The 72,089-nt window shown below is 45.2% G+C and overlaps 1 protein-coding gene across 1 annotated transcript; it reads right to left on the bottom strand.

Annotated features, from left to right (window-relative positions):
- Positions 1-14,014: 14,014 nt before the first annotated feature.
- RHBDL2 (rhomboid like 2) lies at positions 14,015-54,296 on the bottom strand. The gene is made up of 7 exons (XM_075850522.1): positions 54,090-54,296; positions 46,526-46,674; positions 22,491-22,603; positions 21,873-21,973; positions 21,428-21,488; positions 17,629-17,690; positions 14,015-16,066 (listed from the first exon to the last, which is right to left on the bottom strand). The coding sequence occupies exons 1-7, from the start codon at positions 54,294-54,296 to the stop codon at positions 15,887-15,889; spliced, it is 873 nt and encodes a 290-aa protein (XP_075706637.1). The 3' UTR covers positions 14,015-15,886.
- Between the last annotated feature and the right edge of the window lie 17,793 nt (positions 54,297-72,089).

The following is a 72,089-nucleotide window of genomic DNA, read 5'->3' as shown; positions in this document are numbered from 1 at the left end:
ATACTGAGACTCCGCAGTGATGAAGCTAGTACAGTGCTTCTCCTTAACTGGCAGCATTTACTCTGTACAGGGCCAAGCACAATCAATAGCTCCATAGTCTGGCAGTGAGCAGCACAGAGCCGATCAATCGGTCATGTCCGATTTCATAGTTAAATGAAAACCCTGCCCCAGTTTAATCAAGCAGCGGCGGCGCAGATAAACCTTCCGAGTTAGAACAAATAGCCGGCGCTTGAGATTTATTAAGAAACAGCTGGAGAGATTTCCCTCGATCCAGATACCACTCCATGCTTTGGAATAGCAGAAAAAATCATAAACTAAACATTTCCTGCTTTATACGTGACATTTTTATTGACCCTACTTACTAATACGGTCAGTATTGCTAAAGCTTTTAAGCAGATGTTGGATTGTGAGCTGCTTTACACCTAACTGCCTTACATTTTTCATGGCGTTTTTAATGTCATTTTTTTGCTGCGTTTGTTAGTGCAGCCAGATGTTACATTAAAGTCTATAGTAAAATATCAAGTGCAATACACACAACTGCATTATGGTTTGTGGCGTTTTTAAGGCAATTTTATGTTCAATGGCGGTTTTATCAAATTTAGCATGCTATGGGTATGGTGTTTTTTTGCAGCCTTTTTCCCATAGGCTTGTCTATAGGACCTCAAAAACCATAAAAAAATGCATGTACAAAATTACACTAAATGAAAAACGCCACAAAAAACGCATGTTACATTTGAAAAACACTAACGTTTTGGAATGTTTTTTTGATGCAGTTTAATGTCTTGGGCCTCCTTCAGACAGAAGTTTTCTGGCAATTTAATCCGCATCAAAAACGCTTCGAAAAACGCAAGCATTATTAAAATGTAACATGCTTTTTTTAAGGCGTTTTGAGTGGTGTTTTTGGTGGCATTTTTTTATTTGGTGTCATTTTGTACATGCTTTTTTTCTGGGTTTTTTGAAGTCCTATAGAGAAGGCTATGGGAAAACGCCTGGAAAAAACACACCATACACAGAGCATGCTGCGTTTGTAAAGAAAACAACACTGACTACAAAATTCTCTCGAAAAGGTAACAAGCCAAACCACATTTGTGTGTAGTACATTTTATATTTTACAATAGACTTTCATGTAACATCTGACCGCACTAAAAAAACGCATTAATAAACGCCATTAAAAATGCCACGAAAAACACAGCAAAACGCTGTTTGTAAATCTGGCATTACCATTATCCCTTGGATATGCCATCAATGAGTGTTTTGTGGATACCAACCGCTGGGACCCCCACAATCACAAAAATAAAGAGGCCAGGGTTGGAGCCCACCAATCACACATTGACATATCACAAATCAGTGTAAAATAAAAAATACCTTTATTAAAGGTTATGTAAATTATTGAATACTTCTTTTTTTTCTTTTCTTTTACTAAAGCAATGTATTATGGTGTTTAATGCAGCCTCTCTGTATCCTGGATTCATAGAAGTTGTATCTTGCTCTGAAACCCAAACCGTCAGGTCAGCAGGACTGACGGCTTCAGTGACAGCGGATCATGTTTGTCTCTGACACGCAGGATCCACCTTTTATCGATCGCATCTAAGTTATGAACTTAGTCATGACGGTTTCGACTGAGTGCAAGATACATCTTTTATGTATCTCAGAAAGTAAAAAAAATTCTTGCAGTTGTGAATGTAGGGTGGGCTGATCCCCAAAATTCATATTTTTAGCGGTTCCTCAACTGACTCCATTCATCATCATACTTCTGTTAGGTATCTACGTAAATATATATAAATAAATATATATATATATATATATATATATATATATATATATATATATGTATAAAAACTGTATATATACACGGCCGCCAGAGGCGCTTTTGCTTCCCTTTACAAGGGTGAATCGACTGGTTACAGTGGATGCCTGTCACACATTGCAAGTCTATTCTTGTATGACAGTCGTCATTTCCTCACTAGTGCACTCCATAAAATTTATTAAGACAGCTTGAGGGGGTTTTCTGGTTCTATGAAAATAAAGCTTAATCAGCGTATAAATGAAAAGTTTTACAAATTTCCAATATCCCTTTTTTCAGTTCCCCACCATTTTCAGGATTATCAGTTTGCTCTCAGTAAATAAGGACATTGATGTTTTCATTCAGAGGCTACAAACCAGTCGGCGTAACTAGAAAAGACTCGGCCCCATAACAAACTTTTGACTTGGCACCCCTCCCCTGCAACCAACATGCTCCCCCATATCCCCCGCCCCCCGAAAATGAACATTTATCAGTTCTGTGTGCAATGAAAAATACAGCTAGGCTGCCACGTGTATTCTTATTAACCTTTAGTTACATGGTTACGAAAATTGGAACAAACAGTTAAGCACGGATATTATGACATTTATTATCAATTATGTTATTTCATAGTATTAATAGTTATTTAAAAAACTGACCCAAAAGTCAATGCACCAAGAAACACACTGGTAGATAGTGCCACATATCCCCCTTGTAGATATTGCAACATACCAACTTTGTAGATAGTGCCACATACTCCCCTTGTAGATAGTGCCACATAGCCCCTCTTTAGGATAGTTCACACACAAACCCCTTGTAGATAGTGCCACATACAACCCCCCTTGTAAATAGTGCCACAAAAAACACCCCTTGTAGATAGTGCCACATACCCACTTTGTAGGTAGTGCCACATACCCCCTTGTAGATAGTGCCCCATACCCCTTTGCAGATAGTGCCACATAGCCCCCCTTGTAGATCGTGCCACACAACCCCCTTGTAGAAAGTGCCACATACCACCCCTTGTAGAAAGTGCCACACACAACCCTTGCAGATAGTGCCACACACAACCCCCCTTGTAGATAGTGCTGCATAGCCCCATTGTAGATAGTGCCACACACAAACCTTGCAGATAGTGCCACACACAACCCCCTTGTAAATAGTGCCACACACCACACCCTTTTAGATAGTGCCACATACCCCCTAGCATACAGTGCCACACACAACCCCACTTGTAGATAGTGCCATAAACATGTCCCTTGTAGATAGTGCCACACAAAACCCCCTATAGATAGGGCCACATAGCCCCCCTTGTATATAGTGCCACACACAACCCCCCTTGAATATAGTGCCACACACAACCCCCTTGTAGATAGCGCCACACACAACCCTTGTAGATAGTGCCACACACAACCCCACTTGTAGATAGCGCGACATACCCCCTTGTAGATAGTGCCACACAAGACCCCCCTTGTAGATAGGGCCACAAACAAACCACTTGCAGACCGTGCCACACACAACCCCCCTTGTAGATATTTCCACACACAATCACCCTTGAAGTCAGTGCCACACACAACCCCTTGTAGATAGTGTCACACAAAACCCCCCTTGTAGATAGTGCCACACACAACCCCATTGAAGATAGTGCCACACACAACCCCCCTTGTAGATAATGCCACCCAACATCCCCCTTGTAAATAGTGCCAAACACAACCCCTTGGTAGATAGTGCCACATATGCCCCTTGTGGATAGTGCCACACACAACCCCTTGTAGACAGTGCCACACAGAACCCCCTTGTAGATATTTCCACACACAATCACCCTTGTAGACAGTGCCACAAACAACCCCCTTGTAGATAGTGCCACACACAACCCCTCTTGTAGACAGTGCCTCACACAACCCCCCTTGTAGATAGTGCCACACACAACCCCCTTGTAAATAGTGCCACACAAAACCCCCCTTGTAGACAGTGCCACAAACAACCCCTTGAAAATAGTGTCACACACAACCCACTTAGTTGGTAGTGCCACATACCCCCTGTAGATAGTGCCACACACAACTCCCGTTGTAGACAATGATACCCCCCTTGTAGACAGTGCCACACACAACCCATTTGTAGATAGTGCCACACACAACCCCCCTTGTAAATAGTGCCACACACAATACCCCTTGTATACAGTGCCACACACAAGCTGCTTCTAGGTAGTGCCACACACAACCCCATTTTAGATGGTGCCACACACAACCCACAGTGTAACATACAACCCCTTGTAGATAGTGCCACATATCCCTATTATAGATAGTGCCACATCCCCCTTGTAGATAGTGCCACACACATCCCCCTTGTAGATAGTGCCACACACAACACCCCTTGTAAATAATGCAACAGACAACCCCCCCTTGTAGACAGTGCCACACACAACCCCCTTTGTAGATAGTGCCACACACAACCCCCTTGTAAATAGTGCCACACACAACCACCCTTGTAGGTACGCCACATGTCCCCCCTGTAGACTGTGCCACACACAACCCCCCTTGTAGACATTGCCACACACAAACCCTTATAGATAGTGCCAAACACAACGCCCATTGTAGATAGTGCCACACACAACCCCCCTTTGTAAATAGTGCCAAACACAACCCCCCTTGTAGATAGTTCCACATATGCCCCATTGTAGACAGTGCCATACACAACCCCCCTTGTAAATAGTGCCACACATACCCCCTTGTACACAGTGCCGCCCACAACCCCTTGTAGACAGTGCCACACACAACCCCCTTGTAGACAGTGCCACACACAACCCCCTTGTAGACAGTGCCACTCACATCCCCCCTTGTAGAGAGTGCCACACGCAACCCAACTTGTAGACAGTGCCACACACAACCCCCTTGTAAATAGTGCCACACACAACCCCACTTGTAGGTAGTGCCACATATCCCCCTTGTAGACAATGGCAAACACAACCCCCCTTGTAGAGAGTGCCACATACAACCCCCACTGTAGACAGTACCACACACAACTCCGCTTGTAGATAGTGCCACACACAACACCCCTTGTACATAGTGCCACACACAACACCCCATGTAGATAGTGCCACACACAACACCCCATGTAGATAGTGCCACACACAACACCCCTTGTAGAGAGTGCCACACAATACCCTTGGAGATAGTTCCACACACAACCCCCCTGTAAATAGTGCCACACACAACACCCCTCTTAGATAGTGCCATATACCCCCCTGTAGACAGTGCCACACACAACCCCCGTGTAGATAGTGCCTCACACAACCACCCTTGTAGATAGTGACACATAGCAACCCTTGTAGATAGTGCCACACACAACCCCCTAGTAGATAGTGGCACATAACCCCCCTGTAGACAGTGACACACACAGCACCCTCTTGTAGATAGTGCCACACACAATCCCCCCTTGTAGATAGTGCAACACACAGCACCCCTTGTAGATAGTACCACATAGCCCCCCTTGTAGATAGTGTCACACACAACCCCCTTGTACATAGTGTCACACACAACCCTTGAAGATAGTGCCACACACAACCCCCCTTGTAAATAGTGCCACACACAATTCCCCTTGTAGACTGCCACACACAACCCGCTTGTAGATAGTGCCACACACAACCCCCATCTAGATGTTGCCACATACAACCCCCCTTGTTGGTAGTGCCACATAAAACCCCTTGTAGATAGTGCCACATATCACTATTATAAATAGTGTCACACACAAACCCCTTAAAGATCCTGCTACACACAACCCCCTTGTAGATAGTGCCACACACAAAAACCCTTGTAGATATTGGCACACATTTCCTCTTGTGTCTAGTGCCACATACCCCCCTTGTAGATAGTGCCACATAGGTCACTTGTAGATAGTGCCACATAGCCCCCCTTGTAGATAGTGCTGCATAGTCCCTCTTGTAGATAGTGCCACACACAACCCTTCCAGAGAGTGCCACACACTACCCCCCTTGTAAATAGGGCCACACACAACCCCCCTTGTAGACAGTGCCACATACGCCCCTTGTAGACAGTACCACAAACAACACAACTTGTAGACAGTGCCAATGCCACTTACCACCTATCATGTACTAACTGACTGCGGCTCCCTCGGTCTCCAGGACATCGAGAGTTACTTGCTCGGGCCTCACCCGGCCTGGCAGACTGAGGCAGTCTGCAGCCAATAGGAGCTCAGGAGCGTCAGGCCAATCAAATCCTGGCTGATGTTCCTGAGCTCCCGCCCTCTCCTTATTTAGTTCAGCCTGGGATAGTTGGCCTTTGTCTGTAATTAGAGTTTCCTTGCCTGGTGCTTTCCCTTGTTTCAAACTCCCCTGAGCGACTTGCTTTTTGACTTCTTGTGACCTGACCTTGGCTGGACTCCTACTTTTCACACTCACCTCGGGTAATCGGGAACTGCTGGCCATCAAATGGGCTTTGGAGGAATGGCGCCATTTTCTCGAAGGGGCAAGACATCGGGTCACGGTCCTCACTGACCATAAAAATTTGGTCTTTCTAGAATCAGCCAAGAGACTCAACCCTAGACAGGCTAGATGGGCTCTATTTTTTTTTTACCAGGTTCAATTTTGTTGTTACCTACAGGCCTGGTTCAAAGAATATTAAAGCGGATGCTCTGTCCCGTAGTTTTCTGGCCACCCCTCCGCCTGAGACCAAACCCGAAGGAGTATTGCTTCCTGGTGTGGTAGTGGCAACCGTAGACTCTGACTTGACCACTGAGATCACGGCCAGCCGGGACTCTGCCCCTGATGCCCTACCAGAGGGCAAATTGTTTGTACCCCTACACCTCCGGCTGAGGCTCCTCCAGGAGTGTCATGACTCAGTCCTGTCAGGTCACCCAGGCATCTCTGATACCAGGGACCTTGTCACCCGTGGTTTCTGGTGGCCAGGGCTGCTGCGAGATGTCCGAGCCTACATGGTCTTATGTGAGACCTGCCCCCGGTCTAAAACTCCCAGATCCTGACCTGCAAGCTTGCTGTGTCCTTTGCCGGTGCCCCAAGGACCCTGGACCCATCTAGCCATGGATTTTATCTATTTTGCTAATTATGGTTTTAATCCCCAGTTTTCTTCATTTTCCCCATGTGTATCAGATAACCCTGAAGTGGAGCTTCTCACTGGGAACTTGAGGGTCATCTGGGACCAGGTCCAGAGTAATCTCAGGGCAGCCCAGGACCACTAGCGGCTTCAAGCCAATAAAAGGTGTTCGGCTAATCCTGATGTAATGATGGGGGTAAGGAAACAGACAAGTGAGCCCTAATCTACCCACCACTCAGTCCCTGCCTACTTGCAACGACCCGCCCTAGGCGACGGGGTACAACTGGGCGACAGTCCCTATGCTCAATAAGTGTACGACAGACAAACAGACAAGGGTACACAGAAGCAAGGGAAAAGGGGCAGTTGCCCACGGCAACACCGTGAGCAACAAGAGTGGTGAACGAGCCGAGTCAAACCAGGAGTGTACGAGGTACCAAACGCTGAGCAGGAGAGTAGTGAACAAGCCGAGTCAAACCAGGAGTGTACGAGGTACCAAACACAGAGCAGGAGAGTAGTCCGTAAGCCAGGGTCAATATGAAGCAGGGTCAAATAGTTCAAGAAGCTGCAGCAGGGCCAGGAAACCAAACGAGAAGAATCACAAGCAAGGAGGAACAGGAAATGCAGGTATAAATAGACAGAGGGCGGGAGCTAGCTCCGTCTGGCCAGGCTGTGATAGGCTCTCCCACTCCTAAGCCTGCCATCCTGAGTGGTGGAAGATGGAGTCAGTCTCACAGACATAGAAGCAGGTGCAGACTGATTACCTATGGGCGTAGACACAGAAGCTGTGCCTGGCAGATCCTTAACACCTTATTTCTTGGTGGGAGATTGGGTTCGGTTATCTTCAAAGAACCTCCGCCTGAGGGTACCCTCCAGAAAGTTCGCCCCAAGGTACATCGGTCCTTATGAAGTCATGGAGAGGATCAACCCGTTCTCCTTTCACTTAAAATTGCCGCCTCCTCCCGCATCCACGATGTGTTTCATTCCTCTCTTCTGAAAAGATGTGTTCCCCCATCCTTCCCATAGGGAAACCCCCCGTCCCAATATTGACACCCAAGGGACAGGAGTTCGAGGTGGCCAGGTTGCTGGACAGTAGAAAGGTTCAGGGGTCTATCCAGTACCTGGTCCATTGGAAAGGATATGGTCCAGAGGAGAGGACTTGTGTCCCAGTCTGAGAGATCCACGCTCGGACCCTTATAAAAAACTTTCATAAAAAGTTACCGAATAAACCTGGTTCGGGGGTTGAGGGTCCAGTGGCCTCTCGTAAAAGGGGGGTACTGTCACGTACACTCTGCCTGCAGGCTCCCTTGGTCTCCAGGACATCGAGAGTTACTCGCTCAGGCGTCGCCCGGCCTGGCACACTGAGGCAGTCTGCAGCCAATAGGAGCTCAGGAGCATCAGGCCAATGAAAGCCTGGCTGATGTTCCTGAGCTCCAGCCCTCTCCTTATTTAGTTCAGCCTGGGATAGTTGGCCTTTGCCTGTAATTAGAGTTTCGTCACCTGGTGCTTTCCCTTGTTTCAGACTCCCCTGAGTGACTTGCTTTTTGACTTCTTGTGACCTGACCTCGGCTGGACTCCTGACTTTTCTTTGCCTTCTGACTTTTGTTTTTTCTTCGCTGTTTACTGTGTATTTGTACATGACACCCCCCTTGTAGATAGCGCCATATACCACCCTTGTAGATAGTGCCACACAGCCCCCCTTGTAGATAGTGCCACATAGACTCCCTTGTAGATAGAGCCAAACACAACCCCCTTGTTGGTAGTGCCACATACACCCCCTTGTAGATAGTGCCACATATCCCTATTATAGATAGTGCCACATATCCCCGTTATAAATATTGCCACACACATCCCCCCTGAAGATAGTGCCACACACAACGCACCTTGTAAATAGTGTGACACATTTCCTCTTGTAGATACCATTTCCTCTTGCCACATACCCTCCTTGTAGATAGTGCCACATAGCTCACTTGTAAATAGTGTCATATAGCCCCCCCTTGTAGATAGTGCCACACACAACCCCTTGTAGAAAGGGCCACAAACAACCCAACTTGTAGACAGTGCCAGTGCCACATACCCCCCCTTGTAAAAAGTGCCACATACCACCCTTGTAAATAGTGCCACATAGCCCCCCTTGTAAATAGTTCCACACAGAACCCCACTTGTAGGTAGTGCCACATACAACCCCGATTGTAGACAGTGCCACACACAACTCCCCTTATAGATAGTGCCACACACAACACCCCATGTAGATAGTGGCACACACAACACCCCTTGTAGAGAGTGCCGCATAGCCCCCCTTGTAGATAGTGTTACAAACAACCCCCCTTGTAGATAGTGCCACACGCAACCCCCCTTGTAGATAGTGCCATACACCCCCTTGTAGATAGTTCCACAAACCCCCTTGTTTGTAGTGCCACATTCCCCCCTTGTAGAATGTGCCACAAACACCCCCTTGTAGATAGTGCCACATGCCCCTCCTTGTGGATAGTGCCACACACAACACTCCATGTAGATAGTGCCCCACACATCACCCCTTGTAGATAGTGCCACATAGCCCCCTTGTAGATAGTAGAGAATAAAAGAAAAAAGACAAAGCGCACATAGTGCATGAAAACGTAAAAAAATTGAAACAAAGGTTCAGATTTAAGCTAACCTTGACAAGTTATGCTTGGAGAATAACATCCAAATGGCATGTGATGCAGTTGTTCTCCCGAGCTCGAGAGGTTGGTTCAGGGTGCAGCCGGAGATCCAATTCGAGGACTGGAACAGTCTCGATGCTTCAATGGAAAAAGAGTGTAGGGAAAAGGTGGAGTTTTTCTCTGGCGCAGCCGGTAATCGTGATATTCATTCAACCCAGTCGGGAGACGAGGTGAGTAAAGAAGATTTTTAATTCGTACAATAACACAACAATAAATTGTTTCAAGACCGAACAGGTCTCTTCCTCAGGCAGTGTACAAATAGTTAAAACACTATGGCTGCTATGGTGGTAGTTACGCCACTGCTACAAACCATACATATCTAGTCCTGCTCTTAGCTGAGAAGTGGATACATCTATAGTGAAAGCAGTGTATTGCTGTGTTTTTTGTGGAGTTTTTGTTGGCGTTTTCCACTGCTGTTGTTTTTTTACGTTAAAGAGCGATGCAGCCAGATGTTACTTTAAATTCTATAGTGAAATATTGAAAAGACTACATGAATAGCGTTTTGGTTTTTGCTGTCTATGAGGTAGTGTTTTGCTTTTTGGCATCTATGGGGTTAGTGGAGTTTTTTTCCAAAAGCAGCATGATCTGGGTATGCTGTTTTTTTTCTGCCATTTTTCCCATAAACTTCTCTATAGGACTTCAAAAAGGCAAACAAAATTACACTTAATAAAAAATGCCATACAGTTTTAAAACGCTGTACAGAAACCATGTACAAAAGAGAGGGAGGCCTAATAAGGCAGGGTGAAAAAACAACAAGCAACGAGTTAGCATGAGGAATAACAGGATATATGCTCTTTAACGGTCAAATCTTAAGTGTTTTTCCGGTTTGATGTGAATAGAATTGTCATTGTACATTTGAAATTGTGTGCAATTTTCTATCCTATTGTGTTTCAATTTATCTCCACTTTCAATATCTATATCTCATAGTGAAAGAGACTATTCTTATGTAAATCCTATGGAGTTTTTCTCTGGCGCAGCCGGTAATCGTGATATTCATTCAACCCAGTCGGCAGACGAGGTGAGTAAAGAAGATTTTTAATTCGTACAATAACACAACAATAAATTGTTTCAAGACCGAACAGGTCTCTTCCTCAGGCAGTGTACAAATAGTTAAAACAAACATAGTCCTCGTTATATAACCGGGAGGGGAGTAGACAAAGCTAACGACTACCGGGTCAAAAGTAATAGGTCAATTCATCGATAAGAACAATATGTATGTGAATACACGTTTTTAAATGTCTTTTTACGTGTATTCACATACATATGATTCTTATTGATGAATTGACCCGTTACTTTGTCTACTCCCCTCCTGGTTATATAACAAGGACTATGTTCATTTTAACTATTTGTACACTGCCTAAGGAAGAGACCTGTTCGGTCTCTAAACAATTTATTGTTGTGTTATTGTACGAATTAAAAATCTTCTTTACTCACCTCGTCTGCCGACTGGGTTGAATGAATATCACGATTACCGGCTGCGCCAGAGAAAAACTCCACCTTTTCCCTACACTCTTTCTCCCTTGTAGATAGTGTCTTACACAACCCCCTTGTAGATAGTGCCACACACAACCTCACTTGTAGACAGTGCCACACACAACCCCCTTGTAGATAGTGCCACATAGCCCCCTTGTAGATAGTGTCTTACACAACCCCCTTGTAGATAGTGCCACACACAACCCCCTTGGAGATAGTGCCACACACAACCCCCTTGTAGATAGTGCCACACACAACCCTTGTAGGTAGTGTCACACACAAACCCCCTTGTAAATAGTGCCACACACAACCCCCCTTGTAGATAGTGCCACACACAACCCTTGTAGGTAGTGTCACACACAACCCCCCTTGTAAATAGTGCCACACACAACCCCCCTTGTAGACAGTGCCACACACAACCCCCTTGTACACAGTGCGACACACAATCCCCCTTGTAGACAGTGCCACACACACCCCCCTTGTGGCTAGTGCTACATACCCCCCGTTGTAGATAGTGCCACATACCCCCCCTTGTAGATAGTGCCACATACCCCCCTTGTAGATAGTGCCACATACGCTTCCCCTTGTATATGGTGCCACATACACCCCCTTGTAGATAGTTCCACAAACCCCCTTGTAGATAGTGCCACATAGCCCCCCTTGTAGATAGTGCTATATATAGCCCCCTTTTTAGATAGTGTCACATACGCCCCCCTTGTAGATGGTGCCACATAGCCCCACCTTGTATATAGTGCCACATAGCCCCGCCTTGTAGATAGTGCCACATAGCCCTGCCTTGTATATAGTGCCACATAGACCCCCCCCCCCAAGTAGATAGTGCCACATATCCCCTTTGTAGATAGTGCCACATACTACCTTGTAGATAGTGCCACATAACCCCCATTGTAGATAGGGCCACATTCCCCCACCTTGTGTATAGTGCCACATAGCCCTGCCTTGAATATAGTGCCACATAGCCCCCCTTGTAGATAGTGCCACATATCCCCTTTGTAGATAGTGCCACATAACCCCCATTGTAGATAGGGCCACATACGCCCCCTTGTAGATTGTGCCTTATACCCCCATGTAGATAGTGTCACATTCCCCCCCCCCCATGTACATAGTGCCACACAGCCCCAGGAGCCCCCCTTTTAGATAGTGCCACCCCAAGCAAATAAAAAACCTTATACTCACATAGCCCTGTTCCCATGATGAACATAGCTACTCCACAGCCTCCTCAGCAGCCTGAGAGGGGACCCTTTTGTAGGCCGGCGTGATCCAGTGACGACATTGTACCTGCCTGCGCAGGCATTCTGTCCCAGCGCTTTATAGGCTGCAGGCCTAAAGTGGTCTGTAGCCTAGTAAAAGCTAGCTCCCTGCTCTGCAATAGTGTCCAATTGTATCTGCATCCTAAGGACACAGATATAATTAAACGTCTCAGTCGCCCGGGGCCCCGGACAGACGCCCAGTGCTAGGAATAAGGGGGCCCGTACCACGCGGACCAGCACATGTTACGTGTCAGGCCAGGTGGCAGGGCCCCCTCATGCTGCGGGCCCCGTAGCAGCCACTATGGCTGCTATGGTGGTAGTTACGCCACTGCTACAAACCATACATATCTAGTCCTGCTCTTAGCTGAGAAGTGGATACATCTATAGTGAAAGCAGTGTATTGCTGTGTTTTTTGTGGAGTTTTTGTTGGCGTTTTCCACTGCTGTTGTTTTTTTACGTTAAAGAGCGATGCAGCCAGATGTTACTTTAAATTCTATAGTGAAATATTGAAAAGACTACATGAATAGCGTTTTGGTTTTTGCTGTCTATGAGGTAGTGTTTTGCTTTTTGGCATCTATGGGGTTAGTGGAGTTTTTTTCCAAAAGCAGCATGATCTGGGTATGCTGTTTTTTTTCTGCCATTTTTCCCATAAACTTCTCTATAGGACTTCAAAAAGGCAAACAAAATTACACTTAATAAAAAATGCCATATAGTTTTAAAACGCTGTACAGAAACCATGTACAAAAGAGAGGGAGGCCTAATAAGGCAGGGTGAAAAAACAACAAGCAACGAGTTAGCATGAGGAATAACAGGATATATGCTCTTTAACGGTCAAATCTTAAGTGTTTTTCCGGTTTGATGTGAATAGAATTGTCATTGTACATTTGAAATTGTGTGCAATTTTCTATCCTATTGTGTTTCAATTTATCTCCACTTTCAATATCTATATCTCATAGTGAAAGAGACTATTCTTATGTAAATCCTACATCTGAAAACCCGTACAGACCTAATCAGAGGTGTAACTTGTACCATACCTCGCAACTTTCAAGTATTGTAAAGAGGGACGAGTAGTGCGGCAAATACTTTTAGCGTTAAGCCACTCCTCTAACCCTGCCCAATCCGCACCTAATTCTGTGATTTTAAACACCCAGTTCCCTTTGTGCTTCCACATAGTATCATGGCCTCAGAGTGCCTCGCCACACAGTATGATGCCCCCATTACCTTCCCCACAGTAAAATGCCCCTATAGTACCCCTGAGACAGTATAATGCCCCTATAGCGTCTCACACACACACACACACACACACAAAGTTTAATGCCCTCATAGTGCTCCAAACACACAGTATAATGCCCCCAGGCACAGACCCCCGCAGGTTTTATAGCATCCTACTTTTTTTTTTTTTTAATTGCACCTTGCACCGACTATGGCATTTATGTGATGTTTTTTTCCCCAAAAGACTACAGTAGAGGATTTGCAGCCAAGGATAACTGTATGTGAAACCACAATCACAGTTTTCACATGCTGTACAGCAAAAAAAAGAATTTGAATGGTAATAACCAGTAAGATCTGTAAGATGTCGGATACTTTTGCGTCAGAAAATAAAAATTACAAAAATTATAGTAATGTTTGCTGAACAGGACATATAATCACAATTGTTTTAAAGTAACCCAATGAAGGTATAATTTTTTTAATACTTTGGTCATTTTTACCACAAAAAAATCCAACACTATGCATGCAGTACAGTGATGCAGTTCAACATTACTTTCAGCACTACTTAGAGCCTATTATACTCAGAGGTTAGGTGATAAATATCTGATCGGTGGGGGTCCGACTGCTGGGACCCCCACCGATCACGAGAATGAGCTTACCTGTGGATAGGTGATAAATAATGATTATGGGAAAATCCCTTTAATGTACACATTTCTATTATTTAATTACATATAATTCATAAATTGTAACACCCTCGGGTAACATTTAAAATTAGTCTAGTCCTCGAATATGACATATTTTAAAGGCTGTGAGATTAGAAAAAGATGGCCCCTTTTTTTTCCAGAAACCGCTCAACTCATGCTTATTAGATGTGTTTGGTATTGAATCTCACTCGATACTATACACACCGGACGCATCCTATGGACAAGAGTGGCGCAGTTTCTGGAAGAAAGTATCAATGTTTTTCTAATATCACACAACCTCTTTAATAGGAACAGTAACCAAAATCTTATAACTAGAACTATTAGTATATGTTCACACAGAGTTTTTTCAGGCATATCTCAGAGCGCAAAATAGTCACATTATGCGCTGAAATACACCTCAAAAGTGCCTGTAAACAGCTTACTATTGCTTTCAATTGTTAAAATTGGTAGTACAAACAAGGCAGCTGTTTCAAAAAAACGAGACATAAAAAGGAAGAGTATGTCACTTCTTGAGGCATTTTTTAGGCAGATTTTGACCGTTTGCTATGGGAAAAAAACAAAAACGTTTTGAAGAAACACTTCAAAAACATCTGGCTGCCTCAAAAACGCCTGGTTTTCAGAGGCTGTTTCCTTTTGAAAATAGCCTTGAATATTTCTTCTTCACACAGTTGCCGTGTGAACATACCCTAACTGCAGGCCCTGTTCACACTGAGTTTTTTTGCCAAGTTTTTTGCCGCGGAAACCGCGCCAAAAAACTCCTCAAAAACGGCCTGAAAATGCCTCCCATTGATTTCAATGGGAGTTGGACGAGTTTTTTTACTTCGAGTAAAAAAAACGCGTTGCGGTAAAAAGAAGCATCATGACCCATCTTGAGGCGGTTTCCGCCTCCAAAACCCCATTTCAATCAGTCGAGAAAAAAAAAACCTCGACGAGTGTTTTGACGAGTTTTTGTCAAACCACTGTGCAAAAACCTACTGGAGCAGTTTTTGCAGGAGGAATTTTCCTCCTGCAAAAAACTCAGTGTGAACACAGCCTTACTGTTAATTATTCTTATGTATAGAAATGTTTCTGGAGGATGAAGTGGTGATTGTGAACTTATACATTCCACTGAACTTCCTGTCATTGATTCTATTGACAAGCCCTTTAGTCAGCCTCCACATAGCATGAAATGGGCGCTAACAGGGGAAATTCAAGCAAAATTAACGAATATTTACTAATATTTAGGAACTTCATGGATCTTCAACCACAGCTAACAGTCTTTCCGATATCTTGACAAGTAAACATGGTATTCGTTTTGATTTAACTGGTCAAAAGTTTTTAAAAATAAGGCAGTTGTATTCAGGTCAAGTTGACGCAAGGCACATTGACACATTGGGCAGATCTCTTTTATTGCTGAAATTAATTATCTTGTTGTTTCCAAATTCTGAGCATTTCAAAAAGATGTCATTAGAGCAATAATCTTGAGATATCCATGGTCCAAAACAGGGGCATAGCTATAGGGGGTGAAGAGGTAGCAGTCACATCACACCCGTGTCCAAAGGCCCCTCTGCAACGTAAGAATACTCCAGTATTATAAATAGCACATGGTAGGTGGGGGGTCGAGTAGCTTCCAGTTACACTTCTGGTCCAGAATTTGAGATGTGGACGATATAACATATTGTGGTCTTTTTCTGGTATGTGTTAAGTGTTAGGACACCGGAGACAAGAATATATTGAAAAATACAGCAAAAACCAGAAAAGCGACGTATGCAGCTATGCAGATCCAGAACCTCGGGTCCTTTATCAGGTTTTTGTCAAAGCAGCTGAAAACTGTGTAGCCTATAGACATGCCTGCAAGCCATCCTGCAAAGTGAGCCACGAATGAGACCTGGAGGTGGAAGCCAGCAAAATAAATAGTTAATGCCTACAAAGCCATTGTTTAATGGACTGCAGCCTACAACTTTTTTTACAATGTTTTTTTTATTTTTTATAATTTAAAGCTTTTCTGGTAAAAAAAAAATTTAATACCATGCTAGTTCTAACATCATGCATATAATAACATCACTTTTATAGTTCTGTGTAAATGGAAAATCATAATTATAAAAATGCAAAAAAAGTGCCCCTTTAAAAAGGCCCTTTTCATGTTTATTTGCTGAATCAATAAAATATCAAAAAACTATCCAAACGTATCATGTGACGTATCTAGAAGTTTTTATGGGTCAAATATATGCCAAAGAGTGTTCTTTTATCATACGATTGGCTTGTTAACATCTGGATATAGCCTGGTGTGCTATTCAGTACAGTAGAAAAGTATACTTTTTTTTATAGTGAAAGTCAGTGTCAGACATATGTAAATGTAGGCCATACAGCTGCGTATGTGTTTTGAATACAGTCAAGTATATGTTTATTCTTGAAAAAAACAAAAAACATATATCTCTATGCCCAAAAATGGTGGGTGTGAATGATGCATTACTCCTTGTGTAGACTTGGCTTTACTGAATAAGGCCTTATGCACACTTCCTTCACCGTTTTATCGGCCGTTTTTGACGGATCCGTGTGCCCGTTTTATCCGTGTGATTTCCGTGTGCACTCCGTGTTTCCATTTCCAAGCGCCGAGCATGGTACTGTCCAGGGTGCTGAAAGAGCATGGTTGATCAGCGCTAGTCACTGTACAGGGTGCTGAAAGGTTAATGGGCTTCACTGATTGGCGGTAACTCTTTCAGCACCCTGGACAATGACTAGCGCTGAAGAATGACCATGCTAGGTGCTCGCAAAATAAAATTCTAATGAAATAAAAAATTAAAAAATAAATTCAAACTTACCCAGACCTCCCTGCTTTTTCCTCCTATACGGCCCCCTGGGATGACGTTTCATCCCATGTCACCGCTGCAGCCAATCACAGGCTGTACTGGCGGTCACATTGGATAAAAGTCATAACAGAAGGCCGGACTGGAAGACGTCAGAATGCCGGCCTCCTGGGATGACGCTTCATCCCATGTGACTGCCTCTGCAGCCAATCACAGGCTGCAGCAGCCACATGGACTGCCGCGTCATACAGGAAGGTCGGACTGGAGGAAGAAGAGGGACTCGTCACCAAGACAACGACCGGGGTACGTATGAACTGCTTTTTATTTTATTTTTATCAGCAACCTCTTCTCTCTATCACTGCTGGATAGAGAGAAGTGGCTGCCGATTAGTGTAATATCTCTAATGTATTTCTGCCCGCCCGGCCGTTGCTAGGCAACGGCTCCATCACACGGCTCCTCACGGTCACGGAATCTCGGACCAAAGCAGGATATGCTCTACTTTTGTCGGAACGGAGCAACGGGACCGTCAAAAAAACTGAAGTGTGCATGGCCCCATTGAAATAAATGGGTCAGGGTGCTAGCCGTCAGAAAAAGGAAGGAAGGAAAAGACTGAAGTGGGCATGAAGCTTTAAGAAAACCTTACCTGTGGACCAGCAACTTTAGAAATATATCTTCTGAAGAGGGCAAATCCAACATCAGTCCCAACTGCACAACATAGAGGATGTAACATTTAACATTTTAAAGGCAAGTAACAAACAAAAATCGGTATAATCTCAATGATTTGAATTATTCTAAAGACCAACCATTTACTTTTCAGGTGTTGCATATGCAGGACAATTTACAGCGGATATACAGTTGTATGGAAGTAACTAGTTATTTTCATCGGTGTTGGCTACATTCTACCTTTGCTTCATTAGACCACAGCTATGTTCAGTGACTCCAGCTCCAGTGAATCTGAAGTAGTCTGAAATCCATCTCCTCACTCTCCAATCTGGCTACTGGTCTCTCCTATGCTTTACACTGCAGCTCTGCTTGTTAAAGAGGCTCTGTCACCAGATTTTGAAACCCCTATCTGCTATTGCAGCAGATCGGCGCTGCAATGTAGATTACAGTAACGTTTTTATTTTTAAAAAACGAGCATTTTTGGCCAAGTTATGACCATTTTTGTATTTATGCAAATGAGGCTTGCAAAAGTCCAACTGGGCGTGTATTGTGTGTGTACATCTGGGCGTGTATTGTGTATGTACATCTGGGCGTGTTTACTTCTTTTAATAACTGGGCGTTCTGACGAGAAGTATCATCCACTTCTCTTCAGAACGCCCAGCTTCTGGCAGTGCAGACACAGCGTGTTCTCGAGAGATCACGCTGTGACGTCACTCACTTCCTGCCCCAGGTCCTGCATCGTGTCGGCCACATCGGCACCAGAGGCTACAGTTGATTCTGCAGCAGCATCAGCGTTTGCAGGTAAGTAGCTACATCGACTTACCTGCAAACGCCGATGCTGCTGCAGAATCAACTGTAGCCTCTGGTGCCGATGTGTCCTCGCTCGTCCGACACGATGCAGGACCTGTGAGTGACGACACAGCGTGATCTCTCGAGAACACGGCTGTGTCTGCACTGCCAGAAGCTGGGTGTTAACGAACAGAGGTGGATGATACTTCTCGTCAGAACGCCCAGCTAGTAAAAGTAGTAAAAACGCCCCGATGTACGCACATAATACACGCCCACTTGGACTTTTACTGTAAACACACCCACTTGGACTTTTGCAAGCCTCATTTACATAAATATAAAAATGGTCATAACTTGGCCAAAAATGCTCGTTTTTTAAAAATAAAAACGTTACTCTTATCTACATTGCAGCGGCGATTTGCTGCAATAGCAGATAGGGGTTGCAAAATCTGGTGACAGAGCCTCTTTAAGATCATCTGATTTGTATGAGCACAAGTCCTCTACAAGTTTGAAAGGAAGTGCCCTAGTGATGTTAGTAACAGAATGACTATTAGTCACTTTCAGGAAAAACAGGGTCGTTGTCACTCATAGAAATAAGTAATAGCTGTTATTGCAATATACTGTAAGGTGTGAGGAGAGCAGAAATAGCAAATATTGAGAAATTATATATCAGACCAGTCAGGATTTAAAGGGGTATTCCCATCGGCATAATCATATTTCATCCCCGATTTATGTTTCTCTTTTTTTAAATTCAATGGGGTGGGGAATTGCTTACAATTTAATATGCATGTGAGTGTTGCATCTGCATTGTTTCCTTTAGGCCGGATTCACACGAGCGTGTGCGTTTTGCGCACGCAAAAGGTCCATAAAAGCTCCGTGTGTCATCACCATATGATGCGTGGCTGCGTGATTTTCGCGCAGCCGCCATCATTATGACACTCTGCTTTTATGTTTGTAAACAGAAAAGCACGTGGTGCTTTTCTGTTTTCATTCATAGTTTTGACTACTGTAGCGCGCATCACGCGCGTGTGCCGTGCGCGGTTCTCACGCACCCATTGACTTCAATGGGTGCGTGATGCGCGAAACACGGCCAAATATAGGACATGTCGTGAGTTTTACGCAGCGGACATACGCTGAGTGAAAATCAGTGACAGTCTGAACGGCCCCATTGACTAAGATAGGTCCGTGCGACGCGCGTGAAAATCACGCGCGTAGCACGGACGTATTATACGTTCGTCTGAATAAGCCCTTATAAGCACAGCGAGATAAAAATTAGAGTTATTTTGTGTTCATTTCTTTCTCTTTTTTTTTTACTCTCCTTCTCCCCTTTCCCCGCCCCCACCCCCTCTCATCTATTTATTATGCTCGACCAGTTAGGTCAACTTTTGGTGATCCTCTGGACTATTGATGGTATTACATTGTTCCCCCTCCCCTTCTTTCCTTCTGTTTCCCCCACAAACTTAATTGTTTGGAAAAATGTTCAATAAAAAGGTTAAAAAACAAATCAGATTTCAAATGATAGTAAAGCAAAAGTTAGCGACTTAAGCAAATACCTTGCCTTTTCTAATTTTTAGGGCATGTTCAGACATGGCGGATTTCTGCAGACACTGTCCGCATCAATGTCGCACATAATCTGCGTTGCCTAAAATGTGAAATAAATTGCTGCGGATTAGTCGTTGCGGATTCAGGTGAAGAGTACATCCTGTTCTCTTTTAAAACATTCCATCTCAGTCTGGCTATAGACCTCGAAACACATAGGTCCAGCCAGAATGATGAAATATCCTGTTCGTGAAAGCAATCCGCAACACAACACAACACACAAAACATCTGCGGATTTCATTGCGGATTTTAGCAACTCCATTGAAGTTAATGGAGAAATTCCGCCACAAGTACGCATCAAGTCCGCAACAGCCAGTGTATGCTGCGGACACCAAATTCCGCACCGCAGCCTATGGTCCGCAATGTCTACACGAAGATAACTTAAAATGTGTGGAAACCAATGGACAGACTGTCTGCTGCAGATTTCCAGTGCGAACTGTCCACAGCGGAATTCAACAGCAATTCCGCCACGTGTGAACATGCCCTTACTGTTCTTTAAATAATCCTCCTCCAACTGGCTGAGTTCCCCTCTTTGTATTTCGCTCGTTGCCTAGGGTTGCGACCATCACTGCATTCCTTCAGTGGTGGCCGCACTTGCGCACTCTTTCCACCTTCTACTACTATAAAAGTTGGCCGGGGTCACAGTAGCGTGCCTGACGATGCATGCGCGGTAGCCCCTGGCCTGGCCACCTTTCTACAGCTTTATTCAGATATGTGGACGGCTCCAGGGCATGCGCAGTAGCCCTGGAGCATGTCATTATAACAGCATAGCGCACGTAGCTGCCGAGTCCTTATCAGGGCTTTGAAACGGCGCTTGCTCTAAACCCACTTTTTTCTCTATATGTAAATATAGAGAAAACGGTGCAGACTTTAGAACCAGTACAGTTTTCAACCAGGCAGCATGTAAGTTCAATTGGTGCATTTACACTGGGATGAACTGGGAATGATAGAGAGAAATTAAATTTGGGGCATCAGCATGGAGGGTGGCGTAATGCAGGGGATGACTAGAGGGATAGAACTGGGGCTGAACATACAAAGGTTGCAGGGAGGACAAGTGCGGATGGTCTCAACCATGCTTGGTATGCCTGGTTGAAACGAGCGGTCAGCGAGCTCTACTTTCAATGCTGCTAGTACTATAGTATCTAGCAGTGTCGTGAGCACGCATGGAGTTGGCAGCACAGCTTGATTGACATTAAGCTAGTACCGTCCACTTTTGCTTCTGAACAGAGGAACATGCTGTGGGGAAAATTGAAGAAAAAACACACTTCTGGGGGTAAGAAATTGGATAAGATTGCATGATTAGTCTCAGATTTTAATACTCATTAAAGCTAAGAGATAAAAAATAAAGGCTTCAGGTGGGAATAACCCTTTAAATGTATATTATAAGCACTTACCTATTAAAACAATTGCCAGTATTCTAAAAATTCCAAACAATGGCACCATATCTTTGAAATTCTGCGAAAAGAAACAAAAACAGTTTCTTCATGCTACACGCAGCTACAGGAATTATTCATGTTGCAAGCCACCAACGCCAAACATTCTCCTGAAGTAGACCGTATGTATGAAAACTGGTGCATTACAGAGTGATGGTGTTACCCATAGCAACCAGTCAGATTTCATCTGGGTAGCTGCTGGATCTCTTGCAACTGTTGTGTCGTGGCTGCGGAACTTTGCAGTGTTGCAACATATTCACTTTCATTACTTGTCATGCAAGCTGCGCGACACAGTGATCTTTGACCGTGCGACCTGTGTCGCAGCCAAAATCATCCTAGCCTAAAAGTTCATGAGTAATATTTATATTTATACAATACTCAGTCATAATAAATCACACCAACTTACCACTATGATATTCATGAAGTAACCTCCAATTAAGGCATAGACTCCCCCAGAGGCCCCTACCAGAGCAAGGTGGGGATCAAAGATGGAACTAGCCAGAGACCCTAGTTTAGAAAAACCGAAATCCTCATACGTTAATATAGCACATTCATAATATGGGAATACTGAGTAATGGATGCACTTTTCTGAATATTGAAGCATTAGGATACTATTTTTAGTATAGGCCATCAATATTAGATTTGTGTGGGTCCAACCACTGACCCCCTGCCAATCAGCTGACTAAAGGGGTTGTGTTGCTTGCGGGCCGCCTTTATTATTTTCCAGGTACAGCGACATACATTTGGTAGTGGATGTGTCTGGTATTGCAGCTTAATCCCATTCAGTGGCTCTTTCAGTCAGCTAATCATGGGGGTGGCAGCAGTCGGACCCCTACCGATCTACTATTGATGGCCTTTCCGAAGGATAGCCCAACAATATTATGGTCCTGGAAAATGTAAGAGTAAGATATTTTGCATAGATGCTAGACTTGCCTACTATAGAGCCAATTTTAATCATTTGCAAACAGTTTATATGAAAAATAAATATTTAGGAATACAGATTAAAACTTGTAATAACACTGACCTCCGATTACTCCTGCAATGTAAACTAATCCAACACGATGTCCTTTATGGACCATCTCCAATGGGATTCCAAGAAAAAGCTGGAGAAATAGGTTCCCAATAATATGTTGTACTCTGTCAAAAACACATAAAGAAAACATATGTGGTTTATTAAATTTGAAGGGAAGCCAAACATGTATGCCTTTATACATTGTAACAGGTTGAGGGGGTTAATCTGCCAAGGGAGATATATCCCTAGACGCCTATTAAGGGGTTAACATATGGTCTTCGAAGGATAATTAACTCAGAGACAAACACTGCTGGGAGTGTGTGTCAGAGAGAAGAAGGTGAAGACTGGTTTTGCTGCTGAACAGATCTGACATTTAGGGTATGTTCACACGATGAGAGGCATTTACGTGTGAAAAGACAGACTGTTAACAGCTGCCTCGTTTCACACGTAAATGCTCCTCCTCACATTTTGCGAGCCGTCTGAGACGCTCGTAAATCTTGAGCTGTGCTTCATTGAGTTCAATGAAGAACAGCTCAAATTACGTGGCAAAGAAGTGCCCTGCACTTCTTTGCCGAGGCAGTCCATTTACGCGTCGTCATTTGACAGCTGTCAAACGACGACGCATAAATTACAGGTCGTCTGCACAGTACGTCGGCAAACCCATTCAAATGAATGGGCAGATGTTTGCCGACGTATTGTAGCCCTATTTTCAGGCGTAAAAGGAGGCATAATACGCCTCGTTTACGAATGAAAATAGGTCGTGTGAACCCAGCCTAACAGAGGGGTGAGAGCTAACCCCTGCAAAGGGCTGGACTGTGTGAGTTATACCTAGACCTTTGTTACGTGAAACGTTTCTTGCTATTTTAACCTTTGTGTATGTTGATGAGACAAGCTACCGTTGTTTCTATTGGTTTTCCCTGATTGAAAGAGAAATAAAGCTTCTAAAGTCCTGTTTAAACAAGAATACTGCGCTGAGAGTGTCTCTTTGCCTATCTACATTCCCCAAACTGCTACATATGGTGGAGAATGCGGGCTTACTGTCTGTGCTAGTTCTTGGTTGCTAGGAGCAATGACAGAAAGAAACACTTTCAAGAGCCAGCAGTGAATATATGTCCTGGGTGAAAGCTGCTACCCTGATGTCCAGACCATCCACCAACATGGAGGAGTTAATCCAGCAGCTGGTACAGGCCACTGTGCAGCAAAAACATGCCACTGTGCAGCAAAAACAGGCCAATGTGCAGCAAAAACAGGCCAATGTGCAGCAACGACAGGTTAATGCTGAGGCCATGCAGGCCAAACAACAAACCAACAATCTGCTGATGCAGTAACTGGCAGTATTACAACTAACTGGGACTGTCCAACAGGCCTCCTCTCAGACCGTTGCCCAGAGCAAACTCAAGAAAGTGATGCAGAGGGTAAAGCAACGGATGGTGAAAGGAGAGGATGTCGAGGCCTACCTTTCCCTGTTTGAACGTACTGCAGAAAGGGAACATTTGCTGGAGTCTCAGTGGGCTGAAGTTCTGGTGCCGTTAGTAGCAGATGAGTCGCTAAAAGCTTATTGTGACAAGTCTGCAGAAAATGCAAAGGACTATGCGTTGCTTAATGCCGAGATACTCGCACGGCTGGGTGTTTCTTTGATGGTTCGTTCCCAAAGGGTACACCAGTGGCAGTATGATGCGAATAAGCCTCCCAGGTGCATGACCTGATGAATATGATTGATAACCAGAGAGGTTATCTCCGCGGGAGATGGTGGGTCGGATCATAATTGATCGCCTGTTTTGCGCACTCTCCAGGGAGTTACAATACTGGGTGATGCAAGCTGACTTCCAGACCTCTGAGCAAATGATCTCTGCCCTGGAAAGACATACAGTGACTGAGAGACGTACTGGGAAAAAGGCAGAATTTTGCTTACCACGGAACTATACTCAGGTGGCCCAAGTGCTGGGAATCCTAGGAGTCCAAGGTTTGCTGCTCCTCAGGTTTTTCCATCCAATACAGGCCCACAGCTCAGGGTCGTCCCACCCCAGCACCTTGCTAGGCTTCGCTGCTGGAAATGTCATGAGGTTGGGCATATTGCAGCTCAGTGCCCAGAGGCTGAGGAGCCCATAGAGTGTGCAGCGGCAGGGCGCCAGTCACTGTTTGTCCACTCTGTGTGCACTGCAGTGGCACCGGACCAACGGTGGATTTGTGAGGTGTTGGTGAATGGCCAGCAGGTTGTAGCACTTCTTGACACAGGCCACGCGGTCACCTTATTCCGAGATACCGTTCCCCATAAGGTGGTGCACCCTGGAAAAAAATGGCCGTTCAGTGTGTACACGGAGACACAAAAGAGTACCCCATTGCACAGGTCTCTGTGGAAACCTCTAGTGGGACTTTTACCTGCGATGTGGGGGTGGTATCTGGATTGATACATGAACTGATTCTCAGCTGTGACTTTCCATCATTCTGGCTACTGTGGGAAAAGACACTGACAGATACGGACGAGCCTTCATCTATCTCCTTAAATGATGATAAAGAACGGCCGTACCCAGCCGCAGGTAGGGGGAGGCTCCATGACGAAGGGAAGAGGAAGGGGAGGAGCTGAGGGACACGAGGGTGGGTTAGACGTCGCTTCGTACTGAGCGCCAGTCTAAGCCGGAAGTAACCACCAGCAGGTTGTGTCCCTCAGCTCTCCCAACAAAACGAACGGACACCCTCCCCCTCTCGCAAACATGGCTGACGTCCTCACTCTGCTGGAACAGCTCCGGGCGATGGCAGGCGAGAGGGGAACGGACTGGCTGAGGTCCCTGCTGGCCGACCAGCAGGGAGAACCACTGGTGATAGGTGCAGTGGCGCCCATAACAGAGGGAGCGGTGCAGGCAGGTGAGGCGGCCAGCTGCAAGATGAAGCCTGGACGCAACTCCTAGGGCCCGGTGCAGGGTCGGGAGCCCCACCAGGGACCCTGGAGGCCGGGGCCTTCTGCCCTCCCATCCTGGGCGTAGCCCCAGGCTGGCAGGAATCCTGTCTCACGGCCGGAGCCAGCGGGGTCAGGGAGACTGGTCCCCAGAAGTCGGGGGACGCCCTTAGGCCCCAGGACAATGGTGACAGGATCTGCGACAGGCCGACCTGGCGATGCTTCAGGCGGGTGGCCTGCCTGTCTCCAGGACGACATCGCTGACGACGACATCGCTCAGCAACCACAGTCGGTGGTCGTGCGGGGCAACGGTGGTCGGCGGTGCCCCACGGGCTCAGCGATGGAGGACCAAAGGGCATGGATATCGCGGACGGTGTTGTTGCCAGCATGGGCGGATTGCGGCAGGAGCGGCCCCCCAGGGACTGCTGAGACGGGGAACGAGACCCACGAAGAGGACCATTCGGTAGAATGGGACGCATATCGAGGACGACGACAGGATGATCCGGTTTCCCCGGTAGGTGGGCCCACAGCTCCTACGCAGCCCGGTGAGTACACATGTCCGTATTTTACTAATGCTAGCCTTAGTTCCCAGGGCGGGGCGTCACAAGAGGGGTTAGGAATCATGTGCAGGGGGGGTAGGGCAGGACAATAGTTTGCATGATTTGTTGGGGGGGTACAGGAATTATTGTCGCGATGCCAGAATGTCGGTTTATGGGGGAGTCCGTCGCCGGTTGATGCGTGGGCGGCTCAGAGGTCACGGGAGACAGGCACTGGGGTGCAGGGGGTTACAGTTTGGGAGGCGGGCGTGGCAGTGTCGGTTCAGACTGATAAGTATGGAGAGGTTGATCGGGTTCGGTTAGATGATAAGGCAAAGGTGGAGGTTTACGTTTGCTTTGAGGGCCCTCTGGGAGCGCATTTAAAACAGGAGGTTAAAGGGGTTGTCCAGGAAAAAATAAATTTTAAAAAGTGTCCGCCAGGCTTGGTTTGTCTTCCCTAATGCCCCCTATTAAACTTCTAACCAGTTCCTGTTTGATCTCCATCGTCACTGCTGCTCTGTTTGTTTTACATCCCTTGCTGTCTGTTTACATCCCTTGCTGTTTGTTTCCGGTCTTGTAACACACCATACCCATGATTCCCTGCTGCATCTGAGGAGACAGTTGCATCCCCCACCCCCTTCCTCCAAAGCATCTCAGCTATTTGCATACTGCCACGCCCCTCTATGTTCACAGGTCCTTCCCTGCTCTAATTCCAGGCAGCTCCCTCCCTGCACACTGTCTTGCACACTAATAATCATTATCCTTTGTGCCTCCATCTATCCCTGATCTAAGTACAGGCACCCATCTCCCTCCCCCGCCCCTTTCAGAGCCTAATAAATGTAAGTCTGCCCACTCCACCTATGTCAGACATCTTGGTACACACAATCCAGTCAGCAGATTTTCCTCACCTGCTGCTGGATCTGTTCCAAGAGATCCTGTATTAGGCCCTGTTCACACTGAGTTTTTTTGCTGGCAGAAAATTCTGTCTTGAATTTTGAGGCATATTTTGACCAAGCCTGCACGTTACTTGCCGCATTTTTTGTCCGCGGCCATGGAGCACCGCGGGCAAAAATTCCGCAAAGAACGCTTTCTCTGCCTCCCAATGATGTCAATGGGACGTCAGAGATGTAAACGCCCGAAGATGGGGCATGTTGCTTTTTCCCGTGAACCAGTTTTACCGCTCACAGGAAAAAAAAACGCCTCCTCGTGGGAAAAAGAAGCGAGATGCCCTATCTTCGGCCATTTACTCCTCTGACCTCCCATTGACATGGGAGGCAGAGAAAGCATTTTTCGCTGCGTTTTTGCCCGTGGCGCTGATTGGCCGCGGGCAAAAAACGCTATGAGAAACGTGGCAAACAGCGTGCAGGCAGATCAAAATCTGCCTCAAAATTCCAGACGGAATTTTTTAGCAGAATTTTCTGCCTGCAAAAAACTCTGTGTGAACAGGGCCTTACAGTGTAGCAAACACCAAACACTACTCCAAACAATGGTAAAACTTTTTTTTTTTTTACGTAGTTTACTATAAATGTATGTAAGTGTCTCTCACTATTGTTTACTATATATACAGTGAAGGAAATAAGTATTTGATCCCTTGCTGATTTTGTAAGTTTGCCCACTGTCAATGACATGAACAGTCTAGAATTTTTAGGCTAGGTTAATTTTACCAGTGAGAGATAGATTATATATATATAAAAAAAAAAAAAAAAAGAAAATCACATTGTCAAAATTATATATATTTATTTGCATTGTGCATAGAGAAATAAGTATTTGAACCCCTACCAACCATTAAGAGTTCAGCCTCCTCCAGACCAGTTACACGCTCCAAATCAACTTGGTGCCTGCATTAACCCCTTAACGCTCCAGGACATAGTATTATGTCATGGTAAGTGCATCGTTCGCGCTCCATGACATAATAGTATGTCATGGAGTAAACACGGCGCCGTTCGCGCGGGACACGTTCATGAGCTGTGATAGCTGCTGTTTCCGAAGGCAGGCTATCACAGCTCAATGTGCAGGCACCGATCGCGGTGGTCCCCGCAGATTAACCCCTCAGAATCCGCGTTCAATAGCGATCGCGGCTTCTTAGGGGTTAAGCTGCCATCGCCGGCCTGCTAGACGATAGCGGCTGGCGATGGCAACCGGACACCAAACAATGGCGTCCGGCTATGCCATCGACGGAAGCCTAGTGGGTCCTGACAGAGTCAGGACCCGCTATGCTTGCTGTCAGTGAGTAGCTGACAGTTCTAATACACTGCACTACGCATGTAGTGCAGTGTATTAGAATAGCGATCAGGGCCTCCTGCCCTCAAGTCCCCTAGTGGGACAAAGTAATAAAGTAAAAAAAAGTTGTGTAAAAATAAGAAAATAAAAGTTTTAAAAGTGATAAAACTAAAAAATCCCCTCTTTTACCTTATCAGTCCTTTATTATTAAAATAAATAAATAAACAATACATAATTGGTATCGCCGCGTCCGTAACGGCCTGAACTACAAAATTATTTCATTATTTATCCCGCACGGTGAACGCCATAAAAGAAAATAATAATAAACCGTACAAGAATCACAATTTTTTTGGTCACTTCACCTCCTAAAAAATGGAATAAAAAGAGATCAAAAAGTCGGATGTACCTAAAAATGGTACTGATTGAAACTACAGTTCGTTACGCAAAAAATAAGTCCTCGCACGGCTTTCTTGATGAAAAAATAAAAAAGTTCTGGCTCTTAGAATCTGGTAACACAAAAAGTAAATGATTTATTACAAAAAGTATTTTGTTGTGCAAACACCATAAGACATAAAAAAAACTATAAACATCTGGTATCGCCATAATCGTATCGCCCCGCAGAATAAAGTGAATATGTCATTGATAGCGCACGGTGAACGCTGTAAAAAAAATAGAATAAAAAACAATAGTAGAATTGCTGTTTTTTTTAGTCACCACGCCACCTAAAGATAGAATAAAAACTGATCAAAAAGTCGTATGCACCCCAAGAAAACTACAATGAATTCCTCAAGGGGTCTAGTTTCCAAAATGGGGTCACTTTTGGGGGGTTTACACTGTTTTGGCACCACAAGACCTCTTCAAACCGGACATGGTGCCTAATAAAAAGGAGGGCTCAAAATCCTCTAGGTGCTCCTTTGCTTCGGAGGCCGATGCTTCAGTCCATTACCGCCCGAGGGCCACATGTGGGATATTTCTCAAAACTGCAGAATCTGGGCAATAAGTATTGAGTTGCGTTTCTCTGGTAAAACCTTCTGTTTTACAGAAAAAAGTGTAATAAAAAGGATTTTCTGACAAAAAAAAAAGTAAATTTCACATCTACTTTGCTCTAAATTCCTGTGAAACACCTAAAGGGTTAATAAACTTTCTAAATGCTGTTGTGAATACTTTGAGGGGTCTAGTTTCTAAAATGGGGTGTTTGATAGGGGTTTCTAATATATGGGCCCCTCAAAGCAACTTCAGAACTGAACTGTAACCTAAAAAAATAAATAAATGTGGCAATACTTCGCTTCTTACATTATACTGATAATGAGCAGCGCCCACCCCGAGATGACCTCAATTTGAACCGTTTTTATTAACGGAGACCCCTATTAGACCGTTTCAGTGCCTGGTTTTCCCACTCATACACCCCTGAGAAGTGTATTTCTATTGATGAGTCCTTGGTACATTTTAAACGGAGGCTTCAATTCCGCCATTACCTGCCGAGTAAGAGGGCAAGGTATGGTGTGAAGATGTATAAGCTGTGCGAGAGTGCATCAGGGTATACCTACAAATTTAGGATATATGAAGGGAAGGCCAGCAGTATTCAGCCCCCAGCACCACCTCTACCTGGATAACATTTATACCAGCGTCCCACTCTTCAACTGCCTCGCTTCCAGTCCTGCGGCATGCGGCACTGCTAGAAGAAATCTGAGAGACCTCCCTAAGACTCTGCTTGGGCAAACACTCGGAAGGGGTGAGAGCAGGACACAATCTAGCAGCAACATATTGTGTGTCAAGTACAAGGACAGGAGAGATGCCACACCAGTACCCATGTACCTGTACAAGGTACCAGTACAGAGACCCCCAAACCAGACTGCATACTGGACTACAATAGGTACATGGGAGGGGTGGACTTGTCAGATCAAGTCCTGAAGCCCTACAGTGCCATGCGGTGTGGTATAAGAAGCTGGCCGTGCACATCATACCGAGAAGTTCCCCAAACTGGCAAGAAGGGAAAAAGTCAAAAGAGGTGCAAAGTCTTTTATAAGAGGGGGATAAGGAAGGACACAATATACCAATGTGACACGTGTCCCGAAAAACTAAGGCTCTGTATGAAAGAGTGTTTTAAAATGTATCATACATCCCTTGATTTTTAATCTACCCCAGTTTTACTCACCCGGATGCACGCCGCACAACTTATCCCCCCTCATCTTTCCCTTCTGAGCCCTGCTGTGTGCCCAGGCAGCTGATAACAGCCACATTGAAGGTGTTGCCGTACCCGGGAGAACCCACATTACAGTTTATGGGGTGTATGTCTCCGGTCAAAATGCTCACTACACCTCTAGATGAATGCCTCAAGGGGTGTAGTTTTTAAAATGGGGTCACTTCTTGCGGGTTTCAACTGTACTGGTACCTCAGGGGCACTGGCGTAGCTATAGGGGTCACAGCGGTCGCAGTTGCGACCGGGCCCCTAAGCCTGGGGGGCCCACGGGCCCCCATTGCCAAACGTAGATTAACAGATTTTTAAAAACAATTATTTGCGGTGAGGATGGGCCCTCACGTGATATCGCGATTACATGATACATGGAACGCACCTCACGTGATGTACCATGTGACATCACGTGAGGGGCGTTCCATGCATTCAGGAAGAGGACGCAGCGTGGTGCGGACGGAGGAAGAGAGCCTGGACGCAAGTTGGAGCCGATCACCAGAAAACAGGTGAGGAGGTCATTGTGTGTATATGTAATGTATTGTATCGTGCCCTGCTGTATCGTGCTGTATCGTGCTGTATCGTGCTTTCTGCGTTTAAAATTGTGGTACATGTGCCAAGTACTGTATCTGTGCAGGACACAGATACAATTTAATGCAATTCTGGAGCAAGGAGCTGACGGCCCCTTGCTCCAGAATTCACTGTGCCCGTGAGCCATGAACGCTGCAGCAATGATGGCCATTATACTGTGTGGTGGCAGCTATGAGGGCATTATACTGTGTGGTGGCAGCTATGTGGCATTATACTGTGTGGTGGCAGCTATGGGGCATTATACTGTGTGGTGGCAGCTATGGGCCATTATACTGTGTGGAGGCAGCTATGGGCCATTATACTGTGTGGAGGCAGCTATGGGCCATTATACTGTGTGGAGGCAGCTATGGGCCATTATACTGTGTGCAGGCAGCTATGGGCCATTATACTGTGTGGAGGCAGCTATGGGCCATTATACTGTGTGGAGGCAGCTATGGGCCATTATACTGTGTGGAGGCAGCTATGGGCCATTATACTGTGTGGAGGCAGCTATGGGCCATTATACTGTGTGGAGGCAGCTATGGGCCATTATACTGTGTGGAGGCAGCTATGGGCCATTATACTGTGTGGAGGCAGCTATGGGCCATTATACTGTGTGGGGGCAGCTATGGGCCATTATACTGTGTGGGGGCAGCTATGGGCCATTATACTGTGTGGGGGCAGCTATGGGCCATTATACTGTGTGGTGGCAGCTATGGGTCATTATACTGTGTGCAGGCAGCTATGGGCCATTATACTGTGTGGGGGCAGCTATGGGAGCATTATACTGTGTGGGGGCAGCTATGGGAGCATTATACTGTGTGGGGGCATTATACTATGGGGGCTGTTGGGCAAGGCGTCTGGGTATAGGCGCGTGCAGGGGGTCTGATGATGATGGTGGTGTTGGGGAGTGGTAGGGGGGCCCAAGCTGAATTCTTGCACCCGGGCCCATGAGCCTTTAGCTACGCCCCTGCTCAGGGGCTTCTGCATACATGACTTAGCACCATGAAATCCCCAGTAGGCAAAATGGTGGTCCTTTCCTTTTGAGCCCCCCAATGGGTCCAAACGGCAGTTTATCACCACAACTGGGATATTGCCGCACTCAGGACAAATTGGGCAACAAAATGTAGTATTTTATTCCTTGTGAAAATAAGACATTTTTAGCCATAACGACATCTCATTGGAAAAAATTACATTTTTGTCAATTCACAGCCCAATTCAAATAAATTCTGTGAAACAACTGTGGGGTCTAAATGGTCACAACACTCATAAATGAATTCCTTGAGGGGTGTAGTTTCCAAAATGGGGTCACTTCTGGTGGGTTTTCATTGCTTTGATACCTCTGGTACTTGTTAAAGAGGCTCTGTCAGTAATGAATGATGATGAAAGATAAAGTCCACCATCCAGACTTCTTTTTAATGAATTCTCCGTAATATAAATAGAAAAGAAAAGTAGATCAGGAGTTTTTTGTATATAAAATATAGCTTTTACTTGTTTCTCTTAAAAAATTACTTTAGAAAAAACACAATTGTACAGACAATATATAAAAAAAGTACTGAAATTTTGATGCTCATTCAAAGCCTGTATCCAGTATCGTGAGGTGATACGACATTAACAGCAGTTCATGCGTGTGTATAATGAATAAAGAGTGTTCATCAATTTTCGTGTCTAGAGATCCTTTCAGGTTAGTGACCAACAGGTAATAACAATGAGTGACCAACAGGTACAAGAATATGGGGCTCAGTGCCCCCCTACCCGTATGGATGTCATCCGTTTTCTCTGACAACCTTGAGAGCTTGCTGTCCGATGGATCAGGAAAAGACTCTCCTTATCTGTATAAAGGATCTCCTCTGTGAACTCTCTTAGGCCTCATGCACACGACCGTATTTTTTCACACCCGTAAATACTGGCGTAAATACGGGTCCGGTGTCACACGTATTCCACCCGTTTTGCACCAGTATTTACGAACCCGTGCTCGTAAATATGGGTCCGGTGTCACACGTATTCCACCCGTATTTACGAGCACGTTTTTGGCAGCAAAATAGCACTGCACTAATCGGCAGCCCCTTCTCTCTATCAGTGCAGGATAGAGAGAAGGGACAGCCTTTTCTGTAATAAAAGTTAAAGAAATTCATACTTACCCGGCCGTTGTCTTGGTGACGCGTCCCTCTCTTCACATCCAGCCCGACATCCCTGGATGACGCGGCAGTCCATGTGACCGCTGCAGCCTGTGATTGACCTGTGATTGGCTGCAGCGGTCACATGGCCTGAAACGTCATCCAGGACGTCGGCCCGGATGTCGAGAGGGACGCGTCACCAAGGCAACGGGCGGGAGACCGGACTGGAGGAAGCAGGAAGTTGTCGGTAAGTATGAACGTCTTTTATTTTTATTTTTTACAGGATAGGGGATACATGTCTTGTTTATGGCAGAGCGGGGAGATACCTCCCCGCTCTGCCATAGTTTTCATTGTAGTCCCGGCGGTAGTTACGCCACTGGGCTGTGGCCTGCAGACCGGGTAGTCCCCTGACCTCGCCTCACCTCGCAACGCTCCCGTAATCACGGGTGAACACACGCAGCCACCCATGATTACGGGAGCCCCATAGACTTCTATGGGATGCCCGTGCCGTTATTACGGCATGAAATAGGGCATGTTCTATCTTTTTTAACGGCACGGGTACCTTCCCGTGAGCAAACGGGAAGGTACCCGTGGCTAACAGAAGCCTATGAGCCCGTTATTGCGGGTCGTAATAACGACCCGCAATAACGGGTGTTTTTACGGTCGTGTGCATGAGGCCTGAGTGTGGTTAAAATCTCCCAACGCGTTTCCTCACGGCCACTTGATTCTTCAGGGGAGAGGGGCCATATCCAGCTAGATCCAAATTCTCAGGAGTGCTGGAGCAAAATAAACAGGCTATGTGTCTGCAGGCGTGCTTGCAGTGGCAAGAAATCGCTCAGGTACGTCTGTAGTTCCTTATCTGGCGCCTGTTTCCTGGCGTCTGAAGAGGCTCTGTCACCAGATTTTCAAACCCCTATCTCGTATTGCAGCAGATCGGAGCCGCAATGTAGATTACAGTAACGTTTTTTTTTTTTTTAAACGAGCATTTTTGGCCAAGTTATGAGCATTTTTATATTTATGCAAATGAGCCTTTCTTAAGTACTAGTGGGCGTGTTTAAAGTTAAGTACATGTGGGCGTGTATTTTGTGTGTACATCTGGGCGTTTTTACTTGTTTTACTAGCTGGGCGTTGTGAATAGAAGTGTATGATGCTGACGAATCAGCATCATCCACTTCTCTTAATTAACACCCAGCTTCTGGCAGTGCACAGACACACAGCGTGTTCTCGAGAGATCACGCTGTGATGTCACTTCCTGCCCCAGGTCCTGCATCGTGTCGGACGAGCGAGGACACATCGGCACCAGGCGACAGAGGCTACAGTTGATTCTGCAGCAGCATCGGCGTTTGCAGGTAAGTCGATGTAGCCTCTGTCGCCTGGTGCCGATGTGTCCTCGCTCGTCCGACACGATGCAGGACCTGGGGCAGGAAGTGACGTCACAGCGTGATCTCTGGAGAACACGCTGTGTGTCTGTGCACTGCCAGAAGCTGAATGATAACGAAGTGAAGTGAATGATGCTGATTCGTCAGCATCATACACTTCTATTCACAACGCCCAGCTAGTAAAAGAAGTAAAAACGCCCAGATGTACACACAAAATACATGCCCACTTGTAATTAAGAAAGGCTCATTTGCATAAATATAAAAATGGTCATAACTTGGCCAAAAATGCTAGTTTTTGGAAAAAAAACAACGTTACTGTAATCTACATTGCAGCGCCGATCTGCTGCAATACGAGATAGGGGTTTGAAAATCTGGTGACAGAGCCTCTTTAAAGGGAATGTGTTGCCAGAAAAACATGTTTGTTTTTTTTAAATTAAACATTTAGTGTGTAGGTGATTAAACATTGTTCAAATTTTTTTTATTTTTTTCACGAGTCAGGAAATATTATAAATTAGATTCTAATTTATAATATTCCCAAAATTGCAGCATTGCAAAATTTGGTAAAAAGCCCTCGCTCTAGTGAGCTCTCAGCATCCCCCCCTCCTTTATCCTGGCTAGTGCCGGGAAAAACGAGGGGTTTGAACGGTCTATCCTCCTACACTGTGTGTCGCCATTTTTTGAGCTAACACACAGTGTAGTAGGTTTACATACAGTAGTAAACGTACACAAACACGAACATACATTGAAATCTCTTACCTGCTCCTGCCGCCGCGGCTCCCTCCGGCCCGTCCGCTCCGTCTGCTGCCGCTGGTCCAAGTGCACCAGTCCGGAAGCCGCGACTGGAAGTAGTAATCTTACTGTCCGGCCGAGACTTCCGGTCCACAGGAAAATGGCGCCGGACGGCGCCAATTTCAAATTGGACTGTGTGGGAGCGGCGCATGCGCAGTTCCCACACAGACGGCGTACACAGAAGTGGATGGGACGGGAGCCGTTCGCAGTCCCTATGGGACTGTGGCTGCCGTATTCCATGTCTGTATGTGTCGTTAATCGACACATACAGAAATGGAACAAAAAATGGCAGCCCCCATAGGGAAGAAAAAGTGTAAATATAAGAAAAAGTAAAACACAAACACACAAATAAATATAAACGTTTTTAATAAAGCACTAACATCTTTAACATATGAAAAAAAAAATTGTGATGACACTGTTCCTTTAACGATCTCAAGGCAGCTGGGACCACAGTCACCAAGAAAACCATTGGTAACACATTACGCCGTAATGGATTAAAATCCTGCAGTGCCCGCAAGGTCCCCCTGCTCAAGAAGGCACATGTACAGACCCGTCTGAAGTTTGCAAATGAACATCTGGATGATTCTGAGAGTGATTGGGAGAAGGTGCTGTGGTCAGATGAGACTAAAATTTAGCTCTTTGGCATTAACTCAACTCGCCGTGTTTGGAGGAAGAGAAATGCTGCCTATGACCCAAAGAACACCGTCCCCACTGTCAAGCATGGAGGTGGAAACATTATGTTTTGGGGGTGTTTCTCTGCTAAGGGCACACGACTACTTCACCAAATCAATGGGAGAATGGATGGAGCCATGTACCGTTAAATCCTGAGTGACAACCTCCTTCCCTCCACCAGTACATTAAAATGGCTCGTGGCTGGGTCTTCCAGCACGACAATGACCCGAAACATACAGCCAAGGCAACAAAGGAGTGGCTCAAAAAGAAGCACATTAAGGTCATGGAGTGGCCTAGCCAGTCTCCAGACCTTAATCCCATCGAAAACTTATGGAGGGAGCTGAAGATCCGAGTTGCCAAGCGACAGCCTCGAAATCTTAATGATTTACAGATGATCTGCAAAGAGGAGTGGGCCAAAATTCCCTTTTAACATGTGTACAAACCTCATCATCAACTACAAGAAACGTCTGACTGCTGTGCTTGCCAACAAGGGTTTTGCCACCAAGTATTAAGTCTTGTTTGCCAAAGGGATCAAATACTTATTTCTCTGTGCACAATGCAAATAAATATATATAATTTTGACAATGTGATTTTCTGTTGTTTTTTTTAAATATAATCTATCTCTCACTGGTAAAATTAACCTAGCCTAAAAATTCTAGATTTTTCATGTCTTTGACAGTGGGCAAACTTACAAAATCAGCAAGGGATCAAATACTTATTTCCTTCACTGTATGTATGTATATATATATATATATATATATATATATATATATATATATACACACAGATAAAGCAATATAATCACATCCTGTTATTGATGTGTGTGTGTGTGTGTGTGTGTGTGTGTGTGTATATACATACATACATACATACATACATACATACATACATACATACATACATACACATAGGAGGGGGTTTGTTAGAGGAGAGACAAGGCGGCCAGGCAGCGCAGAAAATCCTAGAGTGAAGGAGGAGGTGTGGACGACGAGATAGGAGGAGGGGGGGAGTGCTCTATGATTGATGACGCTCCATGTCTTTACTAAGACAGCACTTCCGACTGTGTAGAGACACGGCGCGTCATCCACTAACTTTAGGCTCTATTCACACGACCGCGTCCAAGTGTCAGCCGATAAAAACGGCGGTTTTGGTCCGTTTTTCTCGGCCGTTATGCATCCATTTGAATTTCATTTGTAAATTTTCTGCCCTCTGTAGATAATGCCACACACTACCTTCTATAGATACTGCCACACAGCCCCCTGTAGGTAGTGCCACACAGCCCCCCCTGTAGGTAGTGCCACACAGCCCCCCCTGTAGGTAGTGCCACACAGCCCCCCCTGTAGGTAGTGCCACACAGCCCCCCTGTAGGTAGTGCCACACAGCCCCCCTGTAGGTAGTGCCACACAGCCCCCCTGTAGGTAGTGCCACACAGCCCCCCCTGTAGGTAGTGCCACACAGCCCCCCCTGTAGGTAGAGCCACACAGCCCCCCCCCTGTAGGTAGGTAGTGCCACACAGCCCCCCCTGTAGGTAGTGACACACAGCCCCCCCCCTGCCGGTAGTGCCACACAGCCCCCCCCTGTCGGTAGTGCCACACAGCCCCCCCTGTAGGTAGTGCCACACAGCCCCCCCCCCTGTAGGTAGTGCCACACAACGCCCATTCCGGCAGGTTTCCGGTTTTCTGACTGAATCAATAGTGGAGTCGACTGCACTATTGATTCCGTTGGAAAACCGGAAACCTGCCAGAATGGTGACGAACGGAAACCATTAGCGATGTTTCCGTCACCATTGAGATCAATGGAGCCTGAAGGGGAAGCTGTGCTTTCATTTTGCGTTGCGGGGTTCACTCGACGAAAACCTCCGACGGAACCCCGGAACGGAAATGAACGGTGATGTGAGCAGGCCCTAAGTAATAAAGATCTGGCTAGAGTTGGACCCAATGGTCACTGCCTGTATTTCTTTACTCATTCTCTTTCAGTCTAGGAGTGAACCTCCTCGACCCTGGTCTTATCTAGTAACCACTTATACTAGCCACTGTACTGTGACTGTAGCTAGTAATTAATGAATACTTTGAAGGTACTGCCTGGCACTGGAGTTGGCCTGGTTTGACCGTTACTATGACTCTCTCTGATGAAGAAATTGGTCACACACACACACACACACACACTGACCGTCTGTGCGACAACAGTTAAAGTGGACTGAAGGAGTAGAGGATATGTCGATGGCTTAAGGAAAAGGCGTCAATCAGGATAACATAATAACATATCGCTGGTGGCTGAAGGACTGATAGACTATCCTTTTGCAGCAACAATCGCCCCTTTCATCAATTACCCGCCATCTCAGGAGTCCCTGCTGGCCCACAATGCCTCCAGTCTCTTGTTTGCACTGCACATGTAACTAAATCGTACATGTGCAGTGCAAATATTACCAAACCTGTTCCAAATTCACAGTGTTTTTTTGTCTGATGGACACTGCAGGCAGCAGAAAAGCATCCCGTTTGGGCAGATCGTCCATAAATATGCGGACAGACTGCAACTGGTTTGTTTCCATATTAACATTCTTTCGCAGATCGTTATCCTTACTATGAAATGACTTCTCTCAAATATAGTATTTTCCCATGATGGTTAATAATGCCTAATATCAATTTTAAAGAGGTTCTATGAGATTAATTTAAAAAAACAGTGCCACTGTTGTCTATCGGCTGTGTCTGGAATATCAGCCTAGCCTTATTCAAATAAATAGGGCTGAACCACATTACCATATACAGCCCATGGAGTGGAGTGGTTTTTGGAAGATAAGCAGATCTTTTTTCTAATCTTATACAACCTCAGCTCAGCCAAATGTTCATGATCAGGGGACTGTAGAGTGCGTACACTCCTACCGGGGGGGGGGGGAAGTGGCTTCACCTACTCACCTTCCCCATTAATGGCCATACCTTTTCCCAAACCCCCTGTCCCTCTAATAAGACTCAGACACTTGGGTTGGATAAATTTGGCCACAGCAGCCATTTTATTTACAAACAAACATCAAGAACAACAATTTACAAATAATAATAACAATGGAAGGGGAGTCCTTGGAGCTACAAAAGTCTGTCACGAAACAGCCCACCTGCATAGTATTTTACTCCCAGCCGTCACCCTACTGGCTCAGGGGCACCGTTATACCTGCAGTTGGCTGACCTCAACCGCAACCACTCCCCGGGACACCACCCAGCGGGAGCCCAAATTGACCACTCCCCGGGACACCACCCAGCGGGAGCCCTAATTGACCACTCCTCGGGACACCACCCAGCAGGAGCCCAAATTGAGCAGACTACCAACCATAATAAATTGGGGAGGGACCATACCCCCTATGAATCCCCCCCCCCCACAGTAATTTACCACCAACTCCAAGGACCCCCAATCCGCCATACAACTGCTGCGACATTGCAAAACTGTTCCACAGCATCCTCTGGTACCTGCGGAAAAACAAAAACAACGAGCAACAAAGCGAAATACCAAAATAGTCACACAGATGAACACATCATTTTGGGAGGGAGGGTGGGACAAGCTTCCCTGTGCTGTTACTAAAGATGGCGACGCCTTTCCCTCTCCTACCCTTAAGTAAACTGACCTCGCCCCCCTCACATCCGCCCCCTCCTAACCACACCCCTAACTCCTTAACTCCTTCCCTTCCTAACATCCCTGATCATGGTGGCCTCCCCCTATGGCATTCTGCCGGGTCCAGCCTGTACTTGATCAGGGGACTGTAGAGTGCGTACACTCCTACCGGGGGGGGGGGAAGTGGCTTCACCTACTCACCTTCCCCATTAATGGCCATACCTTTTCCCAAACCCCCTGTCCCTCTAATAAGACTCAGACACTTGGGTTGGATAAATTTGGCCACAGCAGCCATTTTATTTACAAACAAACATCAAGAACAACAATTTACAAATAATAATAACAATGGAAGGGGAGTCCTTGGAGCTACAAAAGTCTGTCACGAAACAGCCCACCTGCATAGTATTTTACTCCCAGCCGTCACCCTACTGGCTCAGGGGCACCGTTATACCTGCAGTTGGCTGACCTCAACCGCAACCACTCCCCGGGACACCACCCAGCGGGAGCCCAAATTGACCACTCCCCGGGACACCACCCAGCGGGAGCCCTAATTGACCACTCCTCGGGACACCACCCAGCAGGAGCCCAAATTGAGCAGACTACCAACCATAATAAATTGGGGAGGGACCATACCCCCTATGAATCCCCCCCCCCACAGTAATTTACCACCAACTCCAAGGACCCCCAATCCGCCACACGAACATACTTAGACACCTTTAAGTATGCGAGCCCCCACCCAACGAGAGGGCCCTTTCGATACCTTCCTGCAGGCGCAGAGTCCACAGGTCGATCCCCACGGCCGTCAGGTGCACACCATCACCTAGCCAATAATTACCCTGGCCATCCTCGAAGTCATAATGACGCACGAAGACCCCCCCATTTCTCACCACGAAACCCGAAACTGCCCAATTAACCTTAACCCTGGCTTTATTCAACCGCTGCACCGATCTAGCATGCCGCCAAACCTTCCGCGGGACAATCTCTGACCACACCACCTTAATAGCCGGGAAAACGGACCATAACCTGAGTAGATCGTATTTTATATCCCTGATCAATTCCCGAAAAGGACGACTACCCAAATCGTTACCCCCGACATGTAACACCAAGACATCCGGGGCCCTGTCCATCAGCGCAAACCGATGCACGTCCGGCAACACCCGACTCCACAGCATCCCCCTACTCCCCAGCCACCGCACGACTACATCCTCCCGCCGAAAACCCAACTGCCGCCCGTCTGGACGAACATCCGCCCGCTCCGCCCCCCAATGAACGTAGGAATGCCCGACGATCCACACCAATCGGCCCGCGGGTCCTGAAAAATAAAACCACTGATTAACAAAACGAGTAAGGATGCAAGCGAAACATGGAGGAGGAGAGAAAAACGATGAGGGGAGCCGGAGGGAGTGTAGAGAAGGAGGGATTACGACTGGACTATCATATAAACTGAGGGCGCACATACAGCTGGAAGCGGCGGGAATCCCATCGACCTATCTGCTTTACCACTTCCTCACCCAACCCCCATGCCACCGCCTCCGTCGCTGCCCCAATCCGAAAAGAATGGGGGGAAAACAACGCCTCCTCCAGTCCCAACTTCCGCAGACACCTACGAAAAACCCACGTAAACTGATACCGGGACATAAAGGACCCATCCTCATGACACAACAACTGTCCCCTACGCACCGTTGAGACCTCTCTGAACCCCGCAAAGCAGGCGACCGGGCACATCCTGACCCCCTTGGCCACCCCCAACACCACTCTCTTACCCCGACCCCCTTGATCCGTCTTAGACCGCCGGATCCAGAATTCCACACTCCGATCCGTTACCAACACATCTTCCATTCTCAACCCCCCAGGTCTCCTTGTGCTGGGAGCCACCAGCTCCCCGACCCTCAGGGCCCCAAAAAATGCCCACGAGAATGCCAACCTATACAGGGTCACCTCGTAGCTGGAAAAACAAATGTCACACAACACCCCCCACAACTGTTCCAACAACATAAACGACACAGGGCGCCGCCGATCCGGCAACATCCTCCCTCTCCTGTACCCCCTCAGGGCCTGGCCAACCAAAAAACTTTTTGTAACATCCGTGTACCCCCGGACCTTAAAACCAAAAGCCAGGGCTGCCACAAAACGATTCACCTTGGACACTGACCAGCCCGCGATAGAGACTTGCCCCAGAAAAACTAACAACGCCACCACCCGATCCTCATCCGTCACTACACCCTCCAGAACTGCCAACCAACTCTCCCACTCCCGCCACGCCGAATCATAAGCAGCCCAAGTACCCTGCGCAAGCGAAGCCTGAATCAAACCTCCTGCGGCTCGTAACCCAGCCCCCACAACCATTCCGGGCAAGCGATCCCGTCCTCCTCCGCGTCCGGAGCCACCATCCTGAACCGCTCCCACTGCAAGCGAGAAAGAGAATCTGCAATGTCATTTTTGATCCCTGGCACATGAACCGCCACAACCCAAGCGTTCAAAGACAAGCAACGTAAAACAAGGTGCCTCAAAAGCCGGACGACCGGGGGGGATGACGCTGACACGTTGTTAATGGCCCCCACTACGCCCAAGTTGTCACAATGGAACCGTACCTTGCTGTCCCGAAACCTCTCACTCCAAATTTCCACCGCCACTACTATGGGAAACAGCTCTAGGAATACCAGGTTCTTCACCAAACCCAACTCCGCCCATTCCTCAGCCCACCGCGCCGCGCACCACTGACCCTTGCAGTAAGCCCCAAATCCCACGCAGCATCTGTAAACAGCTCCCAATCCACGCTGTCAACCACCGGGGCCATGATCAAGGACCTCCCATTATAACGATGCAAAAACTCAAACCAAACTGCCAAATCTGCCCTCAGCGTCTGTGTCAGACGAATGAAATGATGAGGGGCTGTCACCCCAGCCGTCGCTCCCGACAGCCGCCTGCTGAAAATCCGGCCCATGGGCATAATCCTGCAAGCAAAGTTAAGCTTACCCAATAATGACTGTAAAGCACGTAACGTGATCTTACGCAAATGTCTAGCCCGGTCCACCTCCGCCCGTAACGCTACCAATTTATCTTCCGGGAGCCGACACTCCATCCTCAAAGAATCAATGGTGATTCCTAAAAAGACCAGACAGGAGCTAGGTCCCTCCGTTTTGTCCTGGGCCAAAGGCACACCGAACCTCTTTGCCACCCACTCTATCGTGTTCAACAACGTAGCACAAACCGAAGACCCGCCTGGACCAACACACAGGAAATCATCCAAGTAATGTATGACCGATGAGACCCCCGCAACCTCACAAACCACCCACTCCAGGAAAGAACTAAAAGCTTCAAAATAGGCACAGGAAATAGAACACCCCATAGGGAGGCAGCGATCCACAAAATAAGCCCCGTCCCAATAACATCCTAACAGCCGTATGCTGTCAGGATGCACAGGGAGGAGGCGAAAGGCCGACTCAATATCCGTTTTTGCCATTAATGCACCCACACCATAGCGGCGCACCCACGCAACTGCCGCATCAAACGACGTGTAAGCCACCGAGCAAAGTTCCGGAGAAATCCCATCATTAACCGATCGCCCCCTCGGGTAAGATAAATGATGTATGAGCCTAAACTTATTCGGCTCCTTCTTAGGCACCACCCCCAGTGGTGACACCACCAGCTCTGGTAAAGGGCAACTCTCAAACGGACCTGCCATGCGCCCCAACTCCACCTCCTTCCGCAACTTATCCCCTACTACCCCTGGATACTGCAACGCTGAACGCAAACTACGCAAGGTAAACGGCACCTTGTGAGCAGGGGCAGGGATCCGGAAACCAACCCGAAAACCATCCAACAACAAACTTGCCCTGGACCTATCAGGGTACCTATTTAGAAAGGGCTCCATGTCTTCCCACCTCACCGGTGTCCGGCCCTTGACTAGCGCCCCCGGCCCCTCGTCCTTTTCCCTTCCGAAAACATTTAACCGCTCCGTGAGAGATCCCCCCGCAGGAGGAGCAGCTATGTTTGAACTTACAACCCGATCCGAACTTACACTGGCCCTCATTAAACTGCCAGCAGAACCCGGATTTTCCTCCTGCCCCCCCTGCTCCCCCCCCCGAAGGCAATGAGGGGCCGGCCACCCCGGCCCCACCCCCTTGAAAGGACTGGCCAAAACGCACTGGAGCCATGACCCGCAACCATAACCCTATGTCTTTGTTATCCCACCTAATGTCAGGTCTCACTGCCTTCCGCTGCCGGGACTGCTCATCATAGCGCAGCCACGTCTGCCCGCCGTAAACTCGATGAGCCTCTCCGATAGCATCCATATAACAGAAGAGGCCCGAACAATGTTCCGGCGTCTTCTGTCCAATGACGCTTGCCAAAATAGCAAAAGCCTGCAACCAATTAACAAAAGTTTGGGGAATCAATCGATACCGACGTTTTTCCTCCTTCTCCTTCTTGCTTTCCAACCACTTCCCTTTATCTAAATTGAACTTCTCCAACGGCAACAATGAAAAAATTTCCACATATTCATCCCTCCATATCTTTTCCCTTACTTCCGGTTTCAGATGCGCCCCCAATGGGCCCTCAAAACAAACATAGACCTCGCCCTTCGCCTTATCGTCCAACCGCACCTCATCCACTGCCACATCCTTTTCTGTCTGCACCGACACTGCCACGCCCGATTCCCTAGACACCACCCCAGCTCCCCATAGCGTGCTATCCACCACTGCAGGCCCCGACGGCCCCACCCAAGCTGCAACCGGGGATGGAGAACCTATCGCCCCCCCTCCGCATCGCGCCAAAAGGTCACGCACACAACACAACAATTCCTGAATCTCACCCCCACCACCCGTACTTCCTGTAATCCCCCCGCTACACCCCGGCAATCCCGTAGGCAAAAGTGAACCCCCACCCCCTACCCCTGGGGACCGAAATACAGCAGGCAATGAAAAAGTAGGAGACAGCGACTCACCGGGCTGCGCAGGTGCTGTGTCCCCACCAGCCGGGGCGAAGGATCCATCCAGACGTCCCTCTTGGTCACCGAACTCACGGTCGTCCACTTCATCCTGCCCAGACGGGCCAGGACAAGCGCCGCATGCATGACATCCCCGACCTTCTGATGGAGCGCTCCGTAACTGCGCCGATGAACTGGGCCTCTCCGCCCGTCTGTTGGGGGGCTCGACCACCCTGCGGCCCGCAGGTAGCCGCCCTCCTGCCCGCCGTGTCACCACCGACCGTGGCACACGCCTGGAATTGGTTGCATCATCCTGGGTACAGGTGGGCCGCCCGACTGGAGCATCGCCAGCACGGCCCACCGCAAGTCCTGGGTCCCGTCGTCTGGAGGCAGAGGGAGGTCCCGGATGCATGGGCGCCTGCCCTACCACCTCCGCTGAGCCAGGCCGGCTTCCAGGATTCCTCTCAGACCAGGCCGTCCTGCTCACGGCAGCCGAGCGAGGGGCCCGGCCTGGAGGGTCCCTCGTGGGGCTCCTTACCCTGCGCCTGGCTCGTGGCATCACTTCCGGGCTCAACCTCTCCGGAGGCCTCGTGCGACGTGACCGCCGCCGGGGAGGAGAGGACGGCACCGCCTGCGCCCCAGATCCAAACACGGCCGCGTCCTCCGTACTCGCCCCTGAACCAGGGGGCTCCCCATCTTCCTCTCCTCGTCCGCTCACCGCCGAGCTCGGAGCCCCAGACAGCGGGCCGGAAAGCCCCAGCCCCTCCGCTAGCCAGGCCATGCCTCGTTCTGGTACTGCTGCCCGGAGCTGGGTAAGTAGTGCATCCATTGTCAAATCCTGGACAAGCTTCCCTGTGCTGCTACAAGCTTCCCTGTGCTGTTACTAAAGATGGCGACGCCTTTCCCTCTCCTACCCTTAAGTAAACTGACCTCGCCCCCCTCACATCCGCCCCCTCCTAACCACACCCCTAACTCCTTAACTCCTTCCCTTCCTAACATCCCTGATCATGGTGGCCTCCCCCTATGGCATTCTGCCGGGTCCAGCCTGTACTTGCTTTTTAGTAGAATTTTGGAGATAAGCACCTGCCTGACTCCTCCAGATTATCTCATGCAAACTGCTGGATCTTTGTTTTACCGATGGATACAGTAGTTATTGGGGGCAGCCTGTAAGGTCAAATATACAGTAGATAGTCTGTGGATCTCATTGAAGTGGAACACAAATCTAATTTCTATGGCCAGCTCTTTTACACAGGCCAATTATCGGGCAAATGAGCGTTCACGGAACGTTCGTTCCCGATAATTGCCCTGTGTAAACAGGGCAGCGATCAGCAGATGAACGAGCAAACGCTCATTCATCAGCTGATCGTATAATTTTAAATGCTCAAAATATTATCGTTGTCAGCAGAACATCTTCCTGTGTAAACAGGGAGACGTGCTGCCGAAACAATATAAATGTATGAGGATGAGCGATCAGAGTAATGATCGCTCGTCCCCATACATTACTGATAATAACTCCTTGTGAAAGGAGCAAACGAGTGCCGATCAACAAGCTGTCTTGTTGATCAGCGCTCGTTGAACCGGCCAAAATTGGCCGGTGTAAAAGTATCTTAACTCCTGAAGAAGAGGTGTTGCTTCTTGATCTTTTATTTTTAGACCTAAACCAGTAAGAACTGGTATAAGTTTCTACCCGATTTGTGTGAGTGGGAATTTGTAACTCCATTCATATCATTTCTATGTACTGTATGTGTGCAACAGATAAGCAAGGTTACTTGCACATGGTTAGGCCTGGAGTTTGTGAGTTGCCTGAATTACTGACTTACAAGTTATTGACTAGTTGCCCACAGAATTGGGCGACAGGTCTATTCTCAACTGCATGTTTCAAGGCCTGTTACAACTTTGACATCTACTCCCCTAAGAAAAGTCACCAATAAATATCGTCAATTGCTCCATATAGAGAAGTTTTGCTGACAAACCCACAGACATTTTCCCTGCAGGGATGTAGTTCTTGTATTAACCTGTCTTTGTAAGAATAGTAGTTGTCTGTGTGAATTCCTCTCTGTATTCATTTAAACGGAAGGGAACTCATTTACAGGAACTGTACAACTTTTGCTGTTTTAAATCACACGTAAGAGATAAGGTCTTCAAGCTTTCATTCTTACCCTGCATGAACCAACATGTAAGATACAAATCTCCATGCTTCCTCTCGCTTATCTGGTCGGTATATGAGTGGACTCTTAGTGATACCAGAGTCCAGAGTGATCCATTGTTTCTGTGGCATCCATACTGCATAGTATATAAAAACACCCAGCTACATCAAAGGAAACAAACAGGAAAGTTAACTCTGATGGATCAAAGCAGACCTTTTTAAGTTTTTGTAAAATAACGATAAAATCCATTGGGTGCCACATAAGCTCTCTCTCCATCCTCCAGTACCAGTACGGCACAATCTGCATCAACTTAAAGGAGTTATCCGAGGTTTTTAAAGATGATAACCTATCCTTAGGATAGGCCATCGATATTAGATGGGTGGGGGTCCGACTTCCAGCACCCCTACCAGTCAGCTGTTTGAAGGGGTTCTGCTCCGCAGCCTCTTCTTTCTTTGCAAGTTTTCCTTTTCATTCATACTTGCATGTGCTGTTACAGTTACCGTGGGATAGTGGTGAAACCCCTTCCACAGCAGCTACAAATGTAATGGCGCGTACAAGTACGAACGAGCAGAAAAACCATGTAAACAAACAAACAGGCTGTGGCACTTGTGCTGAGAGTTAGACCCCCACCATTCTAATGTTGATGGACAATCCTTAGGATAGCCATTACTATTAAAAACCTGGAAAACGCACTTAAGGCCCTTTTACATGGACAGATGATTGGCTGACCGAGCGCTCGTAAAAGGGCAGCAATCAGCCGACAAACAAGCAAATTCTTGATTGTCAGCTGATCGCATTGATTATGCAGCCGAAAAAATTATCGTTTGTCGACAGCACCCCTCCCTATGTAAAGCTACACCTGACAAGTATAGTTATTATTGGAAGTAACCAGGAGGATTCCCAGTAGTGATGAAGCATTTACAATTCACCTGTCTTTATCAATCCTACAAATCCAGCCAAAATTGGAACAGGTCATAGATATATTTCAGATTACATTGGTAGTGCCCAGGAGCTCAGTCCAACAACAATTTTTTATAACCAAGGAGCTACGGTACTCTATAAACCCATTTTGTACTGGAAAAAATGGGGAGAAACCTCCAGCTCACCAATTCCTGCGTCCCAGCCTGACACCTCGCACGGATCTCCGCGACGGCCCACGGTGGAAATTGCAAGAAAAAAGGAGAAATGATCCAGCGCTGTGTCGGGATAAAAAGGATACGTAGATCCCACTTTTATTGGTAATAGAAAATATAAAAATATGGAAAGAGACGCAGTCCCAGGATGGTTGATGGTGCGGGCGTGTGCCCGAGCCTACGCGTTTCAAGCACCGACCATGCTCTTAATCATGGCAAGAAATGAAGTCCCATCTTGGGACCATCAACCATCCTGGGACTGCGTCTCTTTCCATATTTTTATATTTTCTATTACCAATAAAAGTGGGATCTACGTATCCTTTTTATCCCGACACAGCGCTGGATCATTTCTCCTTTTTTCTTGCCATTTTGTACTGCTCAGAGATTTCTGTTATGAGAAATGTAGGATTACTAGAATTCTACAAGCCTAAATAGTATGAGAACATCTGTGTTAGGCCACGTTCACATCGCGTTTGAGCTATTTGCCGAGCATATACGTTTGAAAACACTGAAACAGTATTAAAATGTATAGCTCGGCGTATACATAGACTATAATGGGTCAAATGTAAACCAAAATAGCATCCTTTGGGTCCAGGTTTGTCATGGTTTACTTTGGTATACTTTGAAAGTAGTGAATACGCTATTCAGTACTTAAAAAAATATATAAGCGCAACATATGTTTTTTAACATTAATATCAATGGATGACGTATACAAACGTAATGCTATACGTTATTCTCTGTTTACATACAGTAAAACTTTACGTTTTTTTTCTTTTCAGAAAATTTTATTTCATCAATGTTCATTTTAAGGCCTTATTCACACGAACGTGTGCATTTTGCGCGTGTAAAAAACGCAGTGTTTTTCATGCATTGCAGTTCCGTGTGACATCCGTGTACAGTGCATGTCTGTGTTTTTTACACGCGTATGTCATACGTATGTCATGCGTTTTTTACGTCCGCAAAATAAACTGAAGAAGTTGTTTTTTTTTTACTCATTTCTTTAGCAACTGTTGCATGAAAAACACATGGCTGTCCGTGATTTTCACGCACCCATTGACTTTAATGAGTGCGCGAGGTGCAAAAAACGCAGAAGTATAGGACATGCAGTGAGTTTCATGCAGCGGAGACACACTGCGTGAAAAACACAGTCTGAATGGCCCAATTGAATTGCATAGGCCCGTGTGACGTCCGTTGTTTTAACGCGCGTAACACGGACGTGAAATACGCTCGTGTGAATTAGGCCTTAGAAATAACCTTATACATTTTTTAAGTAAATAACGGACAGAGATGTATACCATACACGCTATAAAAAACACACGCTATAAAAAAACACTGACGTAAACAGAAAATTGTGTGTTTTTGCATACGTTTCTAATGGTCCACGTTTTTTTTGTAAAAAAAAGTATATACTCAGCGGATAGCACAAACGCGATGTGAATAGGGCCTTAGGCTGTTTAGGGAATACATTTTAGGGATGAAGATGAAGTGTTCACTGTTGACTCTCAGCAACAACTGTCCGACTACTTTTGTAGATTGCTGGGATTTCTCGTGGACTATTCTTAGGAGTATGACTTACCAAAATATACAGTATATACAGTGAAGGAAATAAGTATTTGATCCCTTGCTGATTTTGTAAGTTTGCCCACTGTCAAAGACATGAACAGTCTAGAATTTTTAGGCTAGGTTAATTTTACCAGTGAGAGATAGATTATATAAAAAAAAAAAAAAAAGAAAATCACATAGTCAAAATTATATATATTTATTTGCATTGTGCACAGAGAAATAAGTATTTGATCCCTTTGGCAAACAAGACTTAATACTTGGTGGCAAAACCCTTGTTGGCAAGCACAGCAGTCAGATGTTTTTTGTAGTTGATGATGAGGTTTGTACACATGTTAGATGGAATTTTGGCCCACTCCTCTTTGCAGATCATCTGTAAATCATTAAGATTTTGAGGCTGTCACTTGGCAACTCGGATCTTGAGCTCCCTCCATAATTTTTCGAGGGGATTAAGGTCTGGAGACTGGCTAGGCCACTCCATGACCTTAATGTGCTTCTTTTTGAGCCACTCCTTTGTTGCCTTGGCTGTATGTTTCGGGTCATTGTCGCGCTGGAAGACCAGCCACAAGTCCTTTTTAATGTCCTGGTGGAGGGAAGGAGGTTGTCACTCAGGATTTGACGGTACATGGCTCCCTCCATTCTCCAATTGATGCGGTGAAGTAGTCCTGTGCACTTAGCAGAGAAACACCCCCAAAACATAATGTTTCCACCTCCATGCTTGACAGTGGGGACGGTGTTCTTTGGGTCATAGGCAGCATTTCTCTTCCTCCAAACACGGCGAGTTGAGTTAATGCCAAAGAGCTCAATTTTAGTCTCATCTGACCACAGCACCTTCTCCCAATCACTCTCAGAATCATCCAGATGTTCATTTGCAAACTTCAGACGGGCCTGTACATGTGCCTTCTTGAGCAGGGGGACCTTGCGGACACTGCAGGATTTTAATCCATTACGGCGTAATGTGTTACCAATGGTTTTCTTGGTGACTGTGGTCCCAGCTGCCTTGAGATCATTAACAAGTTCCCCCCGTGTAGTTTTCGGCTGAGCTCTCACCTTCCTCAGGATCAAGGATACCCCACGAGGTGAGATTTTGCATGGAGCCCCAGATCGATGTCGATTGACAGTCATTTTGTATGTCTTCCATTTTCTTACTATTGCACCAACAGTTGTCTCCTTCTCACCCAGCGTCTTACTTATGGTTTTGTAGCCCATTCCAGCCTTGTGCAGGTCTATGATCTTGTCCCTGACATCCTTAGAAAGCTCTTTGGTCTTGCCCATGTTGTAGAGGTTAGAGTCAGACTGATTAATTGAGTCTGTGGACAGGAGTCTTTTATACAGGTGACCATTTAAGACAGCTGTCTTTAATGCAGGCACCAACTTGTTTTGGAGCGTGTAACTGGTCTGGAGGAGGCTGAACTCTTAATGGTTGGTAAGGGATCAAATACTTATTTCTCTGTGCACAATGCAAATAAATATATATAATTTGGACAATGTGATTTTCAGTTTTTTTTTTTTTATATAATCTAACTCTCACTGGTAAAATTAACCTAGCCTAAAAATTCTAGACTGTTCATGTCTTTGACAGTGGGCAAACTTACAAAATCAGCAAGGGATCAAATACTTATTTCCTTCACTGTACATCCAATCTTACGGCAGCTCTTTACATTTTCTTTTAATGCTTCATAGTAATCACACCTACTGTAAATTTTTCTGACACATCTAGTCTAGAACTGTGATACAAAAAGATGGTAATGACTGAATTTGTCTTTAAGGTATAGGATATACTTATATCTTATGTGCTTATCCCTGTGAAATGAAGGTGTTACCCTGGACTCAATGGACACTGTTACATTACCCTGAATCATGACTATGTACTACAAGGATGAAGGACCCTGAATGAAAATGACTAGGCTCTATTAGGTTAATGGTAATTGAGTATATAATAGAATCATCTTTTATTGGAATTGGATGCACTCATGTCAGGCAGATGCACAATGGTAATCTTCATTTTATCTGTTTTCGCTTGTCTTTACAAGTAAATAATTGTAGCAGATTTAATATGAAGGTAGTATGAGTCACTTCTTAATATTACGTGTTATACATCCTAAAATTAAATAGTGGTGCTGTAAATGCATCACATGCACTGGCTGGTAATATACAGCTACTATACAATGAATGGACTGCCAGTCATACATGTATTCACTATAAAAAAAATCATGACTTGGAGGTAATATACAGTATATGTGAGAAAACAGAATTCTAAGGAGCCGTCTAAAAAGATATTGTAATAATAATAGCAGCAATATAGATAATACTTAAACATTTGTAAAGAATGTGGCTGGTGGATGTTGATATCAGTCATGTGCAGGGGATTATGAAGGGAATATGAAAATAAAACACGCTTTTTTTTAAGTACAGGGTGTAAGACCCCCATCTCTCCGGTTTGGACAGAAGAAGGGGTCACCAACATCTAGCTCAAAATGCTTTGGGTGGAATCCCGTTTCTGGGACCTCCAGTGATCAGACGCATTTTCTGCAGCTTACATTCCGAAAGGCTTCATGGCTTTTTCTAATATTAATATTTTTGCTTATCTACAATACATTATTTAGAGGGGATGCAAACCAGAGATTCAATTATATATGACATAATATACACAGCTTTCCCCTTGATATAGTGAATATCTCATTATTTGGACAATGATTGAGATAAAAATACCAGTATTCACAGACCTAAACTTTCTTAAAGGCAGGATTCACACATGCAGTTCTCAGTGTAGTGTTCTTTAGCCAAAGTCAGCAGTGGATCCAAAAAGAAGGACAAGTATAAGGGTATGTTCACACGATAGCAGGCATTTACGGCTGAAATGACAGCCTGTTTTCAGAAGAAAACAGCTGCGTCGTTTCAGCCGTAAATGCTCCTCCTCGTATTATGCGAGGCGTCTGTGACGCTCGTATATCTTGAGCTGCTCTTCATTGAGTTCAATGAAGAACAGCTCAAATTACGTTGCAAAGAAGTGCCCTGCACTTCTTTGCCGAGGCAGTCAATTTACGCGTCGTAGTTTGACAGCTGTCAAACGACGACGCGTAAATTACAGGTTGTCTGCACAGTACGTCGGCAAACCCATTCAAATGAATGGGCAGATGTTTGCCGACGTATTGTAGCCATATTTTCAGACGTAAAACGAGGCATAATACGCCTCGTTTACGTCTGAAAATAGGTAGTGTGAACCCAGCCTTAAAGAGGCTCTGTCACCAGATTTTGCAACCCCTATCTGCTATTGCAGCAGATAGGCGCTGCAATGTAGATTACAGTAATGTTTTTATTTTAAAAAAACGAGCATTTTTGGTCAAGTTATGACCATTTTTGTAGTTATGCAAATGAGGCTTGCAAAAGTCCAAGTGGGTGTGTTTAAAAGTAAAAGTCCAAGTGGGCGTGTATTATGTGCGTACATCGGGGCGTTTTTAATACTTTTACTAGCTGGGCGCTCTGAAGAGAAGTATCATCCACTTCTCTTCAGAACGCCCAGCTTCTGGCAGTGCAGACACAGCCGTGTTCTCGAGAGATCACGCTGTGTCGTCACTCACAGGTCCTGCATCGTGTCAGACGAGCGAGGACACCGGCACCAGAGGCTTCAGTTGATTCTGCAGCAGCATCGGCGTTTGCAGGTAAGTCGATGTAGCTACTTACCTGCAAACGCTGATGCTGCTGCAGAATCAACTGTAGCCTCTGGTGCCGGTGTCCTCGCTTGTCTGACACGATGCAGGACCTGTGAGTGACGACACAGCGTGATCTCTCGAGAACACGGCTGTGTCTGCACTGCCAGAAGCTGGGCGTTCTGAAGAGAAGTGGATGATACTTCTCGTCAGAGCGCCCAGCTAGTAAAAGTATTAAAAACGCCCCGATGTACGCACATAATACACGCCCACTTGGACTTTTACTTTTAAACACACCCACTTGGACTTTTGCAAGCCTCATTTGCATAACTACAAAAATGGTCATAACTTGGCCAAAAATGCTCGTTTTTTAAAAATAAAAACGTTACTGTAATCTACATTGCAGCGCCTATCTGCTGCAATAGCAGATAGGGCTTGCAAAATCTGGTGACAGAGCCTCTTTAAGGAAAGAATTCACTCCTGTGCTTGGGTCAAAAGACTGCATGAATGAATCCTGTAAGTGTGGCCACGTACTTAGAGGCCAGTTAGGCTTTTTTTTGGTGAAAATCAAGGCAAAAACCTCTATCATTGCAATGTGTGAACACAGTCTTAGAGCGGTTAGAACAATATACCTTTACATAATGTTACAAATCGATTACATCTTCTAAAAGGATGTCAAAAATGAAAGTCTATTCTTATTTCCCAACAAGTAATACATTGTCTTCATGTGACACATTATTAAATGAGTTTTATCCAGAATCAATTAAGCGGTAACTAAACGTTCAACAAACTTCTGACACGTCATTGTGACATGTCTAAAGTTTTGATCGGTGGGGGTACGAGTACTGAGACCCCCACCAATCGCTAAAACGAAGCCGCAGAAGTGCTCATGTGAATACTGAACAGCTTTGTGTCTGTCCGGCTTTTTCTGGAAAGCCGATGTATCGGAGTACGGGTTCATAGACTTTCTATTGAGTCCGTACTCTGCTACATTGATTTCCGGAAAAAGCCGAACAGACACGAAGTGGCTGAGCGCTCACACGAGCACTTATGCTGCTTAGTTTTAGCGATTGGTGGGGGTCTCAGTACTCGGACCCCCACCAATCAAAACTTATGACATGTCACTATGACATGTCAGAAGTTTGTTGAACGTTTAGTTACCCTTTAAATACCAGAGGTCAATAAATAAGTATAAATTACATAATGGTATGTAAGACTGGATTTTCCACATACCTCAATAATGCTGATAGAAATAATAAAAATAGGAGGTGGTAAACAGTTTGCCCTCTCCATATAGGTTATTCTGTGGTCAGGTGGCAGCATCCAGTTTGAAATTGTGGTGTGAAATTTTTCCCAACAAGTATTAGGAGGAGGATCTTTACCAGATTCTTCAGTCTCCTCTGCCCAATCTGCCATTCCTTCAAGTTCCATGTTAGTCATGGTGTCTGTAATATGAAAGAAATTTAAAAAAAAAGTTTTGTAAGCAAAGCTGTATTTCAACCATACATTTTCTAACAATGAGGCTGGGTTTCCACAGTGCAAATGTGCTGTAGATTTTGGATGTATTTTTTAGGCCAAAACCAGGAATGGAACCTAAACAGAATAAATATATAAAGAAATATATAGGTCTGCTCTCCTGGATCCAATTCTGTTTTTGGCTTACAAAATGCAGGAAAAATCTGCAGCAAATCTGCACTGTGGAAACCCAACTTTAGAGTAAATGGAACTGTGCAAACAAGCATGCCAAATGTAGTGCCCAAGTTTGTGAACTGAGCCTTAAAGGGTAACTAAACTTTTAGAAAAGTTCCGACATGTGATAGTGACGTGTCAGAAGTTTTGATCTGTGGGGGTAGTAGCACTGAGACCCCAACTGATTGCAAAAACGAAGCGACAGATGTAATGGTGTGCGGACTCAATAAAAAGCCTATGGGCCCGTACATTGGCTTTCCGAGAAAAGCCGATCAGAAACAAAGCTCAGCACCCACCCGAGCGCTTCTTCCGCCTCGTTTTAGCGATCGTGGGGTTGCAGTGCTCGGACCCCCACCGATCAAAACTTCTGACATGTCACTATGACACGTCAGAAGTTTTCTAAAAGTTTAGTTACACTTCAACTCATAATGCTTACTCCAACTCCCAACATTTTGGTTTTCTGTTCTTAAAGAGGCTCTGTCACCAGATTTTCAAACCCCTATCTCGTATTGCAGCAGATCGGCGCTGCAATGTAGATAACAGTAACGTTTTTGTTTTTTTTCAAAAACGAGCATTTTTGTCCAAGTTATGACCATTTTTATATTTATGCAAATGAGCCTTTCTTAAGTACAACTGGGCGTGTTTAAAGTTATGTCCAAGTGGGCGTGTATTGTGTGTGTTACATCTGGGCGTTTTTACTTGTTTTACTAGCTGGGCATTGTGAATGGAAGTGTATGATGCTGATGAATCAGCATCATCCACTTCTATTCACAACGCCCAGCTTCTGGCAGTGCACAGACACACAGCGTGTCCTCGCGAGATCACGCTGTGATGTCACTCACTTCCTCCCACAGGAACTTCATCGCGTTGGATGAGCGAGGACACGCTGTGTGTCTGAACTGCCAGAAGCTGGGTGGTAACGAAGAAAAGTGGATGATGCTGATTCGTCAGCATCATACACTTCTATTCACAACGCCCAGCTAGTAAAACAAGTAAAAACGCCCAGATGTAACGAACACAATACACGCCCACTTGGACATAACTTTACACACGCCCAGTTGTACTTAAGAAAGGCTCATTTGCATAAATATAAAAATGGTCATAACTTGGCCAAAAATGCTCGTTTTTGAAAAAAAAACGTTACTGTTATCTACATTGCAGCGCCGATCTGCTGCAATAGGAGATAGGGGTTTGAAAATCTGGTGACAGAGCCTCTTTAAAGAAATATAGGAATATATGTGGCTTCTCTCAATAACTGTTAATTCTGAATAACTGAACTGAGCACTCGAATTGATCACATTGAGGAACCTCAGATATTGAGGTTACAGGCACTATGCAATTTATTTATATGCATTTATGGACTTGGTATGCATACATAGAAATCTAGGCGTGTTTAACTACACATACCTTGCTAATGGATGCCGCTAATGGATGCCGCTAATGGATGCCGCTAACGGATGCTGCTAATGGATGCCGCTAATGTTAAAAAAAAAAAAAAAAATGTCTCTGCAGCAATTTGACTTTTGCTGTGAAATCAGTTCTTAGGGACTAAATTGCTGTAGCACGAATATTTCAACCTAAACATTCAACGTTCAGTTAAAGGGGTTATCCGGGTTCCGATTTTTTTTCCTAATGACTGTAGATGACATGATTTAAGAAAAGAAGCAGTGCTCATCTATCCTTTCCCTCAGCGATCTAGCTGATGCCCTCCCGGTGATTGTCTACAGGCAGGCATCATGTGACCGCTGCAGCCAATCATGTAAACAATCTCGTAAGTCCATTTTTGTAAGCTCAAAGGGGGTTGTCTCACAACAAAAACCTTCTTCCATATTGGAGCATATGGCGATCATAGGGCATATGGAGATCATAGAGGTGGGTCCACTGTTTAGGACCCCCATCTATGAGCCAGAACACAGAGCCTCTGTGTAAAAGCGTCCTGCTCTGCGGTGTCTTTTAAATACTACAAAAAATGAATGACTAGATTTGGGATTACAGAAGCCGAACCCATGGCTGTCAGCCTCTGTGTAAAAAAGGTTATTTTCATGAGACAACCCCTTTAAAGAGTATGAAATGGTTTCATATAAATATGGCTTAAATAAAATGATGTGTTTAGTCGTCATGTTTGCTTCTACATACTCTAGTGTTTAAGAAACTTTAGTTACTTACAGAAGTGTACATCCTAATTTTCTCTCTAAATCTGACATAACCCGAGATGTATGGGGTGAGATGTAAAACAAACATTTAAAAGAAAACGTATACCCCTGTTGGATTCTTCCAATGGATGCCATAATTCACCCATCCGTTGCCCATAGACTCCAATATTTAAAAAAAATTATGTGTCAAAGCCATCCAGTAAAAAAAAAATCTATGTTAAAGAGGCTCTGTCACCAGATTTTCAAACCCCTATCTCGTATTGCAGCAGATCGGCACTGCAATGTAGATGACAGTAACGTTTTATTTTTTTCAAAAACGAGCATTTTTATATTTATGCAAATGAGCCTTTCTTAAGTACAACTGGGCGTGTTTAAAGTTAAGTACAAGTGGGCGTGTATTGTGTGTACACATCTGGGAGTTTTTACTTGTTTTACTAGCTGGGCGTTGTGAATAGAAGTGTATGATGCTGACGAATCAGCATCATCCACTTCTCTTCGTCAACACCCAGCTTCTGACAGTGCACAGACACACAGCGTGTTCTCGAGAGATCACGCTGTGACGTCACTTCCTGCCCCAGGTCCTGCATCATGTCGGACGAGCGAGGACACATCGGCACCAGGTGACAGAGGCTACAGTTGATTCTGCAGCAGCATCAGCGTTTGCAGGTAAGTCGATGTAGCCTCTGTCGCCTGGTGCCGATGTGTCCTCGCTTGTCCGACACGATGCAGGACCTGGGGCAGGAAGTGACGTCACAGCGTGATCTCTGGAGAACACGCTGTGTGTCTGTGCACTGCCAGAAGCTGGGTGTTGATGAAGAGAAGTGGATGATGCTGATTCGTCAGCATCATACACTTCCATTCACAACGCCCAGCTAGTAAAACAAGTAAAAACGCCCAGATGTACACACACAATACACGCTCACTTGGACATAACTTTAAACACGCCCAGTTGTACTTAAGAAAGGCTCATTTGCATAAATATAAAAATGCGCATAACTTGGCCAAAAATGCTCGTTTTTGAAAAAAAACAAAACGTTACTGTTATCTACATAGCAGCGCCGATCTGCTGCAATAGGAGATAGTGGTTTGAAAATCTGGTGACAGAGCCTCTTTAAACGTAAACTTTTTTTTCAACATGGGAGTCTATGGGTGATGGATGGCATCCATCAGAGGCATCCGTCAGCCATCTAACACCCATTTTTAAAAAAAGTATACATTTAACGTATACCTTTTTTTACTGGATGGCTGTGACCAATGCCTCTGATGGATGCCATCTGTCGCCCATAGACTTCTATATTAAAAAAAAAATCTACGTTTAAGGCTCTGTTAACATCTGTTTTGGTGGCTCTAATAAAAAAATGCTGGAAGAAATAGTGCAGCATGCTGCGCTATTTCATCCAGTGAAATAATGGACACCCTCACGGAAACATGACGAAACCCACTAAAGTCATTGGGCTCCATTGGGCGCCGTTAGTGTCTGTGATGCAATACTGTAGTTCCGGTACTTACATTTTTACGGTTTATCTGTTCCTATGACGGAACAGAAGAATTGAGAGCTGAAATCTATTGGTTGCTTTCAGCATTTCCTCTACTGCATTTGTTTTTATAGATCTCCCCACTTACTAGAAAATATAATGTTCCATCCAATTTAGGTGGTGCATGCATTGGTAGTTGTGCATCACCAATGAAAATCTTGTTGGTGCCCGCAATGTTTACCCATGTGTGTTCACGCCATTTATAGCCCTACAGCTAATCATAGAGTATAGGCAAATCAGTATCTGACACTGCTGGGCCTGCCTCTTTCTACAGTCTTTCCCTGGCTCTGTAGTGGTGCATTTGAATTGAAGAGGAGTCATGGATGACACTTTAATATGGCACCGAGCTGGAGACGTGGACAGCGTCCGGCAATTTGTTAAAGGGCACCTCTGAAAGAAGGTTCCAGCTGTTAGATACCTGCACTCTTCTATGCGGTTGGCAGGGACTCCATGTGGGGCTCCTCTTGATCACACTACGGCAGGGGTGGGATCCGGCCAGTTGGACCCGAACCGGTTGTTAAAGTTACAGCCGTTTCGCAGAACCGGGTGAAGCGGGAAGCCGGAACATAATGCCTCACCATTCGACGCTTTAATGATGATGCAGTCGGCGATGACTCATCGCGCCGCTGCATCGTTCCGCTGGAGGAGGACTGGCGCCACTGGAGGATGGAGCAGGAACGGGACAGGTAAGAATATAATGTTTTTTTTTTCCTTCTATCGTGGGCTGCGTTGGGGGCCTTATCTATAGGGGACTATACAGGGTACAGTAACTACAGAAGACTATTTAGGGAACATAAAATACAGGGGACTATATAAGGAACATAAACTACAGGGGACAATACATAGGTAACAGTAACTACAGGGGACTATATAGGGCTCAGTAGCTACAGGGGACTATATAGGGAACAGTAACTGCAGGGGACTATATAGGGAACAGTAACTACAGGGGACAATACATAGGTAACTAACTACAGGGGACTATATAGGTAACAGTAACTGCAGGGGACAATACATAGGTAACAGTAACTACAGTGGACTATATAGGGAACAGTAACTACAGGGGACTATAGGGAACACTAAGTACAGGGGACTATATAGGGAACACTAACGACAGGGAACTATTTAGGGTACATTAACTACAGGGGACTATACAGGGAACAGTAACTACAGGGGACTATATAGGGAACAGTAACTACAGGGGTCAATACATAGGTAACAGTAACTACAGGGGGCAATACATAGGTAACAGTAACTACAGAGGACTATACACGGAACAGTAACTACAGGGGACTATATAGGCAACTAACTACAGGGGACTATACATAGGTAACAGTAACTACAGTGGACAATACATAGGTAACAGTAACTACAGGGGACTATATAGGGAACAGTAACTGCAGGGGACTATATAGGGAACACTAACTACAGGGGACTATATAGGGAACACTAACTACATGGGACTACATAGGGAACACTAACTACAGGAGACTATATAGGGAACACTAACTACAAGGGACTATATAGGGACCCTTATCTAGAGGGAACAACACAGGGGGCTCTATCTATAGGGAGGCACTATACTGGGAACGCTACAGTGAATGCCAGAGGGGGCACTATCTACAGGGAAGGCTACAGTGGGCCCTGTCTGCAGGGAACGGTACATGGTGCACTATCTACAGGGAACGCTACTACCTACAGAAGGCCCTATGGGGAGCACTATCTACAGAGGGCTCTATGGGTAGAACTATCTATAGATGGCTCTATGAGGGGCACTATCTACAGGGGGCTCTATGAGGGGCACTATCTACAGGGAGCACTGTGTGTGGTGCATTACTTTACAGTGTTTGACACAATTTTATTCATGGGCACAGTGTATGGTACTATTATAATCAGGGATACAGTTTATGGTACTATTATATTCAGTGGCACAGTGTGTAGCACGATTATATTTGGGGACACAGTGTATGATACTATTATATTTAGTGCCATAGAGTGTGGAACCATAAGAATTTGCTCTTCGTTTATAGGTGCAGAAATGTTGAAAAAAGGGAGCTTCCGAAGACATCAGATTGAGCAGATTGACACATTTCCGCAGAAATGGGTCATGGCCAGGAGGCATCATAGAGATATGGACCAGATGGAAAAGTAAAGAGAAAGAAGTAATCTGAGAAGTCATCACCAGTGAGCCACTAAATGTAAATGTTTATTCTCCCTGTGACTGTTCAGTACTGTAGTCACTGTATGATCTGCAGCAAGATGATGCGTGTATCGTTATTTTTTGTGAAACCGCAACTCCCAGCATATCCTTACCATCGATCTGGCTATACTGGGAGCTGTAGTTTTATTCCGTAAAAACGTATATGGCAGTGGTTAAGCTAAATTTGCAAATTATATCTGTACTGAGCTGTATTTGTACTGGTGCTGTATATATGTACTGAGCTTGGTCCTGGAGTCATATTCATCATAACAACCAAGCTAAATAAATATATATGTGTGTATATATATATATGTGTATATATATATATATATATATATATATATATATATATATATATATATATATATATAGCACCAAAGAGGAGCTCAGAACGTATATACAACTCCAGAACCAAGCTCAGCATATAAATACAGCATCAGAACCAAGCTCAGTACATATATACACACCAGAACCAAGCTCAGTACATAAATACAGCACGAGAACCAAGCTCAGTGTCGCGGGCCGTCGGGTTTACTCACTGCCCGATGCCTGCAGCCATGGATCAGTGAGCGCTGGTCCCCATCTCTTTCCTAGGAGATGCCAGCGCTCACTTCCGCTCCGGTCCGCTGTGTCCCAGTGGTTGCGCGCGTACGCTCGTGCTCGGTCTTAAAGGGCCAGAGCGCGCAAATGAAAACCATCATCATCATCAACTCACATGATTTCCTGGACTGTAAGAATGTCCCTGCCCTTCTGATCCTTGCCTGAGAGTAGTTAGTGTTTCCCAAGTCTGTCTTGCAAATGGTCCATTAGTGTTTTCCCATTCCAGTTGTTACCCGTGCCCTGTTACCTGTTCCTGTATCACCGTGCTGTGTCCTTGTTCCTGTGCCTACTAGTGTTGGAGTCGTGTCTACTGCACCTTCTGTCATTTGCCACGTCCTTTGTCATCCGCCACGTCCGGTGTCATCTTCCATGTCCAGTGTGATTCACCACATCTGGCGCAACCTGCGGCACCTGCTGTCATCCGCCACGTCTGGCGTAACCTGCTGCACCCACCTCCATCCATGCCAGAGCTGCGGCCGCTGTCTGGACTATCCAGGTACCCTAGTGTGGGACTTTGTATTACTGGGGTGCTCTGTTGTTTGGCCAGCTGCCTCCGCGCTACGGCAGTGCGGCCTAGTGGGTCCACATACCCACAAACCGTGATACTCCGTACATAAATAAAGCCCCAGAACCAAGCTCAGTACATCTATACAGCACTAGAACAAAGCTCCGTACATATATATCAGAACAACCAAGCTCAAAACATATATACCGAGCTTGGTTCTGGTGCTGTATAGTAGTCCTTCTCAATGATTAAGAATATCAAAAAGTTCATTTGTTTCAGTAATTCAATTCAAAAAGTGAAACTCATATATTCTATAGATTCATTACACACAGTGATCTATTTCCAGCATTTTTTTTCTTTTAATGTTGATGATTATGGGAACAGTTAATGAAAATCCAAAATTTGGTGTCTCAGAAAATTTGAATATTATATAGGCCCAATTTCAAAAATGATTTTTAATACCGAAATGTTGGCCTACTGAAAAGTATGTACAGTATGTGCACTCATTACTTGGTCGGGGCTCCTTTTGCATGAATTGGTGCATCAATGTGGCGTGGCATGGAGGCGATCAGCCAGTGGCACTGCTGAGGTGTTATGGAAGCCCAGGTTAATTCATCACTGACTGTGGAAACTTCACAAAGTAAATTTTGCATTTCATTTGGAAATCTCGGTCCCAGAGTCTGGAGGAAGAGTGGAGAGACATCAATCCAAGTTGCCTGCGGTCCAGTGTGAAGTTTCCAGTCAGTGATGGTTTGGGGAGCCATGTCATCTGCTGGTGTTGGTCCACTGTGTTATATCAAGTCCAGAGTCAGCGCAGCGTCTAGCAGGACATTTCTCAGCACTTCATGCTTCCCTCTGCTGACAAGCTTTATGGAGATGCTGATTTCATTTTCCAGCAGAACTTGGCACCTGCCTACACTGCCAAAACTACCAATACCTGGCGCTTGATTGGCCAGCAAACTCGTCTGACCTAAACCCCACAGAGAATCTATAGGGTATTGTCAAGAGGAAGATGAGAAACCAGACCCAACAATGCAGATGAGCTGAAGGCCACTATCGTAGAACCTGGGCTTCCATAACACCTTAGCAGTGCCACAGGCTGATCGCCTCCATGCCACACCATTGATGCAGTAATTCATGCAAAAGGAGCACCGACCAAGTATTGAGGGCATATACTGTACATGCTTTTTAGTAGGGCAACATTTCGGTATTAAAAATAATTTTTTGAAATTCGGCTTATATAATATTCTAATTTTCTGAGTGACTTAAATTTTGGGTTTTCATTAACTGTTACCATAATCATCATCATTACAAGATTTAGATCACTCTGTGTGTAATGAATCTATATAATATATGAGAGACACTTTTTGAATTGAATTACTGAAATCAATTAACTTTTGATGATATTCTAATTCATTTAGAAGGACTAGTATATATACTGAGCTTTGTTCTGGTGTTGTATATATGTACTGAGCTTGGTTCTGGTGCTGTAACTATATGTACTGAGCTTTGTTCTGGTGTTGTATTTATGTACTGAGCTTTGTTCTGATGTTGTATGTATGTACTGAGCTTTGTTCTGGTGCTGTATATATGTACTGAGCTTTGTTCTGGTGCTGTATATAAGTTCCTTACTTTGTTCTGGTGCTGTATATATGTATTGAACTTGGTTCTGGAGTTGTATTTAGGTACTAAGTTTGGTTTTGGTGTTGCATATTTTTATTGAGCTTTGTTTTGGTGCTGTATATATGTACTGAGCTTTGTTCTGGTGTTGTATTTATGTACTGAGCTTGGTTTTGGTGCTGTATATATGTACTGAGCTTTGTTCTGGTGCTATATATATATATATGTATGTATATGTACTGAGCTTTGTTCTGGTACTGTATATGTACTGAGCTTTGTGCTGGTGCTGTATATAAGTTCCTAGCTTGGTTCTCGTGTTGTATTTATGTACTGAGCTGTGTTCTGGTGTTGTATTTATGTACTGAGCTTTGTTCTGGTGCTGTATTTATGTACTGAGCTTTGTTCTGGTGTTGTATTTATGTACTGAGCTTGCTCCTGGCACCGTATCTGTGCATTAGCCGAGAGAGTTGACTCGGCTTACTGCGCACGCCGCACTGTCCTCCACCCTTCTCATGTGCACAACCTAACTAAATGGGCTGAGCACGCTTTATTTAGAGTCCACTTTAATGTAGGGGATATTTGGAATATCGTAATTGTTTTATTTTATTATTAGAATCATTTTCAATGGCGCGATACACCGCAAAACACCGTGACCCCACTCCCCCCATGCGGCATGTATGTCTTTGTCTGAAAAACAGGGAACCTATTGTTAAAAATGTAAATCCCAACCCTGCACTAGGGGGATCATAATATCCCCCTATAGTCCAAGAAAGGGGCTGTGCTCTAGGCAGATACCACTCCTCCTTGTGCCAGCCCTGATGTCCATATCACATCCACATAGATGAGATGTATATAGACGAATATAATCCCTTTAACACACTATTAGAATCTATGGCTTAATCTAAATTTTCTTAACGAAAAAGAAAGATTTGAAATATATGATCTGAATCTTTGGGAATAGAAGGGAGGCACTCATTTCTGAAATCTGGATTGAAAACATCGCTTTTAATTCTATTTATACTTTAGTGGTTTAGGAACCGCTCCCAACATAACGAGTGGAAAAAAGTAACTGGTGGACATAGAAATAACTTCTGTGCTTACTGATCTTTAGGTTAGGATACTGTAAGTATTCTCTATGTGCCAGCTCTCTCTATACAAGAAAATGTAGTGTGGCGGCACTTTGTGCTGTTTCATTAAAACATTCATGCACTATACCTTATAAGTTCCTCATCTGTCATTCATTAGATGGTTACTGTATAGACTTGAATATACAGTGATCCCCAACAGATGATTTATTACACACATGATACTTATTATACTGTGCAACCGCTCCTGTAGATATTGGCTCTGGTCAGCATGCCCACTGTCAGATGCCCTGTAATATCCCATTTACTTAACTTTTTCCTCAGTGCCTAGAGGTATTACTATATTATTAATCTATCAGAATTGTCATAAGCTTGCTTTACATTTACAGAACAAAAATGTACTTCCCCAAAGCTGTTTGCTACAATTTTGCATTAAACTGACACTCCCCCTTGGAATCACAACATAGCAGGGAATTGCTATTTAATCAATTTCCTAATATAATTCTAATCTGTCACCATATAGCTCTGTCAATGGCGATCATGTGGTTCATGGGAATATTTTCCAATAATGACATATCAGGCAATTACAATTTAACCAATTTCCCGCCATATTCTTATGCATCACTACAGACAATACACCAAAACTCTGCACTAAATTTAATAATATATTTTTTCCATATTACTAAAATATATAGATAATATTTGAAATAAATTTACATTAACAATACACATTTCGATATCCACACACAAAGTTTTAAGGGGCCAGCTGTCTTTCATTTCTGGGGCTAGAGCAAATTTCAAACAGTAACCAACGCTGCTGTGCAGGAATGTTTCCTGTTTTCCTCTGACTCTTCTTGTTTTTGGCAAGAAATATATAGTCCTCTCACAGATTCTACATACAGCTTCTATGATAGAGAAGTTTGGAAGAGACTCTCTGCCACGAAGCATCATAGTCACCTTTTTTAAAGTTTAAATAAATCCAGTGCCCAGTATTATGCATTTTACATGTTACAATAAGCATGGATGAATATAAGACTAGTTCCCTATAAAAACAAAGTGCCTGGCATTGTACATTCTGTAACGTGTACATACATGATATATAAATAACACAACTGTAACACCGGCAGAAGAAGCATAGTATTAGAAATGACAGCTGGAACTTAAAATGAAGGATATTACTAGCGCTAAGCTGATAATACAAGATATCTTAGGAGTGACTATTAGCACATAGTATTGGAAAGAAGGTAACTTACCTGCTTGTGCTCCGGTGTCTTCTGCTTTCTCTGGAATCTTAGACTCAAGTTGTGGGCGTGCTACAAGTTCTTCCCTTTCACAGCTTCTTTCTCCTCCTCCAGGCCACAAAGAGTTTGGAGAAGGAAAAGCTGGTTAGTCTACCTCCATCTCCAGTTATATTTGCATACTGAAAAGGTAAGGAGTAGGCCTATTATCATTCTAATAGCTATGGAGGAGTGTATTCTGGTATAAGCAAAGATCAAGGGTGTGACTGACCGTACCATTGTGTATGACTTGTTCTAAGACTGTGCTGTATGTGTGATTCATTTAAAGAGGCTCTGTCACCACATTATAAGTGCCCTATCTCCTACCTAATCTGATCGGCACTGTAATGTAGATTACAGCAGTGGTTTTTATTTAGAAAAACGATCATTTTTGACGGAGTAATTACCTATTTTAGGTTTATGCTAATGAGTTTCTTAATGACCAACTGGGCGTGTTTTACTTTTTGACCAAGTGGGCGTTGTGGAGAGAAGTGTATGACGCTGACCAATCAGTGACCAATCAGCGTCATACACTTCTCCCCATTCATTTATACAGCACATAGCGATATAGCTATATCGCTATGTGCAGACACATACACACACACTAACGTTACTTCAGTGTCTTGACAATGAATATACATTAGCTCCAGCCAGGACGTGATGTCTATTCAGAATCCTGGCACTTCACTGTGATTTACAGTATAGCAGGCGTAGTCTCGCGAGATTACGCTGTAAGCTGTCATTTACAGCGAGATCTTGCTTTGTTGTGCTGTAAATATCACACAGACGCTACAGAAGTGGTCAGAATTATGAATACACATCCCGTCCTGGCTGGAGGTAATGTATATTCATTGTAAGGACACTGCAGTAACGTTATAGTGTGTTTATGTGGCTGCACATAGCGATATAGCTATATCGCTATGTGCAGTGCAAATGAATGGAGAGAAGTGTATGACGCTGATTGGTCAGCGTCATACACTCCTCTGTACAACGCCCACTTGGTCAAAAAGTAAAACACGCCCAGTTGGTCATTAAGAAACTCATTAGCATAAAGCTAAAATAGGTCATAACTCCGTCAAAAATGATAGTTTTTCTAAATAAAAAACACTGCTGTAATCTACATTACAGCGCCGATCATATTATGTACAAGATAGGGCACTTATGTGGTGACAGAGCCTCTTTAAAGAGGACCGGTCACTATCTCATATAAGTTGAACTGGTTTGTTGACCTGAATAGTGCTGTATCCCCAGATTCCAGCACTGTTTTTCTTTTTATCCTGGACCCCCCCCCCCCCCATTCTAGAGATATTGCCCACTGTTGTGTTCGGCTCCCTATATGCTGTGGTTAGCCAACAAGGTGGAGCTAGCTTCCCTGCCTTGATGCTGACCAATTAGCGCGAGGCAGCTTGAGGGTAGTTCAAGCATTGGTGTCTAACTAGAGGAAATTAGCATATAGGGAGCCGACACAACAGTGAGCCATATCTCTGGAATGCGGGGGTCTAGGGAAAAAAGAAAAACAGCGCTGGAATCTGGGAGACACCACTATTTAGATCAGTAAACCAGTTCAACTTAGGCTTCGTCCACATCTGCGTCAGGGTTCCGTTCTGACGTTCCGTCTGAGCTTCTCGACAGAACGGAACCCTGACTGAGACTAATGGAAACCATAGGTTTCCATTTGAATCCCCAAATGATTTCAATGGTGATGGATCCGGTACAAATAGTTTCTGTTTGTCTCAGTTGTGCAAGGGTTCCATCGTTTTGACGGAATGAATAGCGTAGTTGATGTACAACTGAGACAAATGGAAATCATTTGCACTGGATCGGTCACCATTGCAATCAATGGTGATGCAAACGGAAACCAATGGTTTCCGTTTGTCTCAGTCAGGGTTCCGTTCTGACGGAAACTCAAACGGAACGTCATAACGGAACCCTGACACTGATGTGAACGAAGACTAACACATTAGAATTTTGGTCAGTATTTTGCATCTGTATTTGTAAGCCAAAACCATGAGTGAGTCCAAAACATTGAAGAGATGCAATTGTTTCCATTATACTTTATTCGCTGTGTAGGATCCACCCCTAGTTCTGGCTTCCAAATACTGAAGCAAAATACTAACCAAAATCGTGCCGTGTCATCTTAGTCTGTGTATCCATACTGTGCAGCTTGTTAGGTCTTCAGCGCAAAACAAATTACCTATACAATGTTGCAGACAAATATTAATGCATTTGATTATTATGGCTATTTTTTCCACTCACGTACCTACAGTTGCAAGAAAAAGTGTATGAACCTTCAGGAATTACCTGGATTTCTGATTTGATGACTAATAAAATGTGGTCTGATTGTTATCTAAGTCACAATTATAGAGAAACACAATCTAACTAAACTAATACTATTCATGTCATTTATCCAGCACATTGAGTAAACATCCACAGTGCAGGGAGAACAAGGGTCCTCTTACACGGCCCAACGTGGGCCATGTATACGAGCGCCTATCAAACAGACAGCTCGTTGATCAGCGCTCATTTGCTCCATTCACAAGGAGCTAGTATGAGGACGAGCACTTGTTACAATGATCGCTCGCCTCCATACATTTCTATCATGTCAGCGGAGATGTGCTGCAGACAACGATAATAGTTTCGGCTGTATAAACTATACAATCAGCCAATGAACAAGCGTTAGCTCGTTTATCGGCTGATCATTGCCCTGTTTGAACGCTCATTTGCCCCATAATTGGCCCGTGTAAAAGGGCCTTAGTGAACCCTTATTTTAATATCCTGCAGCTTTCCCTGTACCAGCAATGACATCCACCAAATATTTCCTGTAGCTGCAAATAAGATTTGTACAGCGTTGAGGCGGAATTTTGGCCCATTCTTCCCTGCAAATGTGTTTCAGTACATCAATATATCTGCCTTGCGTGCACAGGTCTCTTCAGGTCATGTCACAGCATCTCAATAGGGGTGAGAACAGCACTCTGACTTGGCCATTCCAAAACCTTTTTTTTCAACCATTTTTTAGTCGATTAGCTTGTTTGCTTTGGGTCATTGTCTTGTTGCATTTCCCAACATCTCTTCAGCTTGAGGACTGTTGCCCTTATATTTTCCTGTAAAATGTTTTGATACACTTTTAAATGTATTGTTCAGGCCCTCACGCAGCAAAGCAGCCCCAAACAATGATACTCCCTCCACCATGCTTCAATGTTCGGATGAGGTGTTGGTGTGCAGTGTTCTTTTTCCTATAACCATAAAACATTTTCACAGAAGCTTTGTGAAAGATCCAGGTGGTCTCAGGCAAACATGGGATGTGCTGCAATGTTTTTGTTTGGACAGCAGCAGCATCCTTTGTGGGTTCTTTCCATGAACACCATTCTTGTTTAGTGTTTTTCTAATAGTGGACACATAATAAAAGTAGCTTTTTTTTCAATTAGTAGAATCTTCAGTAGGTTTTTTGCCATTACCCATGGGTTCTTTCTCACCTGTTTCAGGATTGCTAGTTGTGCTCTTGGAGTGATCATAATAGGATGCCCACTCCAAGGGAGAGAAGCAACAGTCCTGAATTTGTAGACAATTCATCTAACAGTGGATTGATGTACACACAGGTCTTTAGCAAAGCTTTTGTAGCCTTTTCCAGCTTCATGCATCTCTATAACATGCCTACTAAGGACTTCTGAAATTTTTTGCCTTGTGGCATCATTCACAGTAACCAATCGTTCTCAAGTGAAACAGATTTGTCAGTAACCAGGCTCAGTGTGCCTTTATTTAATGGACAAAGCACCTGTGAAACCCACATTTCCAATCTTATCTCCTTAAAAAGCACTCCAGCACTTGTTTTGTTTTTTTGCCTATATAGTACAGCAGAGGATATCATTAAAGAATAATGTAGAGGCTCTTGAGAATGCCTGTATTACTGTTTTAGGTAATGTGCCTTTTAAAGGTTGTCCGTCATCTTGGTTTCTTCTTCGGGTCTGATATGGTTCCCCTAATGCAGCCTACATTTCCCATGAAGCTTTTAGCTTTGCAGAGGCAGACAGGGTGGAGTCTCATTACACTGCACTTGCTCAGCAAGTGATAGATCAGTGACAAAGAATTTCTGTCCCCTAGCTTCAGAGCCTCAGTGTATTTCTATGTGATGCAGCTTCAGCCTGTCTCCCCTGCCTCCTGCTTGTGTTAGGTCAGTGACATAGAACTTTTGTATTCACACTGCAGTCTCAGTTTATTCCTATGTCATGCAGTTTCACACAGTGAGAAGTCACATATAATAGAAATACACTGGATATTCTGTACACAGCACTCACAGATAGTAGAGACAGTTAGTTTGAGACAGCGTCAACTAATCCTCATATGAACTAACCTATTATATCACTGCACTGCTGCTCCTTTAGAAATAATATCTTCAGCAGCACTATATGCATGGGAGACATACAGAGGAAGAAGGGGAGGGAGAGGGTTCCCAGAGCTGCCTAGAGGGATTTGATATGTGATGATGTAATTCTATAGTTCTGAGGAACTCATCTACACAGGGGAGACGGACCTCATGTCTACACATGAGACCATGGCCTATGGTAGTCAGACTGCGATCACATGACACAGTGGCCCATAATAAAACAGCTAGGAGGAGACAAATGACACTGCTACAATATTACTAGGGAGTTAGCATGTTATGCGCAAAAAAAAACAAATTGCTGAAGTACTTCTTTAATTAAAAAACATTTTGCTAGTTAGACCTTTAAGAACTCCATAACACAGAGGTTCACTCACCTTCCCTCCCTGCACTGTAGATATTTACTCAATATGCTGAATAACAGTACAACCACTTTTGTGTTATAAGTTTAGTCATATTGTGTTTGTCTATAATTGTGACTTAGATAACAATCTGTTAGGGATCTGCCAGGTACTACGTCTAGGTATACTCCTGGGATTAATCAATCCACACCTGAGGCCAGACCTGTTCGACTGACACCATCTCCCACCAACCAGGGTGGCAGGCTCAGGAGTGGGAGAGCCTATCGCGGCCTGGTCAGTCGGAGTTAGCTCCGCCCCCTGTCCTTTATTACCTGCCGTGTTCTCCTCCACAGTGCTTGTAATTCTTCTGGATTCCTGGCCCCACTGCTGCTTGCTCCAGCCTGCTTCTGCCGTGCTTCTGCCTTGCTGCAGTTCCGCTTAACCTGCTTTGCTTTGCCTCTGGCTTGCTTCCTCCTCCGTGCTCACTTGGGTATACTCCACTTCATCCTGGTCCGGACTACGCATTCACCGCTCCGTTTCCTCGCGGCGTTCCGTGGGCTACTGCCCCTTCCCTTGCGTGTTCCCTGTTTGTTCTCCCGTGCACTTAGACAGCGTAGGGACCGCCGCCCAGTTGTACCCCGTCGCCTAGGGCGGGTCGTTGCAAGTAGGCAGGGACAGGGCGGTGGGTAGATTAGGGCTCACTTTCCCTTCACCTCCTTCCTGCCATTACACAATCAGACCACATTTTATTAGTATTTAATGCAAAAATCCCGATAATTCCAAAGGGTCCGCCTACCCTTGCAACTGTATACTGGACAATGCATCAAAGGTAAACCTATGCTGTTTGCACAATATTCTTATATTCATATATCACACTGTGAAATGGTGCCCATCTTCTGTAATTCTTCACATGTAAGAAGCTATGCAGTATTGCAAGCAAGTGTAGTTCATTGCATAAACAGATAGAACTGACACAAGCAACAACTGTCAGAGAGTGTAATGCAACTTTGGAAAATACATTGCTTTACTTTGCTTCCATGGTCCATGACGAGGGATAATAGAGTGCGGTCTTGTCTTACCTTACCTCCCGCTACTGCACCAATTCACCCGCTGCGTCCCCCACTTACCGTACTGCTAACTAGCCCAATAAGACGCAGAGACTTTGGCTTGGAATTAATTGGCCACAGCAGCCATTTTATTAACAAAATAATACAATTACAGACATCAATACACAGGAAATAAATAACCACAATTTACATAACATTGGGGAGGGAAGTCCTTGAAGCTCAGGAAGGAGGATCTGGCGCCAATCTGCCCATACAATGTAATTTTACCCCCAGCCGTCCAAAACACAGGAGCACCGTGACCAACCGCAGATGGCTAAAATGTCACATGTACCTACTCCTCGGGACACTACCCAGCAGGAGCCCAAATCCACCAGATCCCCCAGAACATATTTTGGGGAGGGACTATCCCTACCATTAGTCTCTCCCCCACCAAATTTGACCAACTCTAAGGACCCCCAACTCCGCTACAGTGAGCATATCTTGACCCCTCAAGTATGCGAGTTCCCCCACAACACCAAGGCCCGCTCGATTCCTTCCTGAATCCAATGCCCACAGATCCACACCCACTGCATTCAAATGCACACATCCGCCAACCAAAATTTACTCACACCATCTGCAAAATCAATACGCCGCACAAACATTCCTTGGCACAAATGCAGACACCGTCCGATTCACCTTCACTCGTGCCCTATTGATTGCCGACACAGACCTGACATCCCTCCATGATTTTTGCGGTACGATTTCCGACCAAACTACCACCACCCTTGGTCCATAGTCGCAGGAGAT

The sequence above is a fragment of the Rhinoderma darwinii genome, chromosome 2 (assembly GCF_050947455.1).
Source record: "Rhinoderma darwinii isolate aRhiDar2 chromosome 2, aRhiDar2.hap1, whole genome shotgun sequence".
NCBI classification, from domain to species: domain Eukaryota; kingdom Metazoa; phylum Chordata; class Amphibia; order Anura; family Rhinodermatidae; genus Rhinoderma; species Rhinoderma darwinii.
The sequence above is the reverse complement of the archived record's forward strand: the minus strand, read 5'-3'. Positions and strand labels throughout refer to the sequence as shown.

Excerpts from the sequence above, each read along its gene's own strand:
- RHBDL2 (XM_075850522.1), bottom strand. The coding sequence starts at position 54,296 with ATGACTAACATGGAACTTGAAGGAATGGCAGATTGGGCAGAGGAGACT. Across the intron at positions 46,675-54,089 it reads TTTCTATCAGCATTATTGAG|CTGGGTGTTTTTATATACTA; the intron begins GTATGTGGAAAA and ends CCTTTGATGTAG. Across the intron at positions 21,489-21,872 it reads ACTTCATGAATATCATAGTG|AATTTCAAAGATATGGTGCC; the intron begins GTAAGTTGGTGT and ends TTCTTTTCGCAG.